This window comes from Hydra viridissima, unplaced genomic scaffold (assembly GCF_058129835.1).
Source record: "Hydra viridissima isolate aposymbiotic clone 2 unplaced genomic scaffold, HvirCarnegie_v1 scaffold_7, whole genome shotgun sequence".
NCBI classification, from domain to species: domain Eukaryota; kingdom Metazoa; phylum Cnidaria; class Hydrozoa; order Anthoathecata; family Hydridae; genus Hydra; species Hydra viridissima.
Genome location: NW_028324306.1, coordinates 13,138,339 through 13,209,289, shown reverse-complemented (window position 1 = coordinate 13,209,289; position 70,951 = coordinate 13,138,339). Strand labels below are relative to the sequence as shown.

At 28.9% G+C, this 70,951-nt stretch overlaps 8 protein-coding genes across 13 annotated transcripts in view; 5 read left to right on the top strand and 3 right to left on the bottom strand.

Moving 5' to 3' along the window:
* The window catches only part of LOC145184960 (uncharacterized), a 14,486-nt gene extending 12,323 nt beyond the window's left edge, over window positions 1-2,163 (bottom strand). For 2 of the 4 annotated variants that reach the window (XM_090092913.1, XM_090092915.1), the window contains exons 1-3: window positions 1,700-2,163; window positions 1,506-1,570; window positions 850-962 (exon numbers count right to left, since the gene is read on the bottom strand). In XM_090092913.1, the coding sequence (XP_089949039.1) occupies window positions 850-962; window positions 1,506-1,570; window positions 1,700-2,049 (528 nt within the window). In that variant the 5' untranslated portion in view covers window positions 2,050-2,163. The remainder of the gene's footprint in view (window positions 1-849; window positions 963-1,505; window positions 1,571-1,699) is intronic. The other 2 variants (XM_090092914.1, XM_090092916.1) reach the window with 1 other exon arrangement.
* A 1,871-nt stretch (window positions 2,164-4,034) lies between these two features.
* On the top strand, window positions 4,035-5,917 carry LOC145183984 (COP9 signalosome complex subunit 8-like). The gene has a single exon (XM_080059514.2). It carries the CDS (start codon window positions 4,305-4,307, stop codon window positions 4,872-4,874), a length of 570 nt encoding a protein of 189 aa, XP_079915640.2. The 5' UTR covers window positions 4,035-4,304; the 3' UTR covers window positions 4,875-5,917.
* LOC145183983 (coiled-coil domain-containing protein 25-like) lies at window positions 5,111-5,917 on the top strand. The gene has a single exon (XM_080059513.2). The coding sequence runs from the start codon at window positions 5,252-5,254 to the stop codon at window positions 5,876-5,878; it is 627 nt and encodes a 208-aa protein (XP_079915639.2). The 5' UTR covers window positions 5,111-5,251; the 3' UTR covers window positions 5,879-5,917.
* Window positions 5,918-15,098: 9,181 nt separating this feature from the next.
* On the top strand, window positions 15,099-29,042 carry LOC145183979 (pre-mRNA-processing factor 19-like). The gene is made up of 23 exons (XM_090093038.1): window positions 15,099-15,722; window positions 15,810-15,959; window positions 18,454-18,530; window positions 19,557-19,614; window positions 19,778-19,861; window positions 21,176-21,258; window positions 21,400-21,420; window positions 22,330-22,371; window positions 23,966-24,007; window positions 24,101-24,175; window positions 24,305-24,380; window positions 24,498-24,544; window positions 24,632-24,694; window positions 25,256-25,336; window positions 26,693-26,735; window positions 27,093-27,124; window positions 27,252-27,324; window positions 27,773-27,833; window positions 27,940-28,035; window positions 28,116-28,215; window positions 28,441-28,502; window positions 28,606-28,649; window positions 28,772-29,042. Exons 1-23 carry the CDS (start codon window positions 15,704-15,706, stop codon window positions 28,867-28,869), a joined length of 1,527 nt encoding a protein of 508 aa, XP_089949164.1. The 5' UTR covers window positions 15,099-15,703; the 3' UTR covers window positions 28,870-29,042.
* Window positions 29,043-31,549: 2,507 nt separating this feature from the next.
* LOC145184673 (uncharacterized) lies at window positions 31,550-40,687 on the bottom strand. Of its 2 annotated transcripts, none has more exons than XR_016454113.1 (10): window positions 40,412-40,687; window positions 40,206-40,297; window positions 35,999-38,397; window positions 35,659-35,820; window positions 34,564-34,799; window positions 34,134-34,397; window positions 33,607-33,958; window positions 32,821-33,443; window positions 32,529-32,652; window positions 31,550-31,947 (listed from the first exon to the last, which is right to left on the bottom strand). XR_016454113.1 is itself a non-coding variant. In XM_090093037.1 (10 exons), the coding sequence occupies exons 3-10, from the start codon at window positions 36,657-36,659 to the stop codon at window positions 31,700-31,702; spliced, it is 2,523 nt and encodes an 840-aa protein (XP_089949163.1). In that variant the 5' UTR covers window positions 36,660-38,397; window positions 40,206-40,297; window positions 40,412-40,687; the 3' UTR covers window positions 31,550-31,699. The 2 variants fall into 2 exon arrangements, 1 of the variants encoding a protein (XP_089949163.1); XM_090093037.1 differs by having other exon boundaries at window positions 32,968-33,443.
* A 1,734-nt stretch (window positions 40,688-42,421) lies between these two features.
* On the top strand, window positions 42,422-45,037 carry LOC145184743 (myophilin-like). Its single transcript, XM_090094178.1, has 3 exons — window positions 42,422-42,656; window positions 44,180-44,278; window positions 44,474-45,037. Exons 2-3 carry the CDS (start codon window positions 44,200-44,202, stop codon window positions 44,965-44,967), a joined length of 573 nt encoding a protein of 190 aa, XP_089950304.1. The 5' UTR covers window positions 42,422-42,656; window positions 44,180-44,199; the 3' UTR covers window positions 44,968-45,037.
* Window positions 45,038-51,871: 6,834 nt separating this feature from the next.
* Window positions 51,872-57,912, top strand: LOC145183982 (NADH-ubiquinone oxidoreductase subunit 8-like). Its single transcript, XM_090094020.1, has 5 exons — window positions 51,872-52,098; window positions 55,697-55,792; window positions 55,971-56,143; window positions 57,533-57,661; window positions 57,746-57,912. Exons 1-5 carry the CDS (start codon window positions 51,981-51,983, stop codon window positions 57,875-57,877), a joined length of 648 nt encoding a protein of 215 aa, XP_089950146.1. The 5' UTR covers window positions 51,872-51,980; the 3' UTR covers window positions 57,878-57,912.
* Window positions 57,913-59,971: 2,059 nt separating this feature from the next.
* LOC145184957 (E3 ubiquitin-protein ligase RNFT2-like) lies at window positions 59,972-65,526 on the bottom strand. Of its 2 annotated transcripts, none has more exons than XR_016454108.1 (9): window positions 63,932-64,569; window positions 63,627-63,703; window positions 62,350-62,455; window positions 62,205-62,275; window positions 61,648-61,730; window positions 60,945-61,091; window positions 60,795-60,860; window positions 60,607-60,711; window positions 59,972-60,297 (listed from the first exon to the last, which is right to left on the bottom strand). XR_016454108.1 is itself a non-coding variant. In XM_090093019.1 (9 exons), the coding sequence occupies exons 1-9, from the start codon at window positions 64,434-64,436 to the stop codon at window positions 60,166-60,168; spliced, it is 1,287 nt and encodes a 428-aa protein (XP_089949145.1). In that variant the 5' UTR covers window positions 64,437-65,526; the 3' UTR covers window positions 59,972-60,165. The 2 variants fall into 2 exon arrangements, 1 of the variants encoding a protein (XP_089949145.1); XM_090093019.1 differs by having other exon boundaries at window positions 62,355-62,455; window positions 63,932-65,526.
* Between the last annotated feature and the right edge of the window lie 5,425 nt (window positions 65,527-70,951).

The following is a 70,951-nucleotide window of genomic DNA, read 5'->3' as shown; positions in this document are numbered from 1 at the left end:
CAACAGTTAAAGTTTTCTCAGATGAAAAACTTTTTAGTGTTGACTGTGTGACAAATAGGCATAATGACAGATTCATCGTACAGAAGGGTGACAAAGCACCACCTGTGTGTCACACTAAGCACCCTCACTCCATCATGATGCTAGGAATCATCGCTTCTAATGGAGAGAAATGCCCACCAATCTACTCAAAGAGAAAGAAAAAGTTACCTCTGATGTGTATATTCGCTCACTAAAACGCTATGTGGTGCCATGGCTGAAGAAGACATTCCCAGAAAACAACTACATCTTTCAACAGGACAATGCACCTTGTCATGGGTCCAGAAAAACTCAACAATATCTTCAGGACAATATGGCTAATTTCTGGCCCAAACACTTTTGGCCACCATCCAGCCTTGACCTGAATCCCCTTGACTATAGTGCGTGGAGTGTAGTTGAGAGTAAGGCTTGCAAAAAGACCCACTCAAGTCTCAAGTCACTAAAGTCATCAATTACCCGTGCTTAGAACTCAATGTTAAGGGACTATATAATAAGCGGCTGTCAGTCCTTCCATCCTAGGCTTGAGGCAGTGATCAAAAAAAAAGGAGACTTAATTGAATGTTAAGGTGGGAAAAGTATTTATCTTCAACTTTTCTCCTATTAATATACCATGAAAATAATTTTTTAGTACTTTAAAAATTCATTTTGAAAAATGTTCTAAAAAGTTCGCGAATAGCTGCCGCACCCTGTATTTCTTATCTTAGGCAATATCTAAAAAGCAACTCCTATTTTATTTTAGGAGTTTTCATGCAGTAGATAAACTCATATTACCTAAATAATAGATAGTAGAAAATAGTTTTAAAAAAAAAATACCCTTAAAATATAATAGCATTTATCAGGTACTAAGATATACTTCTTTGAGAGATTTTTTAGCCAACGAAACAAACTCAAGATTAAATGCTTTCTAACAATAGGTGAAGCAGCATCTGCAAAGAAAAAAAAGTAAACTTATTATTTCTGACACTGTAACAAAAAAGGATTAGAAAGAAGCAAAATAAACACATCAGAAAATAAACAGCTTTTATTTTCTGGTGTGTTTACTGTGCTTCTCTCTAATCTTTTAAAGACTTCATAAACTTAAACAAAAGTTATAGATTATATTCAAAAAACAAAAATTCTAAATATAAGTCAATTTAAAAATATTTATAAATACACTAAAAATGTATATAAACTTAGGAATAAAGAAGTTATAAAAGCCTGTTTGTATGTTAAGAAATTCAAAGAATATAGAAGAACTTGTCATACTTCTGATATCATCTTCTGAAGCATCAAAACAATAACCATTCTTTATACTTCATAAGATGATATGAGAAGACTAGTTACAGGTATTGATTAGACTTGATAGTATCTGTAACATAGACTAAGGCTAATCATTGCTATAGATATTGGCTAGTCTTAGTTTATGTTGCAGATAGATTGAAAACTTAACTAAAGATATTGTGAACTAATTATTAACATTAAATATATACTTGATATCAGAACATGTTTATAACCAAGTAGAAGATAGTAGGATAAATGCTGATGACTTTCAATCCTGAAAAATTAAATCATAACCTATCAAAGAATAACCATATAAACACAACAAAATTTGTTTGTGTGTATGTGTGTGTATTCATACAAACATTAATAATGTATATATTGTAGATATGCAGTACTTTCATACCAAGCTAGTAATTTATCAATTTGATTGTTTAGATCTTGTTGATAGATAGCACTCTTACTCAGTTCTTCTGATTTATTTTCTTTTTGTGAGACATCATATTTTTCTGCCCATCCATACCGATGAGAAAAGATCCATGAGAACAAATTTTCAGTTAATATTAAATCAAAATCCAGTAAATCACTAAGTGATGATTTACATTTGTTCTTACTTGACAAATTATTTTGATTTTCTTTATCAAATGGTTTTTCGTCTGTAAATTCAATATTTACGTGTGACGTAATTTCTGCTAATAATTTTTTTTCTTTTTCTTCATTTTGACAGGAGATGAGTGCATTAATCTTCTCTCTCATTTGTTGTGAGTGATCCTTACAAAATTAAAGAAAGAAACATTATAATTTGATATATCTAGATTATTTAACACTGCAATCATTTATTTGATTCTCCCTATTTTATGCTTGAATAGAAAATCTTTTGTGAATTGCATGACAAGTAAGTTCAATGCGTTCATCAATAATTTAACTTCTGAATAAAACTTGAATTGATTGACTCTCTTCTGAGGTCAATTTGTCTTGAGCTCAATTGACTTATACAACTATTGGATGCACACCAGAAAAAAAAATTATACTCAAAAGAAAAATATAATATATGTAAATAAGTTTAAAATGTTGGTTAGACAACGTGCATTACAGTAAACAACCTCCATATTTGTTTACCAGTTAACAAATTTTTACGTTGTTCTATTTGATTTTTACGTTAATTCTAGACTGGTTGCTTTTTTGCGTAAATAATTTTAAGAAAATGTATTTTTTAAGCAGCTCGGGCTAACTAATTAAAAATCGGTTTTGCGCGTAAACAATCGCATCAACGAATAAGTTTCATTAAATAGCAACAATTTATCTTGAGTAATTTCAACTCACTGCGCTGCGAATACAGCAGTAACAAAATGCAGTTTTTTTGCAAAAATTGGTGAGAATAAAAAACTTCGTAGTTGTAATTATAGGTTTTTTAAACTTTCTATATCTAAACTGCTAGCAAACATCCAAACAAAACTTTGTAATAAACATTAGAATAAATGGAAGAAAATGACAGACAAATGGTTGTCAAAATGCAATATCGGAATTTTACGACAATAATTTATAAATTTAACTGTGTTTTGTAGAAATAAACGTTTCTATGAAATAAATAAATAATGGGTAATTTTTTTTTCTTTACACTTTTATTGCTTGATAATATATCGGGGTAAAAATATATAAATTTATATTAAAAACTATTTAGGCTAATAAATAATTTTTTCTTTATTTTATGTTGCCATACAAATTGAACTACGTCATGAGTAAGTAAGATTCATAATTTTTTTAAATATTGCATTGCACACTTGAAATCCAATACATTTGGATATAAAGAACTCGTTTTCATTTGACAATTATGACTTGTGATATAATGGCAAAAAAGGCACATTGCGCCTCAGCTGAACTCTCAGTAATTCAGCAAACCAAAAAAAAAGTGAAAACTTTAGGAGAAACTAATTTACTGGCAAGCACATAAAAAAAATGCCCCTTTATGAAAAAGTAGTATGTTAAAGTAAGGAAAAGGTTTTACCATAAATTTTCGGCATTGTCAAACAAGAAATGGGGAACTTTTTTTTAGACAGATGAAGTACTGTTTTATGGACAGATGATATACAGTATGATTACCGACCCCATATAAGGAGTTTACCATTTTTTCCAGAAAATTATCGCTACTTTTAAAAAAATTGGTATCTAAATGAAAAAAATAGTGAACTAAATAAATTTTTTTAAAAATTTAATGCAAAGCATTAAACTGTACACGAAAAAAAAAATCAAATCAATAATTAGTAATCACTGACTATAAAATTAAATTTTTTTCCAAATGTGTAACTTGTAGTATTTTGTATTTTCTTCTATCACTGTATGTATACTATCGGGCAAAGATTGTCTGTTTAAATTCTTTTCGGTAAAATTATTGTAGCTCTTACTTTAGTTAGAGGCCTCTTGGGCTCAAGCGATTATGTACGATAAAATCTCTATAAATGTGCGTGTAAGTGTAAAAATATATTTTAGTATCTAAAGATAAGACCTTTCAGTGTCACTCTTCCCGTGCGATAAATTTTAAATATGTGACGATTTATTCTGTTACACGTATTAAGCATCAGTCTCGGAAGTCTAGTATGTACGATACTACCATCAACGATACTTTGAAGATGATATCGGAAAAATCCGTCCTTCCTAGACCGGTGCCAATTCTGTACCGGTATCGGTATTGTAGGACGGGTATCGTAAAAAATAACCGATCCAATGACCACACGATACTTTCCGTACCTATACTGAAACTTAGTACGTAAATACCTCGAACGTTGACCATATTCAGCTAGGACTGTTACTAATAAACTTGTTTTTAATGCTTTTAAATGTAATTATTTAAACAATGGCTTAAACTAAAACTATTTTTAAATATATATTTAAAAAATTGCTTGTGCATATTTTAACAATTAAAAAAACAGTTTCTACACTTGGAAAATTCTCTCTACAATGTACATTAGAATTGTCTCTTGCTTTCTATTTGTTTTCTCTAGCTAAAAGTAACTATGCTGTGTAATGAATTAACAAATGAAGAGATTCAAGCTAGCTTAGAGCATCAAGAATTAACTTCTCCTGATGGAATAGCATCATTAGAAGTTTATTCTCAGTTGTTAATGTATTATCTCCTTGAAAATGATGTGATAAATGCTAAATTTCTTTGGAAAAGAATACCTTCATCATTAAAAGATCAGAGTGAAGAACTAAATAGTATTTGGAAAGTTGGAAAGTTTTTATGGAAAAAAGATTTAGTAAATATTTACAGTGCAATATCTGGTTATGAATGGTCATCTTCAATAGCACCTTTAATGAAAAAACTTGTTGAAGTGCTTCGAGAAAGTTCTTTAAAGCTTATATCAAAAGTTTACACAGTTATTAAAATTGAATCTTTATGTGCTTTGCTAGGGGCTCAAGAAGAAGAAGTTCTGTCATTAGTTTCTTCGTTTCCGTGGAAAGTTGAACAGAAACTGATTAAAATACCACAATCAGAAGCAGAAAAAAATATAGACTGCTCTTCAGAGGATAGTGATAAACTTTTAAAAAGACTTACTGACTATGTTATATTTTTTGAAAATTAGGTTGTTAGGTTGTAAAATAGTATTTTGTGTTCTGAAAAACATTTTCTTATTTTTACTAAACCAACTATGTTTCATTCAATAGTTATAACTAATCTATTTGTTTTGTCTATATATGGTGCTTAAACAAGTTTCAACGTAAAAATTAAGTCATAAAGTTTGTAAAGTTTGTACTTAGAGATCAAAAGGACCCTATTTTTTGTTTTTATAATAGCCTTTTTATCTTTTGTAAATAAGTTTTTTATTGATTTTTCTGCATAGCTATTTACAAAAATTCATTTATAAATAGCTATGTATATTGGTTAAATGCTTTAATGATTTACAATCATCAAAACATTTAAATTTGAAACTTCTTTTTTCTCAAAATAGGAAACACAAACATGGTTATTGAGTTCTCTTCTAACGTTGTCTCACCCCCAATGTATATCTACATGGGAAGAGATAAATTTGAAAATGAGGAGCTGATTAGGTGGGGATGGCCGGAGGATGTGTGGTTTCATGTAGATAAACTTTCATCAGCTCATATATACTTGCGACTTACTCCAAACATGACTTTAGATACAATACCTCAAGATGTTCTCAATGATTGTATTCAGCTGACAAAGGCAAATAGTATTCAAGGAAGTAAGCAAAATCATGTAAACATTGTTTATACACCTTGGTCAAACTTAAAAAAGACAGGTGACATGGATGTTGGTCAAGTGGGTTTCCACAATGATAAAAATGTCCGTTATGCAATGGTGGAGAAAAAATGTAATGACATCATAAATCGGTTAAATAAAACAAAAGTGGAAAGAGAAATTAATTATAGATCACTTAGAGAGGAAAGAGACAGAGAAGAGCGTAAAAAAGAGCGTATTAAACAACAAGAAGAAAAAGCACTGAGTAAGCTGAAAGAACAGCAAAAAAAAGAGCAAGAAAATCTTACAAGTTATGCAACACTTATGCAAGAAAGTAACATGAAATCAAATCTTGATGATCCTCTGGATGAAGACGATTTTATGTAAAATGAATTTTGTGGTAAGAATATATATTGAATTAGAAGCTTTATATTCTTTTTTATGAGCTGGAGAATAGTATTTAATATTTTTAAATGAAGAAAGATGTCTTTGCAAGTATATTATATTCAGTTATATTATAGATGCATAAAATATATTTAATTTTTCATAATTTATGTTTAAACATTACACAAAGTTAATGTTCTTTTGAGTCAGAGTGTTTAGGATGCTGCTGCTAATCGGGAGGCGGAAGCCACTGGGGGTCGCCATCAGAAGATATTTTGGAGGCAAGATGATGCGGAGGCCGCCTCCAGTTACTTCTGCCTCCCAACTTGCAGCGGCCGCCAAACTGAAGGTGATATATTTTCCTTCCTTTTCTAGAAGAAATGGCGACAAAGTGCAATGCTAGGTCTGTCAATAGAGGAAAAAAGAGCATTAGTTTTGTCTATTTGAGTCTATTATTATCGTCTTTTGACTTTACTATTCTCTCATCACTATCTAACTTTCTCTTCATTATTCTTTTCTTCACTAACTCCTATTCAACTTTTAATTAGGTTTAAAACTTTCTCTATGAAAGTTTCTACATAGTGATGAAAAAAATTAGATAGTAGCCAACTCTTTTCTTCTCATATTTTAATTAAGCTTTTTTTACTTTAAGTTATAATTATTGACTCTAACATTGTCTTAACACAATGGGTTGAAGGGCTTTATGCAACTGATATATTAGTAGGTATTACAAATAACGATTGCAATCCCGGGATCCCGGCTTTTTTTATGATCCTGAAATCCCGGGATTCCCTATAAGATCGAACAAAACAAGGCGAAATGAAAAAATATCTAAAAATAACAACAATTTTGCGTATCAATAAAATAATTTTTATTTAGTGTAAATTGTAAAAAGTATTGTATTTTCAGTTGTATAATAAAATACGATATCGAAAAGGATTGATTTAGAGAAAAACAAAAGTGAAAATCTTCGCACTATGTCATGTTGGTTAGCATATACACTATTTAAAAATTGAATACGATCTGATTTAAATCAGAAATAAAAAAATCGAGTTACGGTTTTCAAAGTCGTATATTTTTTGTTTGACTTTGAAAGCCGTCAGTTTGGCGAAGTTTCTTAAATTAAACGGTCGAAATCCGTTAAACTTCGAAAAAAAAATAATTAAACGATGTCGAAATCCGTTAAACTTTGAAAAAAAATTAATTAAACGGTTATGAAAGCCGTGAAAAGTTGTAGCTTTAACTATTAATCGACTTTGAAAACCTTTAAAAGTCGTTAAAACTTAATTAGAATGATGTTGAAAGCCGCAAAAAGTTGTAAATCAAATTTTTACGGTTATGAAAATTGTATAAATTTGTTTACATTATATTTGACGAATTTGAAAAACTTATAACTTTGAGTATGTTATTAAACACGATTTAAACATTGTAAAACATCAAACAAATATGCAAAAGAGCCATCGCTCGCTGGTTTAGCAGTACTTACCTGAAGGAATGCAGAGGAGATAAGGTCTGATGAAAATAGGCCTGATGAAAAATACAATGGATAGAGCACTGACACCCATTGTTCATCTGGTGGATAGGTGTGCTTCTCTGAGGGACAAAGAAATTAGATAGAACAATGTCACTGGAGTAGATCCTTTCATGGTTGAGCTCATTGTAGAACTCGAGAAACGATGCCTAAGAGGAGGATGTGACATCATGCCTTATGCTGTAGGCTACCTGGTATGGTGTCAGGGATGAGATTTTTGACAAGTTGAAAGACAGTCATCCTACAACAGTAGACTGAATGTCAAAACAGCAAGGTGCAATCAATGTCTCAACTGAGATCACCCATGAGCTTCTTGAAGATGATGGTGAAGAGTTGCAGTTTGTCTCTAAAAACTACTGAGAAGTTGGTCTTTATCAACGATAATACTTTGATATAAGATAAGAAATTATTTAAACAAAACCATTTTAATCCAACGCTATTACTCATTTATACATAGTTATATTAACTATGCAAATATTACTTGGGGAAGTACAAGCAGAAGTAAGTTGCGTACTCTTTACTATCGTCAGAAACACGCAATACGCTTAGTTTGTTTTGAAAATCGACTTACGCATTCAAAGTTTTTATTAAAAATATAAAAGTACTTAACATTTATGAAGTGAATATATATAAAATATTATGCTTTATGTTTCAATGTAAAATCAATTCGTCCTTACACGTTTTTAAAAATTTTATTACCTTAAAAACAAAAAATAAGTATACACTACGAAATGATAACTCACTCTTTGAACCCTTTTGTCGAACAAAATTCAATCAGTTTTGTATAGCACCGTGCACCCAATTTCTGGAGCAAAATTGTTTTACCTAATTTTGATTTATCAATTACCTTCCCAGTCTTTAAAAAGAAATTTTAAAATTCATTCTCTTTAATGACAATATGTTAAAATACTTTTAAAAATAAGAAATTTGTATAAACACGCTCTTTTGTTTTTTGTATTTTATCATTTTTATTTGTCTATATTTATTAATGGCTATATCTATATATATCTATAATTATTAAAGTTATATTCTATTATAACTTTTTATGGTTCTGGCAACAAGATCATTAGATCTTCCATCAGATACCAAGTTTTTATTTAAATTAGTCTATATATCACGGATTTTATTGCATCACGAAAGCATATATCTCGGATTTTGATGTATTACGCGGACATATGTCATGGATTTTGTTGTATTACGAGAGCATATATCACGCACTTTATTGTATTACGACTAATTAAATGCTAAATTAAAAAAAAAAAAAAAAAAAAAAAAAAAATCTGTTAAACTCTTTTGTACCAGTTTGGGAATACCGCTCCATGGAAGAGCAAATGGCAGCTAGATCTGCTCCAGACAGAGATCAAAATGATGATGATGATGATGATGATGATGATGATGATGATGATGATGGTGATGATGATGATGGTGATGATGATGATGATGATGATGATGATGATGATGATGATGATGATGATGATGATGATGATGATGATGATGATGATGATGATGATGATGATGATACCGCCACATTAAAAATGAAAACGGAGACCTATCTCCAGGGTTGTTAAACTGGAATATAATAAATATTCTCTACTAGGGTAGCATGCTAGGATTATTTCAGATTAGATAACTGATAATATACAAATAATTTTTTCACATGTTTAAGGAACTGGATTTTTGAAATCTGGAATGAATATTAAATAAAAGCAAGGGTCTTACCTTATCTTTTGTATATTCTTTATTTCTGTAATGTTACTGTAGTGTATACTTCAAATTTTTATTATTTAGAAATTAGAAATTAGAAGGGAACTAATTGCTACCATATACCAAACCAGTTATCACTTCACATTACTTTTTAATGGTTTGATATATGAAACTGAGCATAGGTAGCTTCTCATTGATTGTGACTTTTTCCAAATCTAAGGGATAGAGTAGGAGTCTAGGAGAATAGAAGGGAAGAGTGTAATGGTACTAGTTAGGCTACATACAAGTTCAACTTAAAATATGGTTTATCACTTTTTGCTAATAGAACTTGAAGTTGAAGCCATTAAACTTGAACTTGAAGTCATTTAGCTTAAAACCTGAACGTAGTCACGCGACGTTCGTTTGTTTACTATTTGTACGCACTTGTTTCGTTTACTCAAACGATTTCGAAGGCGGTTAAATTTTTGGAAGTGAATTTGAAAGCCGATAGAAATTTTAAACAATTTTAAAGCACGCCATTTTCGAATTTACACAACTTTTTACGATTTTGAAAACCGCGAAAATATACTTTATTTTCCTGCATAACGGTCGAAGCCCCGTTGAAGTTGATGAAGAAATAGTTACAGTGCCTTGTTCATTTAAATGTCAAAAACTTTCGGTAGAATTGCTGGAAAGATTAAATGCTTCCAATCCTGCTTTAGTAAGAGCATCAGTTGAGTCTGACATGCTGGATTTGATTGAGGAACCTTAAATAACACCTGAGTTTGAAAGTTATACTTTAAGTATTGAAGAGAAACTTGATCGTGTTATTAAAGAAGGACAATTCAACCAATACAACCAATTAGACATGAAACATTGTTATCAAAAGTTCAAAAAGAAATGACACTATTTAAAAATGGGGGTACACGTGGCGATTATTTAGAAAGAGTTTAATCTTTTCTAATGATCGTGAAACCGATAAGTGTCGAGGCTGAGCGGGTATTTTCTTCCGCTGGACTGTTCAATACAAAAGTTCGTAACCGTTTGGGCAATGAAACTTTGGTCGCATTATGCTTCCTGAAGTCGCATTTCGAAGCACAAAAAACATAACATATCTCCATATTTCTAAGTAATTTTTTAACACTTATTAAAATGTGAAACTTAATTAACATGTGAAATTAAATTCATTTAATAAATATATTTTTAGTTAAATGTACTGTTTTTGTTTTACTTAATACTATATAGATGTTGTTTCTGCTTTTCAATTCCGGGATTAATCCCGGGTTTGATGTTTTTCAATCCCGAAATCCCGGGATTGAAAAGACCTCTGGGATTGCCATCCCTAGTTACAAATTTAGAGAAATGCTTTCAAGTTTCAGGGAAAATATTTAAAACGGAGAAATGTGTATTGGAGCAATCGTTGACAGAAAAAGTAATCAATGTTATTGCACTACAAAAGCAAGAGGGGTCACAAATCCATCAAGTTGCATATAGAATTTAACTTAGAACTGTTTAGTGCATATGACAGCATTTGTTATTTGATTTGCCTTTTTTTTCAGTATTTTTCATAAAAAGTTCACTAGCCTGGGCCATTTTTGTAGTGATATCAAAATTTTAATGCACACTGTTTCTTAAAAGTCTTTTTGTATGGTATTATGAGGATTTGCACTTATTTTTTTTTTTTTTTTTTTTTTTAAGTTGTCAACTTAAATGCCCACCGATGGTTTTAAAGTTTAGAATTCCCTTATTTTAGGGCTCTTTTGTAGTTCAGCAGGAATAATAATCTAGGTCCAAATTCATCCATTAAAATGCAGATGAACTGTTAGGACCTCATTAATCATCAATTAATTTAAACAAAGGATCAACGCATATATAAACCTCCTTTTCAGTATCTAATTATTTTATTATTTAAAAGAGGTTTCAACAGTTTTTCCTGAAGATTTTAAACGCAAAAATAAATTCATTAAATTTCTTTACCGTTAATGTTTTCAACTATAAAAAGGTTCTGAAAAAGGTTCTCTCCAGGAAACTTACTTCTGTTAAAATGTAAGGCGAAGTTGTTTGAGAGTTATAATTGAGTAGAAACTAAGTCCATAAACACATTAATTATGACTTTTTAAACGCTGCTGCACTCAGAGCTAACCTAAAAAAGAAAGTGAAGGAAGCTGATATGCCAATTATTGTGTATTTTGACGGAAAATTGTCAAAGATTACACAGGCTCAACTGATAAAACTAAAGATAGACTTTGTGTTTTTATAAGGGATGAGGGAGAGTCACATCGCCTTGGTGTTCCAGGATTAACTCACGGGACTGGTGTTTTGACACTAAAGCTTCAAATACTGGACGCCTTGTACGAGGTTGGCTCACTTTCATGACCAACCATTGCTAATGTTGGCATGCAGACACCATGTTGGAGGAGTTCACATATCCCACTTCAATTCCAAAGTTGCTATTAACTAAACCGTTGGACCAGAAAACCAACTGTTAAGGTCTTTAAAAATAAAGTGGCCTGAAGTTCGAGCAGATCAGATTGACTCTTTCAAGGTTTGACTACAATTACATTAGTGGAGACTGGCTAGAGAGACAGACTATACTTGCATTAGATGTCTGCAAAAGCTCGAAGAACAAGAATATTCTGAGAAATGATATGGTAAATTTAAAAAGATTTTGTAAGATTTAAACAAATCAATATGCAAACTTTTTTTAAGATTTAAAATCATAGGTTTTGTTTTTTTTTAGACATTGAAGAAGAGAGGGGAGTTGGCAGAGTTGGCCATAATGTATCTAGATCGGGGATATGAACCTACTCTGTACAAATTTTACAAGCCTGGAGCCATACCCCATGCTAGGTTCATGGGGAAAGCCCTTTATTACCTGAAGTTTTGGCTCCTTCTTTCAAAGATCCAACAGGCTATTGAGATCAGTGATGACCTTATCTTAGAGATCAAGAGAATGACAAACTTTATTGGCATCTTCTACACTTTCTGGTTTCTTACTTGTGAGTTTCCTGACTCTGCTTCAGTCAAGGTAAAATAAACAAAATAAAATAAAAAGATAATTAATAGTGGGATTTCATTGTGCAGTATGCAATATTCATTTTACAAATATAGTATTAGAAGTAATGAAAGTGTATTGCATATATGTTTATATTGTGCAAGCTTGATTTGAGGTAAAAATATTTCTCTAATTACTTTTATTTAGGATCAGTTCGCTATTGGCAAATGCGCCACTATGCCCAGATTGGACCTGCAGCTGAGTCAGTACTTAAGTCGTGGAAAACCACACTTGGTGTCTAGACCCTTCCTTGGTTGTAATGGTCTTAGCTTCCAAGGACAGTAATAATTTTGCGTAGATGGCCAAAGTTTTGTATGCTTACCTGAAGGAGAAGAAGAAACCTCCCTCATTATCCAATTTCATCAAAAAGGAGAGTTGGACTCTGTTCAACATTCTAGGCCTTACCATGGAGCAGTGCATTTGGATGGAACTACCTCATCAGTTTTGGTATAAGTTTCCTGGATACATCAAGTTCTAGGAGTTTGTGAACTCAATTGATGTTATCAATGATCGCTCTGAGCGGGCTGTCAAGCTCATCCAGCAGAATGTAGAGAAGGCCAACAGTGAAGACAAACTGCAACATCTCCTCCAGATCAAAAATGCTCGGAAGAAACCAATTTGCAGAACCAAAGCATCATACAAAGAATCAGCTAACTCTGTACCTCCAACTCTAAAATCCTCTACTAATGAAGAAATTGAAGTTTCTGTTCTATAAAACTGTTCTTCTCTTTTTTTTTTTTTTAAAGGAAATTAAGGAAATAAAGATCTTAATCCATTATATATTTTATCTTATTTACTTGCTCTGAAGAAAAGTGAAAATAAAATTCCACCCACACAAAAAGTTCCTCGCTATAACTTTGCTGACATATTAGTATTACTTGGAGATATTTCTCATAATGTTAGTGTTAATATGTCATAACATAGACTTTCATAAGCATTTTAAATTAACAATGAACAATATTGGATAATAATTACTATTCCCAAAGTGGGTAAAAACTGGCAAGTTTCTAGGCATTTTTTTAAGTGACTGGCGGGAATAGTAAATATTACCAAAAAAAAAAAACAAAATGTTCTTTCTATGTTCTTCTTATCCAATTGGTAAGTGTGATTGGTTTCGATTTTCAAAAGAATGTCATTTTTGTTTCCACAGCTCGAAATAAAATAGTTGAAGTAGATTTAAAAGAAATAAAATCTTCTTTTTATTATCAAAAATAAAAAATGGATAAAAAAATTGTTCACAATTTAAGATAATTTCTCGTCGATCAAATTTTAGCTGTCTCATTTGTTTACAGATTTGTCTCACAATTTTCTCTGATTTGAGAAGTCCACTTGTTTTCTTTTTCATTTGTTCTAAATTTTAACGAGTTTAAATTGAACCCAAAGTAAAACAATTAGCCGAATGCTTTTGGACCATCAGCAACAGAAGTAGTCACACTATTTCACTTCCCACTTTTACTATGGATACTATTTCCAATAGATTAACGCCTGAGTGTAGGAATAGATTAACGCATATGAGTGTAGGAGTAGATTAACACCTGAGTGTACGAATAGATTAACGCCTATGAGTTTATGAATAAACTGCAAAGAGCTTTTTTGATTTTTAAAGAGTAGTTTTTCTTAAAATTTTTTTAAGTTTTAGAAATTAAAAACAATAAAACAAAATAAGTTATTAATATTGAGCTGTGTAATATAGAAAAGTTATACATAATATTTTACGAAAATAGTAGAGTTCAAAATAGCCCGAAACAAAACGCAAAAATCAACAAATTTTTTGTTTGGATAAAAAAAAAAGAAAATTTTTTTAAAAAGATTTTTCTTTTACTATAATCTTTAAAAGAAAAGGAACCGTAAAGGAGAAAGGAAAAGAGAATCATACTAAGAAGACAAAAAGACAGAATAAAAAAACAAAGAAGTAGAGTTGCTTCCTCTTTTCCTTAATCAGTCATTTGTTCGCTATTCTTAACAACAAGTGTTGTATACAACTCATTAACTTGCGATTAATTCATTTAGTTGAAATTAATTCATTAAGTTGCGATAAACTAATCAACTTGCGATTAATTCATTAACTTGCGATTAATTCATTTAGTTGAAATTAATTCATTAAGTTGCGATAAACTAATCAACTTGCGATTAATTCATTAAGTTGCGATTAATTAACCAACTTGCGATTAATACATTAGGTTTAGTTATCTTTTTGTATGTCAGCAACATGAAAATTTGTTGTAACAATTCCTGTGAAACTTGTCTTTTAAAGAGAAAGTTATGTTAAATAACACCATATAAATGAAACAAATTTTGAAAAATAATTCACCAGGTATCAGTGGGAAAAAATCCATCTCGAATGGAAATGAATATCTTGAAAAAATCCTTTAATGGTAAGATCGGTTATCCAACGATGCTTGAAAATTTATTCCCAGTCTTCTCTTAAATTATTTTCAAAAAACAAATTAATGAGGCGATTGAAATGAGACCCTATTGTTACCAATATATCTTACCTAGTATATTAACTGACCTATTCATCTTAATCAATTTATGGTATAGACTTAATTTACATATTTTATGCTATTTTATGCTAAATACTCCTTATATAGATGATGAACTAACCAATAAAGTGCTATTTAAAATAAGTCTTAAAACTTGATTTAATCTAGTTTTTCTTTTATCTTTTTGTTTCAATTTTTTTTTAATTTTCGAAGTTACTTGGACTTTTGGCACTGGTACACAAAGACGTCACGGCATGACAAGCATACCTTAATAAATTAGTGTGATGGTTACTTAAAAAAATTAAAAGCAGTTTCAAAAAGTTAAAGTTTTTTTAAAAAGTTCATCTAGCATCCAACCATTGGCTTTCTTATTTTTTACAAGTTTCTACAATTGGTTAATTGGTTTCTGCAAATTACATAACCCGCGCTGAAAATAACTAATCAACTTCAATAGACTAAATGTGAGAGCTGCTCAAATCAGGATTATGCAGCCCGAATAAACTGCTCAATCCATAAAAATGTGTGCTAGCTAACGGCTAACATTTAAGTTTTTACATTATGGCTTACACAGTAACAAAATATTTCCTCGCATAAAATACAACAATATAACTAAAAAAAAACACACTAATCTACAAAAAATTATCAGTAATCTTTAAAAATATTACTAAGCTACAAAAATTTAAACATCTATTTAAGATCTAAATAAGCATTATCTATTTCACATATCGAAAAATACAAAATAAACAGCAAACTAACCCATTATCACACAAATTTTTAAACTGCAAATTATTTAAATCGATGTCCATTGTAAACACGTAGTAAAGAACTTATATAAATTCTAGTTAGCAAAGTTATTAAGCACTCTAGATCGATATAGACACCTTTACGTTGAACATCAAAGGGTATAAACGTGCTGGGTTGTGAGGGTGCTTGAACATCAGAAGGGTGTTATAATTTACCCGCTGTCAAAAACTCACTTTTAAGCAAGAAGACTGGGAATAAACTGTCATGATAAATAGTCTCACACCACCGAACCAATTTGTGGCTACAATACATGTGAACAAAAAAACATCAAGATGGCTTTGGTTTGTGCAAGTGAGTTTCTAATTTCTTTGAGTTTTGTTTAACAAACAATATTTTTTTCCTCAATTTTTAATACAAGTATTCATTTTTTTGGTATAGTTAGTGGAGAAGTTCCAGAGCATCCGGTTTTATCACCGATTTCAAAACACATTTTTGAAAAACGTCTGATTGAAAAGTTTATTGCAGAGAATGGAACTGATCCTATAACTGGGGATGTCTTGACTGAGATTGAGCTTATCGAATTAAAAAGTAACGCTTATTAGATCATTTTAATTTCACTTTTTTAAATTTAGTCATAGTTTTCACACACATGGATATGTTTATCTCCAACCTTTACAAAGCAACATTTAACAATTATATCAACTAGGTGAAAAAAATGTTATCAGACAATCTTAAGGAGATATAAAAACATCCTAAAATTTAGTATTGAATTTTCATTAGGTTGGAATGCATAGAAATTGAGAAATATGTGCTTTTTTTTCCTTGTTTTTTCTTTTAAGTTTTGATTATATAAAAGTTTGCATCTATACAATCACTGTTTGTGTTTGGTTATTTTGAAATGGAATGAATTGCCAGTTTAGTGGCAACTTTTGTCCTTTATTCTAGACTTTTGATGCCATACTACATAGATTACTAATAAAATTTAGAAGATGGTAAAAAATCTAGAAAAGTATTTTATTGCTATCTAGCCCATATATCATGATGCCAGATTATTTGTCAGATTTCAAGTGGGCACAACATTTTAAAGAACAATCATTCATTTTGGGATCAATTTGCAAATGATTATTTAATTTTAATAATAGCAATAAGTTTATTATAGATGTAAATGATTATACATGGATTTTGGTAAAAAGGAAATTTTTGTTACTCAAAATTAATGGAAAGAAAATGATAAAACAATAAATATGGAATTGTTTAATTTCCATTATTTTTTTTTGACAACCATTTTAATGAGTTTTTATAACTACTAATTAAATGTTTAAAATTCATAAATTTAAACAGCAGTAAAATTCACTTAAATTTAAACAGCAGTGAAATTTAAACAGCAGTTCAGTTTCTTTACAAATTACTTTCATTTTTGGAATTAAGTTTGTTGGAAAAATGTCAAATGTTAGTGTTTATAATACTTTAATTTTGGATGACAATTTTTTATATTCTACAATAAAAAGGTGGGTGCATAAGTCAAATAGTTGTTCATTGGTACAAAATAACTTCAATTCCCAGTATCAAACATCTTTTCCCATAGTGACAGATTGTCTTTTACTTTTTAAAAAAACTTCAATCCTATTAAATGCTTTTCTAGATTTCTCATATGCTATAAATTTTGAATAAAGCCTGCAATTTACTTTTCAGAAAATTCATGTATAATGGAACATACAGCATGTAAAGTACAAAAAGTAAAGAGAGAAAATAATGTTTAGGGTTATTTCTTTCCCTTTATTTTTCTTTAAAAAAGATTCAATTTTGAAGTCCCTTCAAAATTACATGTAAATAAGCTTAGTTGTTGTTAAAATGATAAGATTTAATTATCTTTTCACTATAAATCTTATTTTTGTGTATATATTAAGGGTAATAGTCTTATTTTTTCAGATAAAAAAAAAATTTTTTAAATATGAACTTTATTTATGGCATATTTAAACTCAATAATGCAAAAAAAAAAAAAAACTAAAAATACTTCATTAGTTTTTGAGTTATAGTTGAGTTTTATTTTGAGTTAAGCATTAATGCTGCACTTATGCTTAACTCAAAGTATATAATTTGCTAACCATGCTTTGGCTATACTTTAGCTCACCAGCTAATAAAATAGTATGAAACAGAATTTTCCTTTAAGATATATAATTATTTAATCATTTAACCAAAAGCATCTTAAAGTTAGTTGGTCATATAACAAAGGGCTAACTTCTGTGAAAGTTTAGATTGTTCAAGCTCAAGTTCTTGTCAAACAAATTTCTTATATAAAAGTAGCATCTCAGTTTAATACCACAGTTTGTCAATATAGCATTCAGTTAAATATTCACAGTTTGTCAAATAAAAAAGTTTGATTAGAAGGAAGTGTTAAAATCAACAAATTTTCTGGAAAACCAAGGAATACAACAAAAAGAGGCAAGAGAAAACTTGTTAACTTATCTAATGCTGATCAAAAAAAGAAAACTGTATTTTATCATAAACAATTTGAATCCTACTGTTATTAGAAATGTATAAGTTTGTGTGGGTATATTCCTGTCAATCTGGTATTGTTATAGAAAAAATTTGAAATTTATATGTGCATTAAAAATGTGTGCAAAAAAAAGTATTGGACTTAGAGAAATTCTAGTTGAATTTATTAATTTTATATAAGTTTTTGATAGTTTTGTAATTGAAATTACATTTATTTAAAAATATAAAATGAAATGTGAAAAGTAAACAAATGAAATCCATTTTAGAATTTTGGCATGTGGCAAAAGCATATGGACAAATGCACAAAAATTTGGCAGTTGATTTAGTTAAGGAAAAATTTAAAATTGATATTTAATCCTTTAAACTGGTATAGGCAAAGTGGAGGAATGTTCTTAACAAATGGAATTTTCTACTTATAAGCCATAATTTTATACAAAAGAATATAAAGGAACTCTAGAATATGATACCCTCTCTTTATTTATTTCATATTTTCAGCTATTATTGTTTATTTCATAAAATTATTAAACAACACAAGTCTTTAAAATAGAAATATTTTCTGTCTTTTAAATAAAATATTTATTTTTAGCTACTCCAATTACAAAACCTCGTCCACCATCTGCAACAAGCATACCAGCAATATTGAAGTCATTACAAGATGAATGGGTGGGTAATGTAGTACATTCATAATTGTAAATAACAGATTTGTCTTACATAATATTGCTCTTATTATTTATGTAATTTTTTAAATAAAATTTTGGTAGTTAATCCATGTACCAAGTGAGCATATCATATGCATATAAATTGTTTATTGGTAGAGAAGTTTGAAGTGTTTCAATATAAACCTCTTTGAAAAATGTCAGCCAGAAACTTGTATTGTTGTAAACAATCCATACTGCCTATGTTTTAAAATGATAAACTGTACAATCACATATGCAGCAGCATACTTACAACAGTTATCTGATTTCTTTATATGTGCCTCTTTCTTTTTTTTTTTTTTTTTTTTTTTGACTGAAATAAAAAATTTCCCAAAATCAAAAAGTTATACCAGATATTTGTTTGTAATGAGAATGGAAGAGAAACCATTTTGCAAATTACACATCAAATAAAAAAACAGGTGAGAGGTCAGGAACAATTTTTTTAATCTGGCAGAATTTCACTAAACTTAAAATATATTCTTTTACTGCTTTGCAAGTAATGCAGCACCAAAGTATTCTAAACATGGGTATTAAGTGCATACATTTAAACTTAATGTTTAAACTTTTAACACTGCAGAATACTGCAAGGGTTGATTTATTCTTAATATTTAGTTAGATTCAATTTATATATACTAGAAACCAGTGTCTTGCTTTATTTCTATACATACCTGATGCTTGCATACAAAAAAAAAAATCAAAATTGAAATCTCATCAAGCTTTAAGTTTCTTAAAAACAATTTCTAATGAATTGAAACTTTTTTGCAAAAAAGAAAATTTAATATTTTATTATAACTGTGTTGTATCTGCAACACTACACTTTTAAACTAAATGTTAATTTTGATAACTAAAGCCTTTTACTATAGATAATATTTATGGTAATATTTATAAGTAATATTTATAAGTAATATTTATGTAAAGTTTGAATAATCTAACATTCATCTTGTTACTTGAATTAAGACTAAAATAATTAACCTGAATTTTTTTTTTTTTCTAGGATGCTGTTATGCTACACAGTTTTACTTTACGACAACAACTACAAGCAGCTCGTCAAGGTATTCCTATCTAAATCCTATTTTCTTATATAACATTTATATACAGTATATATTCATAATATGCTTGTTACTAGAATAATTCTGTTTATTTGACAATATATTTACTTACAATCAACAGTTAATAGTTACAGACTTATGGTTTATCAATATGTTTTTTTTCTAGAACTATCTCATGCTTTGTATCAACACGATGCTGCCTGCCGTGTTATTGCCAGATTAACAAAAGAAGCAACAGCAGCTAGAGAAGGTGTTTTTTTTTTTTTAATTTAATGTGTGCTTTGTCTGATTTTATATTAATAAAACAAATTTTTGATTAAATGGTTACTTAATCTGTTTTGCAAAAACTACAGTTTTTCTAGTACATATACATCTAATGATATAATTATACATAGCAGCCAAAGTATTTGTTAATGATTTTCTTTGTTAAATAACTCAAAAAAAACTCAAAAAAAAAAATTTTTCCTGAAAGGATTTTAGAATCCTAACAAAATAAAATATGATTTAATAACTTCTTATGTTAATTATTTGTAAATTTGTCCAAGATTTCTTTGATAGTGGTCTCTTAATCTAATAAATTTTTTGTCTACTTCTCTCTATGGCTTTTTCCATCAACCCCCTCATACTTTCAATGGGCTTAAGATTGGGTCTGTTTTCAAGCCACAATAAAACTTTCTATTTTGGGCCCTTTAGCCAATTAATTCTTAGTCTTGAAATGTCACAAGTTACTCCATCTTAAACAAACATGATTTTCTTGCCATTAAGTTGTCTGATTTTCCTATCTACAGCTACATTTCTATATATTTTTTTTCCATTAGTATTAGCACAAATTATCTGTTAATATTACCACAAATTATCTATAAATTAGACCCAAAATTTGGTTTACCAGTAGCCAGCCTCTGTTTAGCTCATCACCCAAAATAATCTTTGTATACTTAAAAGCAACTTTTATTACTGAAAATCCAATTAATCATTCTTTTTTAATGATCTTGACACCATTTGACTTATTTTTTCTTGAGAAGGAGCCAATCATTTTGTTTCATATTTTTGTATCCTACCTTTTTTAAACACTTTTTTACAGTTCATGATTTAACCTGATGTCTTCTTTCATTTGATATTAATTATTTTAATACAAAGTTCATTTGATGATTGCAGACCATGTTAAAACACATAGAATAAGTTTTTTCTTATTGTTTGTTTTAAAAAGTTCTGGTTGGCTGTTTCCAAATTTTCTTTTTAAAGAGAATCCTTGGTGGATTTTCTTCATATTTCTAAGTACTATCCTTAAAGGGTACCAGACATTAAAATGTTCCTGAGATTTCATGGGATAAAATGGTAATAAATGCTTGTAAATTTACTTTTTATAAATATTTATTGAGAAGTATAATAATGTAATGTAAGAATATAGAAAAGTTCCAATTTAAAAAATCACTCGTTAAAATATAAACATCCAAGTCAAAAAATTCTACACTAACTAAAAGTACTTTTCAGAAAAAATACATAACATTAGATAATAATACATACATAATAATATGCATTATTATTGTATAAAAACATTTTTTAGCACTTGCAACACTTAAACCTCAGCAAGCTGGTTTGTCACACCATGCTGCTACACTGGCAGCACAGAAAGCTAACAAAGCAAAGGTTTTTCTTTTTCTTATTATGAAATTTTTTTTAATGAAACTGAATTTTGATGTTGGTGATGAATTATCCTATTATGACTTTATTTTTAATTGTATCTTTCATCGACTTTCATTTCTTTGTTTTTATATTTTTTTTTTTTAGGTTGAAGATATGGATGCTGTTGTGAGTAGTATATTTTATTTAAGATGGTGTTATTTTCTGGAAGTGAGAGCAAAAAAAAAAAAATTTTTTTTTTCTCTGAAAAAATATTTATACTATTCTTTTTCTTATAATTTGCAATATAAACTCTTTACTAATAATTAATAAAGTAAAGAATCTTAAATTGTTACTAACAAAACTGTTATAAAAAATATGCAGACATAAAATAGGAAAATTTGATTAAAGTAAAAATCTAGTAAAAAAATAGTTTGTCACATGTATATCTTTGAGGTAAAAATAGCAAATTTTTCAAAAAGATAATTTTAGCCCTAAAATGATTTTTTTGATTTGTCAAGCAGTGTGGTGAGAGGAAACACCATACATTTTATAGCATTTGTTTGATTTGAAGATTAAGCAGTGTTTTTAACAAATTTGTTTTTTAATGATTTTCTATTAAAGAGACAAAAGTAACATTTAAAAGACCAAGCTGTTGCAAATTTTGCAAAGAATTTTGCAAGTTAATGATGATGATTGATGATGATTGATTTCCAGCTTTTAATAAACTTTGCTTTTGTAGAATACTTCACCTGCAATAATTTAACGTAAAACAGAATAAAAAGTGTTGCAGCATACCTTTTCGATTTTTCAATTTGTGTTTAATCATCTATATAATGTTCGCACAAATGCTAATTCAGTTGATAAATTTGCACTTATTCGTTATTTATTAACGGACTAATGAAAATTCAACTTAATAATGGCCAAAGAAAATGATCATTCATTAATAGGACAAAGTTGTTGGGAAACTATAAGGAATGTTGTTGCCTCTAGAATTTTGATAGACAACTGGGGATGATAACTTAAAAATCTTCTGATGTAGTTGTGACCTGCTATTAATATTAGGCTTCTTCATACCTTTTTTTTTTTTTCCACTAGGAGCCAGTTGAAGTTGGTATGTCAGAAGATATCCTTCAAAAGGTAGATGAAAGTTCATAATAAATGATTTTTTAAATAAATTTTATCATTAGCAATATCAAAATCGGTTAGTTAATTTACATGAATATCAGTTTAACACAGATCATAATTTGATCTGTGTTAAACTGATATTCATGTAAATTAACTAACCCCTGAAAAATTATGTAAATAAGTTAACCTTTAAAAATTAAAAAAAAAAAATGCATTTTTCATTACATTAAAAAATGAGCCATGTTACAAATGATTATGAAAAAAAGGACAACATTGTTCAAATAGAGTTTTTGCTAAAACTTGCTTCATAAAATTACACATTATACACAAAATAAATAATATTTTAGTTTGAAAGCTGCTAACCTGCTTAAAAATTGATTTAGTGTTAAATTGTATTTGCTAAATTGCAGGAATTTAATATATTCATCTAGACTTGCTGTCATATAACATCAAATAAATATACCTTGTCTAGGGGTCTGAAACTTTGTTGGCCCAGACTTTTAAATTTCAGAAAAAAAAACTTTTACAAAAAATGATTTACAACACCTTTTAAAAAATTGTCACAAGTATATTATTTTTTAAAATTCTCAAATTCTTAAAAGAGATATTTTAATCATTGCCTGTTTCACTCTGAAGCCTATCACATAGGAACAAATTTTAGTAAAAGATCAATTGACTTTTTTTTGTAGAAGAGCAATTTTCACTTTCTTATGTGTAATGATTATGTTTCAAAACAATCATTTTTACTTATGAATGCCATAAGATTAAATTAAAGATCTAGAATGACTGATGACTCTTGTTGACTGTCAGATTAAAATAGTCAAATTTCAAACCAGATTTTGGCAATTTAAAAAAAAAACTATCCAAAGGCAGCAATTTAAAGCAGGGTATGATAAACAAAAGTAAACTCAAATGTTTGTCTTTTTTTTTGCATTAAATATTTTAGGCTCAAAGCTTTTAGTTTTTTTAAAATTGACCTAACTTTATTTTGAGTTTGACACCCTCTCTGTGTATAAAGATATTTGACAGCCCTTCTATGATATTTTACTCCCACTCTATTAAGATATTTGTACATAAGGATGTACAAAAAAATTTCATATTTGTATTATTTCATTTGCAGGAAAATCATACATCTGATACTAAAAAACTTATAGACTGTTAAATCTTTCTCTAGAAAGTAATGAGAAAAGTACATAGTGAAGTAATATTTCATTCATACTGATTACTCGATTGTTCTAAAAACATATAAGAACCTTGTTTCCAAAAAAAAAATATCCCAAATAGGAAGTTTTTTCATGAAAGAAAAACATTTTCGGCTATTAGGTATGTTTTGTGAAACTAATTTGTTCATGGTTTAAAATTGTATGTAATGTCTTTTGGCACAAAAAAGCTTATGGCACATGAAACTAGGTTCCTGAGAGATCTGTTGGCTGTTATCACAGTTTTGAATTTTTTTGGGGATTGTTATCTTTAGGAAATAAAGATAACAATCCCCAAAAAAATCATATTTTTGACATTTTGTTTAATATTTCTTTTACTCTAGGTTATTAGTTACTTAGTGTGATTACCTATTTGGTGTGATTTTTTAATTTTCTATTTTGTTTAGTTGCAAGACAAAGCAACAGAGCTGACAACTGAGCGACGAAAGGTAGAAGAGTGTTTAAAATTATTCTGATGTAATCACTTTTATGAACAAGTTGTTAGGTTTAAAACTGAACTCTGTTGATGAAAAAATGTTTAGAGAGGAAAGAAAGTCCCAGAAGATCTCACTTCAGTAGATGATGTACGATCATTTAGACAAATAGCATCACACCCTGTAAGTGTTTTGTCTTAAAGAGTTTACAGATTTAATATAAAAGAAAAAGAAATTGTTAAAGGATCTGGAAATTTTTTTTGATGTCACAGGTATCTAAGTTGTTGATCTTTTTTACTTAAATTTATCCAGGGTTTGCACAGCGCAAGTGTACCTGGTATACTTGCACTTGATTTACAAGAATATGACACTTCTAAAGCTATCACTGGTAATTTATTAATCTTAATAATTTTCTTGTTGTTTGGTTAATTAACATTGTCAATGTGAAAACTTTTTAAAGAAAAGGAAAAAAAAGTTATTTAAAAAAATTTTTTATCATTTCTAGGTGGTATGGACAAGAATGCTGTTGTATTCAACAAGGAAAATGAACAAGTGAATGTTATTTTAAAAATTTGTGCAACTTTTTTATTCACAACTAGTGTAATGTTTACTCTCTTTAAAATTTTTTGTCCTTTTCAGGTTGTTGCAACTCTGAAGGGTCATACTAAGAAAGTTACATCTGTAATTTATCATCCCCATGAGGTATTCAATTGTGTATTCCCATTTTTTAAAAATTTGTGCTAAAATTTTTTTTCTGGAACTGCCCAAATCAAAATTTTTTAGAATTTAATATTAACTATAAATTAATATTAACATCAATTTTAAGATTAAAATTAATATTAGTTTTAGTATTAATTTTAGTTTTAGTATTAACATTAGCTTTAATATTGACATTAATTTTAATATTGACATTAACTTTAATGCTAATATTAATTTTAATTTTACATTTATTAATTTTAGTATTGATATTACATTAAAATTACTAATCATTATTTTTCTTATTATGAAAAATTTTCTTTTGAAAAAGTCAGTTTCATATAAACAGCAACAGGATAACTTTTCCAGTTACATTTGCGTAAAAAAATTCATGAGTTTTTTTCATTACGTTGACTAAGGTAGCTGAAATTCTTAAAGTGAAAATTAGTTTGCAATTTTTTGTCTAAAATCAAATATCCAAACATTTAAAATAAGTTTCTCAATCAATAAAGAGTAATGAGGTAATTTAATATACTAAATTATGTAAAAAAACATTTTGTTTTATAGGAAATCGGAATCACTGCTTCAGCGGACAACACTGTCCGAGTTTGGAGTATACCAAACAGCTCTTGTGCCTATATTATTAAGGTATATTTGTTTTCAATTATATTTCTCAATTTTTTAAATAAATTTTTATTTTGAATGTGTAACTCCTATCAAAAAGTAGGGAAAAAATCCTGTTAAAATCTTGTTAAAATCCTGAAAAAAACCTGTTAAGTTAAAAAAAAAGGAAAAAAGATTTAAAGTATTTTTCTTAATTGAAAATTGAGAAAATTGATAGAGTGCTCTAAAAAAAAAAATTAAAAAAAAAATTTTTTAAATGTTCACATTTTAATTCAGATGCTAACCAAACAAATCATATAAATATATAATTTAAAGCAACAAAACAATTTTCATTTAATGAGCCGAAGAACATTCTTTTGTGACTTATTAGATTGTTAAGTTAAACTTTTTGAAATTTTCATTCAAAACCATATAATATGTTATTGGTTATGCTTTAAAAAACACCCGTCATTTAATACCCGTTGTTTGATGATGTTCTAAAAAATGTCCATCATTTAATGGGGAATGTTCTAAGATAAACCACAAAAGATTGATAAAATACCTGTTACGTGTTGGAAAATAACTATTACGTGTTAGCAAATCTAAATATCATCAAGGATAAAATCAAGGATATCTATTTTTAGAAAATATGGGCTTTAAGTTAAAAAAAAATACTTAAAATATCAAAATCTATTCAACTTTTAATTTGGGAAAAGATCTGCATCAGCAAAAAAAACCATCAGGACAAATCAAAAAATTGACACAGATATTCTTCAATTTGAAACAAATCAACCATTAAAAACACAATAAACATAGACCAGCATTTTTAGAAAGACTTTTCCCAGTTAAATTATTTTCAATTAGACCATAAGGCCCAATGATATAAGTATGAAAAGAATATTGGTAAAAATAAAAAGATGGCTAAGCTGGAATTTAAAAACTCAGTCATCCAAAAACCAATAAACTCAGATGATTAGAAAAAAATTTAAGTTTTATGTTGCTTTAAATTATACATTTATATGATTTGTTTGGTTAGCATCTGAATTAAAATGTGAACATTTTCTTTTAATTTTTTTTTTTTTTAGAGTTAAGATTTTTTTTCTTTTAAAGTGAGTTTTTTTTTTTTTTTTTGAAGTCCAACCCCCAGTACAAAGCACTCTACCAATTTTCAATTGAGAAAAATACTTTAAATCTTTTTTTTCTTTTTTTTCTTTTTTTTCTTTTTTTTTCTTTTTTTAAACAAAAAATAATATTTGAAAAAACTTTCAAAGTTTAACAATATTCTGCTTTATTTTATATAACTTTATGTTTTTTTAAAAACGATTAGTTACATTCATGAATCCAAGTTTTAACTTGTTTGAGTTGAAAAACCTTTTGTTCAAACTCATCAAATTTTTACAGGCACATGATGATGCTGTTACTGGACTAAGTTTACATGCTACAGGTATCAATATATTTTTAAATATAATTTGTTTTTATTTAATTTTGGCTTATTGATACTACTTCTTTACTGTTTAAAAATTACTTTAAAACAAATCCAACAGTTTGTTTTGTCTTAAATGTGAGTGATAATCTTTATGCCAAGTGTAAGCTTTGTTTGTATGAGGTTGTCATATGCATTTAACCTGGGCTCTTTTTTAAAAACAAACCCAATGGTTCAGCAATTAAAAAATGAAGTATTAATTATTTTATTGGTCAATAATTTCAGTATACTAAATTATTTTTAAAACTAAATTTCCATCTTTTTTTTTTTTTCTTTTTTTAGAATTTGTTACAAATATATATATTTTTTAATATTTAGGAGACTATGTTCTAACCTCCTCTAGAGATCAGGTAAATAGAAATTTCAAGAATTTTAACATGTTTTTTTTAAATAGTAATTTGTGAAATAAGAAGACAGCCTTTCATTGATATTCTAAATCTTAATAAGTAACCACTTATAATCTCTTTCATTTTTTAGTACTGGGCGTTCTCTGATATTCAAACAGGGAAAATTCTTTGCAAGAACATTTCTGACCCAAATGCAAATCATGGTAATTTAGTTCCATGAAAATTTCTTAGCTTCTTTTTTTTGTTATTGCATTTTACACGAAAAATTTTTTTAAAAATTTAAAGCTTCAAATGTGTTAAAAATTTGTTAAAATAACTTTCATTCCTTTTCGATATTTTTTTTCTTTTGGTTGACAAAAAAGTAATTTCATCTTTTATGAATGACGGTGTTACGTTTTTTTTTTGTGAAAAAACTACTGTCAGTGTTATGATAACCCTTTTGATATTTGATAACTGGCAAGGAGTTCTATGAGTACAGAATCATAAAGTTCCCAGAAAAAGGCCTAAAGTTCATTGAGCGAAATGGGAAATTAATTAAAGATCGATTTTTTGTATAAAGAAATCGAGTTTTATTTAACACTGAAAAAACAAATTTTCTTTCTTACCAATTCAATATTATTTTTTATTCAACTTATCCTTTTTGTATCTAAGGTTTAACTTGTGCACAGTTTCATCCGGATGGTTTGATTTTTGGCACGGGAACAACTGATAGGTATCGGATTCTTTTACAAACAGTGTTTTACATTCGACTATATTCTCTTTGTTTTCTTCAATTGCTTTGTTCACTGCTCTTATTTGTAACGTATTTCACTTTTTAGTGTTATCAAGATCTGGGATTTGAAGGAGAGAGCAAATGTTGCAAACTTTCCTGGTCATTCTGGCCCTATCACTTCAATTGCTTTCTCTGAAAATGGGTATATGCAGAAAAATGTCCTCGAAATTTATAATTTCTTTAAAAATTTCTCATTAAACTTATATTAACTTTTTTTTCCAGTTACTATCTTGCAACGAGTGCTGACGATTCTGTAGTTAAACTTTGGGATTTAAGAAAATTGAAGAACTTTAAGACCATCACGCTTGATGAGAGTGATGAGGTATTTTTTTGAGCGTGTTTTTAGGGCTTCATGAAACATCACGCTAGATATTTATTAGAGCGTTTTTTAGAACGATTTTCATTTCTGTTTTGGCTGTTTGTTTGTTTGTTTTTTTTTTTCTATTCATTAAAGAAAGTTAATACAAAGCTCGTTTTAAATGTGAATGTAATATAATAATATAAATATAGTAACTACAAAATGAATTAAATACTTTCTACATTTAAGATTAAATCCTTGTGCTTCGATAAAAGTGGCAACTATTTGGCAGTGGCTGGCTCTAACATTCAGTACGTTTTTAAACTTTGATTTTTTATTGTTTTTTAAATATTAATCTTATGTTACTATTATTATTTTTAACTTATTCTTTTAACATTCTTCCTATTTTCTAAGGATATACGTCGTTAAACAATGGGATCTTCTTCGCACAATTACAGGTATGCAAATATTACCATATGTAGCAATATTGCGTTCTTTTTTTTTTTTTTTTTTTTTTTTTTCTTATACCAAATTATAGCAGTGTATTTCAGGGGTATCTATCAAGTTTTGATTATTTTAGATCATACTGGTATAGTTACTGGAGTCAAGTTTGGTAAAAACGCTTCCTTCTTGGCTTCGAGTAGCATGGATAGAAATTTAAAGTATTATGCCCGATAACAAAGGGAAAAGTAACTCCTGTAAAAATTGCTTTGCTCTGTATTTTTTATGTCGCTTGAAGCTATGTATTGTTCAATCCTAGGTTTTCTTTTTTTTTTCTTAAGCTTATTCTGTCTTTTTGTTATTTTTCCATGTGCTCTCAGTTTTAGCAGAAAAGAGTTGGCTTGGTATTTTTTGGCTCTATTTCATGTTCGTAAATATGTAAAGGGTGGGGAGGGGGGTGTTGAAAGTATTATTCTGCCAGAGTATTATATTGTCGAATTGGTTTTCAGCTTCAGAGAGTTGACCATCGTGAATAAATTAAAACGTACTTTTACAAATATAATATTGATAATGTTAGTTAGGTAAAAATAGGATGACGCAATACAAATATTAATAGGGGTTTGTATTGCGCTCTCCTCCTTAAATAAAGTACGAGTCTGAGAATCCTACAAATAAGTTTTTGTTAAGTGAGGGAGTTTCTTTCTGATGATGTTTACCAAAATTGAAAAAATATGACCAAAAAGGATCATGATGCTCTTTCACTAGATTTAAAACATTTCCACTTGGTGTATTTCTCAGAGTTCCTGCACGAGTTGTTTTTTATTCAAAAATATTATTTAGAGTAGGTCTCTAGCAGTTAAATGCTCGTACCCAAAGATAGTAACTGGCTTATCAGACTGTTAACCGTACGATCGAAGGCTTGCGATAAAGCGCTTCAACGATTTTTCCTGATTTTTTTCGTTTTCTTCTAGTTAGCATAGTCTCACTTTTTAGCTTTTGGCCCATGTGCTTTAAGTATGGCCAACCGCGATTGTTAAAACTTTCCTAACAATTTTTGTCACATGTGGTGAGTTAACAGAGTTTAACACTCTTGTTACATACGTACATATGGTCATATATGCAAAGGGTGGCTGAGAGTTTAACAATCTTTTGTTACATATGTACAGAGATTTAAAAAGCTTACTGAGCATACTTTTTGGCTGGTATTTCTATGTCTATACTAGAAAAAGAACTGTAGCACATTAATAAATGAAACGGAACACAATAAAGAAACAATAGGGCTATCCGGTTCCAAAATAGGACGATCTTCTCAGCCATTTTTGGGGAAAATGTTCGAAGTTGCTTTTGTTGATAATGCTAACAACAATTACAAAAACAGTATTAGCAACGCAAGTTAGCTTATACAAAAACAGGAAAAAAATATGCTGCAAAAACGTTGTTCGAGTTTGATTATACTCTTTCAAGAGCTTATCAAATAAAAAAGTTTTTAATCCATCGAATGATCATCGAAAAATCTTTTCGCAGTTTGTGTTGTTCCTTTACGGAAAAAAGGCAAGTGTAATTCGGGAAAATCCGCGACCTTCGTCTACCCGATTTGACAATCTGGACCACTGAAAATTGTATTTAAAAAAGAATCTTAAACTTTAATTAATAAAAAAATTAGAAGAAATAGAGACCAGATCTCATCAGTTACACCAACCCAAGTTTGCTTAGAAAGTATGTGATCAATGTACTACACAAATTTTATTTGACTACGATGGGAATGACCACGATGGGAAAACCTTTATTACTCTTACAGATTCATCATCTCAGTCCTGTGTGATTTGTGGTGCTACACCGAAAACTATGAGTGACTCATAAAATTAAAAAGCTAAAAAGAAATGAAGCCCTGTACGAATACAATTTGTCTTTATTGCATGCTCGGATAGATGTTTCCAGTGTATTCTGCACACATCATATAGACTTTCATAAAAAAAAAACAAAAACAGAAAGGCACATTTGCACTTTAGCTAAAAATGCAACTATAATGAATGTGAACTTGCTTGTCGACATTCCGAAGGGAGAAAACTGAGCTACAAACGATGAAAATGCTGTAAGGCGATTTCTGCCTTCGCAGAGCAATTTATAAATTTTCTCTTCATCCCAGAGGATCATTCTTCATGTTCTCGCAGATTACATTTTAATTTGCTTTCATTTTTAGGAAAACAAGCTGAAGAACCATAGATTCATAAAAGAAATGTAATAGTGAAATGATTGTTGCATTTACAATCTCTTCTACAAAATGGTTTTTAATCATGAGGTAGGCATCTCTAAAAATTTACCACATTAGAATTTCATTTGAACTGCATATTTTGTATTATAATTATCATTTCATACTAGAACTGAAATTATATCGAACTGGTTCCAATAATTCAGGGAGTATGCATAGAATTTAGTTTTCAGCAAGAATTTTTTCATTAGAATAATTCCAAAATTTTAGTTTAATTGCTCAACGCATTGGAAATAAATGAACGACACTCCACTAAGTTAAAATTTTAGCGAGAAACTGTTTTTAAAAAACCTATTCTTATTTGGAAATTTTAAATATAAGGTTGTATTGTTTATCAACTGATTTCTTTGAAGGATATCTTCTTAAAGATTAAATCCCTTTAAAGCGGGCAAATAAAACTTTAAGTGAACTTTTGAAGCACATTAAGAGCTTTTTGTTTCAATAAACACATTTTTTCCGTTAGACTAGAGGACTCCCGCCTCTAACTACGTCGCTGCAACTACTTTTCTTCACAGTAACAAGATTTTTTGTATACCTCAAACTAAAGATTTTTTTGCATTACTTTTTATCTTATATATCAAAAGTTTAAACACTCAAGAAATTAGGTCTGAGAGGGGAAGAAGCACAACAACAAAGAAAAGTAAAATATTGCAGTAATCAATTTTTACAGCAACAAATCATTTTTATGCTATAAAAATACACATATTTCAAATTTATTTAAAAAATATATCTAGTAAACTTATCTTGAATATGCACTAAGCACATATATAAACACGCTTCGCACTAGTTATAGCGAAATTAAGTGGGTTGGTTATTAGTCGATGAAGTATCTTTAGAAGAAAAAAGATTTGGTTTTAGTTCGTATATGGATGGTAATGTTTTAAGTGGTTTATGATCTTGAAAGCTTTCCTCTCTTTTTCCATTTCGTTGATCAACTAAAATTTCCACAACTCGTGTAAGATCATTTATTTTACTAGTTAAATTCGAAATCAAAGATTGTTGTTCTGCAAGGAGAGGTACCAGCTGGTTATGTGTAAACTTTGACACTTTAAAAAAAAAAAGAAAAGAAATACAACACAAAAACTATTATTAAGAAATGATGTTGACTAATTGTAATTTTAAAATATTGATGGTTAACTCTCTATAAGAAAGCAACATCATTTGAGTAAATAAAAACCATAATTAAACCTTTCCCCAGAAATGGAAGAAACTTAGAAGTAACTAAAGAGTTCTTTTGGAAGCTAATAATTCTAATTCCGGAGACTCAGAATAGTTAATATGTTAACTCAAATCTTTGTCTTCAAATTTCTCCATGATAAATCATAGTAATCGCATTTTAAAATCAATGCAAAGAAGAATGAAAAAAAAAAAAAGAAATTGCATAAAAAAGGTGAAGATTTTGTTTCAGTCATTATTTGTAAATAAAATTAAAAAAAAAAAAAATTCTATTTAATATTTTCTTTTGAATTGAAAAATTCTCACTTTATTATTATTCGTTCAAGAAAAGATAAAAAGTTTAGGACTTTTAAATTCTGGAATTTTTTTATACATTCTAGCTTTAACTTTTTCTCTCTGTTCTTGAAACTTTAAAAAAAAGAATAACCAAATTATACAAATGAAGACTTACAGTTACTTTTCTGAGATGCTTCTTCGTCCAATCGAGTCTTAATTTCATCGACTACTTCTTTTATTTGTATTGTTATCTTCTCGAGCTCACCTCCTTCTTCATTATCGTCGTCATAGTACACTTCCTGACGTAACAAAGAACATTATTTTGTTAGATTTTATAACTTCTTAAAAATACAAAAATATATATATATATCCGTTTAAATATGAAATTTTGAATAAATAAAAATATCAAATTTAGTATAGAATATATTTAACATAGCAAGGCATACATAAGGCAATCTTTTACTGACCTTAATGTAATAATTTGAAATGTTTGTAAATCTCTCTGCTTTGAGTCAACGATAACGAATTGTAGTAAAAAAACTTCCGAACTTACAGTGATTTACAATTGATACAATTGTTAGAAGAGAGAATATTTAAAAGAACTGAAAAATCACCTCAGGAGCACAGTTGCTACGCAAGTAATTTAGAAATTCGCCCAAAGATTTATCACTCAGTGATCTCTGATAGGTATTAAGAGCTATAGCCTTCTGCATCAGTTGATTAGCTTTTGCATTATCATAAACCCTTTGAAAGGTATCTGACATCAATGCAATAAACAAATTCAACAACAATACACTTGAGCATGCTGTGTAGGTACAAACTAATGTTCTTGCCATGAATTTATCAATTGAGGCTGCAGCATTATAGTCAAAGTCTCCAGATATAGTGATTAACCATACTGAATAAATAACATCATCAAAATTTTGCCAACCAGCAGCAGATTCTCCATTTTCTTTCATCTGCAAAGCATTTTGTTCACCTCCAAATAACATCCAAAATGCAATGACATATGGGAAAAAAAACTCCATAAATAAAAAGCAAAATTTTATGGTGTCTGTAATTATGTGCCCAAGCATGACAATAAATGGACCTAAAAATGACAAAATTAGTAGATTAAAATCCTAAAAACTTAGCAAATTTAAAAAAAAGTAAAAAGTAAAATTAATGGACCTAAAAATGACAGAATTAGTGAATTAAAACCCTAAAAACCCAGCAAATTTTGAAAAAAGGTGTAACACCAAAATCTAACTTGCCGAGAAAATGATACACTTTAACAACTTTCAATAATCTCAACCATATAACAATCAATGAAAAAGCAAGAATCTTTTTATGATATTCAGCTGCTTTATGATCTCCAGTAAGAGAAACTATTCGAAAAAAAACTCCTATTATAATCCAAATAAATGCAATCCAGTCTAGTAAGTTCCACAAATCTTTAAAGTATGATATTTTAGTTCCTTTTATGCGTTCTGTTTCAAGAACAATATATTTACGTTCCTCAGGCCATCGAGGATGACAGAATTCAAGATCTCTTTGAACTTCATTAATTCTCCAACTTTGCCACCTGCTATGTTCACGAACTGAACAATGCCATTCATATACTTCCTACAAAAAAAATTTTAATTTGTTTAACTCGTTTTACTGAAAATGTTTACTGTTAGAAACCTGCTGTACCATGAATTCATTCTTTATGCACTAGTGAGACTAGTGAGAGAGCTTTTGAAAAAATCTGCTATAAAACAAGCATAAAAAATAAGCATCCTTAACAAAGACTATTTACCTGAGTTATAAAGATAAATGTCAATAGAAGAGCACAAAATTCTAGTAACACTCTCCACCAAATATCTTTAAATTGCTTTGAATATTCTGACTTGTTGTTGTATGGGTGAGTGAAAGCAAATATTGACCATAATACAACAAACAAAATCTGAATTAAAAGATGCTGAAGATGTTTACGATTACCAAATTTCATCCATTTGACTTGTATCAGGCGATGAAAAACTGTGTGTAACAGTAGTTGCATTTGATTATTCTGTGTCACAGCCTTAATAAGCAAGAAACAAATTAATTAGAGTATCATAACTCATTGCCACTTAAGTTATTAGAATTTAGCCATTTTCTAAAGATGCCTTTTATGCTAAATTACAATATGCTGTAAGTAGAGATCAAGTGTAATTACTAAAAAAAAAATAATTTTAAAAGAACTTTACTTCCAATGGACTTTTTGAAACTTTACAGATATTTCCAGCTAAATCAGTCTCTAGAAGGCTAAGATAAAAATACTGCTTTCTATTTGCCCTATCTGTCTGATGATACTGATTTAATGCTTTTTGAGCAACAGGCGGCATTTTTTCTATCATCAACGATAATGCTGAAAGACCACTTGAGTCATATACAGCCACATTTGCACCAACTTTGACAAGATATTTTGCAGTTTCAGACCGGTCTGTAATTAATAGAATTAAATCAAACTTTAATATTTGTAATATATGAAAATAGAAACTCCTAAAAAATAACAAAAGATTAACCTCAGCCAACAAATACACGACTAGAAGCACAAATTTGAAAGGTGGTCATTAGTAATTGTTAGTTTTATGTGGGTTAGTATCTCAAATCTTCATGTAAATTCCTAAACAGTAGAAAAAATGTATATAGCTGAATTTTTGCTGTAAATTTGTTACATCTAATTAAGGGATAACAGATTATACTAAATTACTATCAACAATTAAATATACAAATTACATGTTGAAATCTCATAACTGTACTTGGTATAGTCAATTGTTACAAAATATTTTTTTTTCTACAAAAATGAATGAAAATAAAATGTAGCTAAAAATAAAAACTGCAATAAAGAATTCATATCACAGCATAAGTTTTAAATCAGTTAAAATAGATTGTTCTTGAAGCACACACTTCAACACAATTGAAAAATTCCAAAACTCTCAATGGATTCAGTTTTAATTTTTAAATTAAGACTGTTCTGCAGTTAATGAAGTAAATGCTGAAAAATTGATAATTGTTGATAATAATTAGTTTAAAACACCAAATACTTTTTATAACAACATAAATTTCCTAAAATTACAACAAAATACATAATTTTATTAGTTCTGTGAAAGTGAATTGCACATTCAAATAAAATAAAAAAGTTTTTAAATAAAAAAAGTGGAGGGAGAGTTAAGAGAAACTTTGAAGTCTAAACAAGAATTTGATATAAATCTAATTATGGAAGAATAATTGGAGGTGGAAGACACCCCTTTAAAAATATAGCTAACTTATTACCACTCATTGCATAAATTATAAAATACCTAGTTCAGCAGCAACCTGCAGTGGAGTTCTACATTTGCTATCAAGCACTTCAATATGGCAACCTAACTTGATTAATACTTTGAGTGACTCTGATGCATCATTCTTTGCAGCATAATGAACTGGGGTCTGCATTTCACCAAAGGTAAGAGCTTCCTTATGAGCTGAAAATTGAATTTACAAGCTGAAATTATCAGAATGAGGTTTTATACTTATGTATAAACAGATTTTTTTAATGACTCTTGCTGGTGAAAGATAGCAAGCTGATAAAACACATTGTAAAATCTTTAAATAATAACAGTAATAAAAATAGTTGATAAAAAAACAATAATTGAAGATTACCTCCATGTTCAATTAAAAACTTGACCATTTCTGGGTAATTCACTGCAGATGCTACATGTAGTGGAGTCCGACCAAAATTATCTGCATGATTAATATTTGCTTTTAATGATAATATAAACTGAGCAACATCAGGGTGCCACATTCTTGCAACTTCATGAAAAATAGTTTGCCCATATCTATCTGTTATATTAATGTCTGCTCCATTTTTAACCAGACTTTCGACAATTTTGAGGTCCATATCTTCATCGTTCAGCTGATTGACTGACTCTGACATCTTTGCAAAATAGAGTAAAAGTTGTTTAGATTTTGAAGAAAATTTCTTTTTTTTTCCATTGCAATTTTCTTCATTAATTTCTGGAGATAACCCACAAATACTTTGATTGAGTGTATAAAAACAATCATTTGTATTACTCAATCCATGTCTCTTTAATTTGGACTTTGAAAAATTTTCTGTCAATGACTTTCTTTTTTTCGCGACAAAATCCAACCAGTTATTTTTCTCTTTACTAATATGTTTTTGTGAGATATTTCCTTCCAAATTATGTTTATTTTCTTTAATGAGATCCATCTCATTTTCTTGTACTGCCAAAAAAAATTTATTGGCAACATCTGATTTTGAACATTCGTCTATTGGAGTTACTTTTTCACCTTTCAGTTTCATTTTTTTAAAATCTTCAATATTTAAATACTATTCTGAAAAAAGAATGTGTGTATATGTATGTATGTATGTATGTATGTATGTATGTATGTATGTATGTATGTATGTATGTATGTATGTATGTATGTATGTATGTATGTATGTATGTATGTATACCAAGAAATTATAACTATTTATTGTACTTAGAGTTTTATGCCTTGCGACAATCATCAGCCATGGAATACAAAACAAAAATAATAAAAACATTACAAAATTGTAAGACTGAGGTGTGTGCATACTGATGTCAAAAGAAAGTAAGAAACTGTATGGGCTTAGTCACCAGTGTCAAACTATGAAAGAAGAAATTAGTCGTTGCGTCTGCATTTGGAAACCATTTTGTTCTTTTTATTCAGTAGTTATGTGTTGATATATTACAACCATGTATTTTTCATGCAAGCATAGCATGCAACTTATTGCGGTCAGGTTGTAGAATTTGAAGTGCTTTACAATCTCCAATTATTAACAGGTGTAAATTTTTCTTCTTTTATTTTCCACATCTCTTATGATAATTCAGTGTCATTCTTATTTTTTTTATAAAGATTTTAATTGGTTGGCGTATCTTAATTTGAATGATGTTTAGCTGATGCTGCAATAAGTTTTTTCTTTTTTTTTCTGGGTTGTTGGAGGTCACAATGGCTTGGTATACTATATTTCTTGTAAGGCATTGGTGATATAAAGAACACTTTGTTTTATTTATACAATTACAATTTTTCCTTCTGATATTGATTTTTTTATTTTTGTAAAATGTGAGTATATTTATGATGTCCTTCATGCTTGGCATACAACAATAGCTTACTTTGATAGAATTTCTATTAAAAATATTGTGGAAGTTGTAGTTTAATGGGAAATGTTGGTCGACTGGGTTTAAAAAGATGCTCTCATATATCTGTGCTAACATTTTTGCTGAAAGGATTGAATCAGATGATTTTGCACTTACATCTTTTGTTGATAAGTTAGTGTCATTTAGAAGTTTTCCATTAATTGATGGGTAGAGATTATTGATGTCAAAAATAAGAACCTATAATTGTGTTAATCATTAATTCTCTTAAACCAATCTGTAACATTTTGAGTGCATTTCAATTGGTTGAGAGCAAGTATACACTTAATATCAGAGTTAACTCTTGATAGTATACTTTAACTAATGCATTTTTTAGAGGATTTAGTAATTGGACTATAGGGTTATTTACAAAGTTCTCTTTGAGGTCTTTCAGAGCTAAAAAAACATCTAGATGTTCCATTTATTTCAATTCTATTAAAAGCCTCATGTTTATCTAAAATTTTTTTACTTTCCATACTTACTTGGTCTTTTACTTTTGGACTGGCTTTTTTGTATGATAACATTATAGATTGTTAGTAGACTATTGTATTCGTCTTTAGACAACTTGTACATGTTAGATGTTTTGTCAGCTTGGGTTAAGGTTTTAGCTGATTTGCAATTATTCTTAATGTCTTCATTTAGGCTTGTCTGGGATTTGCTTTTGATTTTTCGGTACCATTTATTATTTTTAGTAAGATTGTCTTTTAAAATGAAGAATATTGGTACCCATTTTGTATTTGAACCAACACAAGGTACCCTAACTTTAACTTGAAAAAAAAAGAAGCCTACCAAAACACCATTTCATATTCACCATTTTTTCAACAATAAGTTTGTATTCCATAATTTAAAACCTGGTTTTCCTTGCTTAAAGTGGAGCAGATTTTCCTGTAAACAAAATATTAAAAGTTAACACTAAGGATTGGTGTATGGAAGAAAAAAAATATTTTCAAAAATAATTTTAAGATTTTGTTTGTACTTGTCTTGATTTTTTCAAGAAATATCAAGAGAACTTTATTTACATCTTCATCGTTTCAAGAAATTAAAAGACAATCAAGAAATACCAAGACAAAACTAAAACATAATGAAAGAGATTTCACAACCTGAAGTTGAAAATCTGAGCTGCTGCAAGAATAAAAAACTTATTTCATTACATATATATATATATATATATATATATATATATATATATATATATATATATATATATATATATATATATATATATATATATATATATATAATGCAATATTAAAACTTTTACATATTTAAGTTTGAACTTCTTATTGGTATTTTCTATTAAAAATTGAAAAATACAAGAGAAAATGTAAACTACAGAGGCCATAAGTAATAAATTGCATCATTTGTGGTAATGTATTCAAAATGGAAATATATTTTTCAATATTGAGTTATTTTTTCTAAAATGTATGTGAAAAATATTGAAAAAGTTTTGTAGTGTAAAGTTTCAAAAAAGTCTTCAATGTTTCAAGAATTTTTTTAAAAATTTCTTGAATTTTTCAAGATGAATCAAGAAAAAAACTGTTTGGTCTTGGAAAAAATAACAATCCTTGTTATTTCTTGTTAAGAAATGCATTTCAAGATATTTTGTTTTAAAGATGCTGATGCTTATTTGGCAAAAAACTTTTGATATATTTTGTTTATTACTTTATTATGTACTTTGAGTTTTTCTTTTTTTAATGTGCTTTTTTATAAATGCATTCTATATAATTGTGCTTTTTTATAAATTCATTCTATATAGACATTTGAATGTCTTTAAAAGATTAACAAAAACATAAATTACAAGTTTCATTATTTGATTTTTTATACCTAAGATAACAACTCTATGATAACAATCTAATGCTCCCAATTAAGTCCACACTCTGTAAATAAATTTGTTTTATATATTGTTTAGCACAATTCAAGACAGTTTTTTTGTTTTTGCAAATAAAAAAACTTTAAAAACAAGAACTTCATTTTCTTAAATTTTGCAATTTTGATAAAAAAAAATAAAATCACATTCAATATTTTTTGGATTCGAAGAACCTTAGAGTAAGAAGAAAAAAAAAACCAATAATTTTATTGCATATTTAAAAAAACATTTTTTAACAGATTTTAATTGAGCAAACTTTTTATATAATCAATTCTTTGAAAAAAGTATTTACAAGTATTTTATCAATTTTATACTGAAGTATTTCTTATTCACACGTATGTTGTTGATATTTAAAACCTCTCATTCAACATCCTATTTTAAATTTAGTCTGTTCCCATGAAAACTGTCAGTTAAAGTAACATTAGTTGGCAGGCTTTTTTTTCCTTCAAATTTAAGTTTTACTTTGAATTGGTCAAAGAGCCATCTCTAAAATGAATGCTGTATTATTTTACATTAGAGAATTCCACAAGATGAAGAACAGTGGTTTGGGGCCATATAGCATTCAATTTAGCAAGTCGGTTTAACATAATTTTAATAAAATTTGGAAGAATTTTAAGGTTAACAGGTCAGTGAAACTCTAACTTGGAAAACAAGCTACAAGACAAGTTTAAAAATTTTTTTAAATTGTTGTTTTTTTTTTTTTTTTTTTTTCTTCTTTATCACAAATATTCAAAGCAAATTTTTAGATTTAATGAAGAAACGATCATTAAACTTAATTTTATCAATTTTTAGTTGTATAAATATTGTACTAACAGAAAATAAAAACCTATCTTTTAGCCAGTTTTTTTCATCCAAAGGTTGATTCAGCTAACTGATGCCACTATGCTCAAGAATTTGAATTCTGATGGTGCATTATACCTTAAATAAAGTCTAACACATATCATTAAAAGATTATAAATATTATTTACAAATATTATTTATAATATTATCTACAGATATTGTTTAGAGATATTATTCACAGATATCACTTACAGATATTTACTGATATTATTTACAGATATCATTTACAAATATCCATACCAGATATGGCCTTGCTAAACTTTGCATAGTTATTAATACATATTGCGAAAAAAACCAATTGTTTCGACCCTTATTAATCATTATTTATAACTGTTTTCAAAAGTGCTTCTTATGTTTTGCATGATTTCAATTAAGTCAGAACGCAATATTTGAGTCAGAGTATAAAAGTTGCATAGTCGAGCATATTTAAGGCACTCGAGTAACTTATGAGTATTAAATGTTGCAACCATTAGCAACCATATCGTTCGGTTAATTACTATCAAATAAACGTTGCAACATGAGCGAATGTTTTCTGTTGCACCAGAAATTGTATATATATCAAAAGAAATAGTAATGAAAAAATTGGGCTTCGATGATTAATGACTTAAATTGAAAAACAATTCATTTTAAAAATTGTTTTTCAGTTTAACTTAAAAAGCGAAGCCCCCTTGTGTGGTGATTTTTTTTTTTACTAAAACTTGTAGGTTGCCACGTTCCCCACAAGTGAGCAACTTAGTTTTTTGTTGCACTTACTTTTACTTCGAATTATTTTCAATGGCTTTTAAAACAAAAAAAAAACGTCAGTAAAACTGTTTTTATGTTTGTTAGATTTACTGAGATTTTCTAAACTTCTCTTTATTTTACTAAATTTAAAAAGTAAATATAAATTAAAATAGAAAACATAGATTTGAATAGAAAATATAAATTTAAATAGAAAAACTTAAATATGCTCAAATCTTTTGAATTCGAATATCGTTTACAAAATCAAACAAGGGTTTTTGTATATTTTTTATCAAACTAAAGGTATAAAACTATTTCTTCTTCTTATTATTTTGAAAAACTACAAGGGGAAACACGGCCTCTCTTGACCAGCATGCCTCTCTCTCATAAACAACTTGTTGTATATCAAAAGTAAAACTATAACAAACACTTACAACTAGTTTGGCGGGAAAAAAAGAATTTACAACTTTATGAAATTTAGAACAGATTTCATAGGTGTATTTAAAAAAAAAAAGAAATTAATGGTGATAATTACTTGAATTCATTTAAATGACAATAATAACAATTGTAAAGACAGTTGTAGGATGCACATGAAGAAACAATTAACATTAGTGTAATAAAAAAGTTCACTCCTTAGGAACTGAATGGAAAGAAGGACATACAAATATATCAAAGTGTAAATGAAAGTATCAGCGTATCCCAGCTGTAAATAATAAGTTTTTAATTTTTGTAACTCAAAATAACAATTGAGCGTGTAAGTTTCATCGAGAAGAAACTATAACAGCAAGAGATTTAAAAAACTGTTGGCCAACTTCAGCCTTGCAAATATATTTAATTGGTTTGAATGTTTGCAAAATATTTTAAAGACTGGTTTATGCAACACGCAGTTTAAATATCGTCTATTGACAAGTAAAACTCATTAAGTGAAACTGCAGCTAATTTGAGATAATCACGTTTTAGTTTTCTTTGTTAAAATTCCATTTATCGAGATATCAATGTGATATCTCTAGATAAAATACTACTATTTCGGATTGATTTACGCACTTAGTGACTTTTTCTTGCAATATGTTGTTAATATTTGGGCATCATAGTGTATAAAAGTCAATTTCCCATAAAACTGTACTTAATGAGTTTTGTTAACCGACGATATGATAATCTTTAATTCATATGAATTTCACTATTAATGTTAAAATAAAAAGAACGTTTAGTTCTATTTGTATGTACAATAAGTTAAAAATAAATAAATAAATAAGATGCTATTGTTTACTTAAAAATAAATATTAACTTTTTATAAAGAAAATTCTTTTCTTTCAAATTAACATTTCTAAAGAGCCTCGCCTTTTTTTATTTTCCTCAAAGCATTTGATTTAGTTTTGTTTGTAAAGATATCTGCTGACTGTTTTTTTAATAAGCACGTTATAAAACGCGTTTGCTTAAATTTACACCTTTTTTAGCGCCAGCATAAAATTAACCTATTAGCATTAAAAACAAGTCTCAAATGATATTTCGCAAAGCACGTTTCAGAGATTTTTTTCCTTGTTACTAAAGTCTTCTTAAAAAATCTTTAATTTTAAATTATCTTTCGCAAATAAAAGACGTCACCTAATAAAACATATTCAGAATTCTTTTATGTGCGTGAGTTTTTGTGCGAACAGGTGTAATTTTCTTCAATTTGAAGAGCGCAGTAATAGTGTAACTAATCGTTAGAAACGAAGGGGTAAGTTGTTTTTACAAAATTTAGTAATTATTGTATTGAAACCAACTTTTTTCATGTTAAAATTCGTTTTTATAGTATAAATGTCGATATTTGATGTTGCTTAGATATATATAAAATTTTATATTTTCATTTTTTAAATCTGGTAACCTTCGTATAAAAGTTTAAAGCATATTTTCTAATCTAAATCAAGTTTTAAATCATGGTGCTTTGATTTGAGAGATATTCCTATGAAAAACGAAACATTTTTCATAAAGTTTGTTTTTACAAACTCCAAATGTTTGTTTCTTAAGTTGTTTTTTTTTTTAAAAACTTATCAGTTTGGTGGCTTCTGAAAAAGTTTTGAAGCCATGCCAATTTAAAACTATACTCACGTTCTCTAGAAACTGCGAAGGAATAGTTTTGCAGAATATTTTTTTAGTTGGGTGAAACCGCGACGGATTTTCAAAATTTTATAACTCTTACAAAACCTATCATTTATGGTAATTGTTTTACAAAAGCTTTTTATGAATGCGTCTTACTTAAAATCGTAAAATTGCAACTCTAGAGAGAAAAAACGAGGTTAAAAAATTTATAAAATCTAGCCGCAGAGCCTAAAAGTACAAAATATTTTATATTTCAAAATTTGACAACTAAACAATCGAAGTTTAACAATTTTTCAATAAGAAAACAAAAAATTCTGTATTTACACATCGTGAGGTTTGAATTATTTTGTAATGGGAGATAGAACAAAATAATTCTAACCTCGCGACACCATGATTTGCTCATAAAAATTAACAATTTCATTAACAAAAGATGCTTAGTCAATCTCTCTTGAAAAAAGTTGGCATGAATTGTACGTCACTATGGCCCTCAGTAGATTCGGGGGTAATCTTTCTGACAGCTGGACAATACGAATATGTTCTGTTTGAGTTGCTTTATATTGAAATGCAAAGACTCTGATTCCAGAAAGTCATTTCAGAAATCCAGTACTTTATTCGGGTTCTAAACTTTATTACGTAAATTCTATAAAATAAATTAGTATCTATCAATTCTACCATTCTATTTTACAGACACTTTTAAAAATAATTTGTAGTATATACGAATATATATAAGTATCATTAATGTAAAATTGATTTACAATTATGATATCTATTTATTCAAATTAATTTATGGAAAAAATTTAATTGAATGATTTCTTTCTCCTCTTATTTTCGGCAATTATCATTAGTCGGTATAATTACTTTTGAAAAAGTGTGGCTGTCACAAGCCGCTTCTAGTAGCGCAACCTTTTGTAAACACCCTGTCGTATTAGAAATATAAATCTAATTTTCTACTTCTGCAACTGCAAAGTATTAGATTTGTTACTAAAAGCAACAAAAATAACAGATTTAAAAAAGTAAATAAATGGTTGATTTTTGCCTTCAGCATTAATTACATGAACCGTTTGCATTTAATCTAATAGTTTTTGTGTTGATAAGCTTCTTTTGCTGGCATCTTTTTAAATTCCTAACAATATATATGCTTTCATTTTTTATTTTTAACAGATTATTAACAAAAGAACAACATGGCAGATAGACCAGATGGGTACGGACTTACTGCTGAAATTAAAAATAAAATCAGTGAAAAATATTGCTTAGAATTAGGTGAGTTAGTCTCTAAAATCGAGAAGATCTGTTCTGTTAAGTATTCTGTTCTTACTTACTGAGTGGTTACACACTTACTTTCAAACAAGTTTACGCCGACTGGTTATTAGTATTTGGTACGAAATTTAGATTAGTGATAAAATTTTTTAAAACAGCGTTTTTTTTTTTTAAATCTTTATAACATGTACTATTTAGAGCAAGAAGCTTTGACTTGGATTTCTTCATTGGTTCCTGACGCAAATCTTGAGCATACATCTGGTGCGGAAGCAACTCACGAAAAATTAAAAGACGGTGTCATTCTTTGCAAGCTAATAAATGCTTTAGAAAATGGTTCCGTAAAAAAAGTAAACGAAAGTAAAATGGCATTTAAGCAAATGGAAAATATTAGCAACTTTTTAGGTGCATGCAGCAATTACGGATTGACCAAATCCGACCTTTTTCAAACAGTGGATTTATTTGAAGCTGCAAACATGACTCAGGTTATTCAAACTATTCATGCGCTCGGAAGAAAAGCTAAGACGAAAGGGGCGCCTGGTATTGGCCCGAAAGAATCTCAGAAAAATACCCGAGAGTTTACTGAAGACCAGCTTCGAGCTGGTCACGGGGTAATAGGACTTCAGATGGGTTCTAATAAAGGAGCTACTCAAGCAGGGCAAAATTTTGGAAAGACAAGAGCTATACTTGATTAATTTATTATCAAAATTTTATAAGTTAGATAGATACTAAAATTTTATTTTAATATAAAATTTAGCTCTTTTGCCTGTTTGTTTTTCAACTAAAGATAAAATGCGAACCAAATAACAAGAAAAAATAGGTATTTTATTTAGGTCACAATCAAACCAAGCATTAGCTCTGTCTGACTATGTTTGGATAACAATCACTGTGTCGCCAAACTAAAGGAACACTATAATTGAATTATAATTTTCTTCTTAATCACATCCATTTCTTTTTAGTAAATTTATACATTACCATGACTCCTTTTTCACCTTCATGCTTAACTGTACTCGGTGTAAAATTTAGGGTTAATCTTCATTCTGGTGAACATTTTGCAGTTCTTTTAACATCTTGAGCCCATGAATTTTGAATTGTCAGACCATAAAGCACTCTGATCAATTCTCTCTCTCTCTCTCTTTTTCTTTTTAGGCTCTTTTAAAAACCTTCACCTACTTCTTCCAGGAACGCCAGGAAATGATATATCTAATCTATTATTGATTTTAAAAAAAAAATCGTCCCATAATATTTTTACAACCTTTATTTTGAAAATAGAAGACTTTTCAATTTAAAATCATTTCCTACACCTACTTTTCCACCTTATAAGAGACTTCATTTGAAGCCAGATGACCAAGCATTTGTTTCTCGCAGTAACCTATCTATTAGTTTTAAAATAACTATTTTGGGACCACACAAAAGATTTAACCACTTTCAAGGATAGCTTAAACATTTGAGATGTCTATTTAAGGTTCACTCCAGCTGTTAATGCTTCTAGTTGCTCGGAAGTAGTAGTTGTTAGATACCAAAAGCTGAAGTACCAGAAATACTTTTATTATTACAAATGAAATTATAGGTTTTTAAAATTATATTAGAACAAAAGTTGTTTTGTGTTAAATATTTTATCCTTAAATCTTATTTATAAAGTAAACTACGAAATTCAATTAAACTATTTGTTGCTAATTAAATAATATTTAAATAGCTAAAAATTAAAATAATATTTATATAGGGACTTAAAAGTATTTTAATAAATATATTTTAAAGGAATGCTGAAAATGAAGCAATCCGTGTCAAGTAAATTAAGGTAATTTGAGACAGAATATCTAAATTTTAGGAATGATGGGAAAATTTTGTTTTGTAAAGTGCGCAACAAATCTGCTTTAGTAGATAAAATATTTACTGGCAAACAACGCCTATGAATTGCAAAATTCATTGAGATTTGTCAGAGTAATGCCGCAGCAACTTCTATATTTATTGGAGAGACAAACAGTTCTTTGAAACTAGTGTGGCACCTTGGTAAACACATATATACACCTATGTAAATTAGAAATAGAAATAATAAAGTTTTAAATCACCCTTCACACAAGCAATCTTCAATTTACAACTCACGTATCGAAACCATTAAAATTATGTTTAACAATCGTTAGTTGTGGATGTCGATTAATCAGATGTTGTAGGGAGATATATAGTAAACAATATTATAGGGTAATTCCATGTAAAGGTAGGACAATCATTCCACCCACCCCCTTAGATTTTTATTAACTTTTAACCAGCGGTACCAATCAATGAAACATGAAAAATTGCAAAGTTTGAGCTGCCAACTCCAAATGGTTCAAAAGTAATGATACTTTGAAATTTAGTCTAAAATGCAATACTTTTTGTTCACGTCCGTCAAGATGGATTTTATAGCATCACCTTTTTTTGAATAATTCAAATTCTAGTGCAAGAATTCAGCTTAAAATCAGTACCTATATTTCAGCTTAAAATCAGTACCATTTTTAAGGGTGCTGATTTTAAATATGTAGAGAAAATAACACAAGCAACATTTTTTGATAGCCATTTTTTGATTTTTAAAAGATGTTTTTTTTTACCATGGGTTACACTTTCACTAACTCTTGGAGTTGCCCAACTCTCATGGGCTTGACTTTTTCTCAGATAAAAGAAGAGATGTTAAAGCATCTTAACATAAAAGACGGTTTTGGCATTTTAAATCATTATAAAGATATGCTAATTTGAACTTTAGACTGAAAATGCCATATTTGGGTTCGTGTTCTCCATTATGGATATTCTAGTGTTACCTTTTCCTGAATAATTTAATTTACATTGGAAGATATTGACTGAAAGTTAGTATCTTACCATTTTTGAGGGTAGGGAATCCAAAGATGGAGAGAAAATAACCAAACTTTTCAAATTATTCAAATTTTTGTTATTCAAATAATTCAAATTTTTAATCATCATTTTTAATTTTAAAATGGTCAAAACAAGCTGCTACGTTTTTTGAAAATATAATTTATATATCAGGAAAAATTGGAATACGTGAGCTTTACCATGAAATTATTATACTCTTCATCAATTTTGGAAACCATACGAAGCCAGTAAAGTGCATCATATTTGCACAATAGGTATTGATATTTTAATATGATTAATCTGAACTATGGGGTTTTCTTTTTTTGTTGAGGAAATCAAATATTAGAGTGAAATCATCATCCTCAGATAACCGTTTCATCTTTATGATTGAAGTAGATGAAGGTGTATATTGATGGAAACTTCTTATCCCAGTCATCGTGGTTGCAATTAAAAATCTATGGACAAGTTTTTTTCGTGTTAGCTTCATTTCTTCAGCAATGACGTATACAAACATGATCCCACCGATTGACTTTTGATAGTATTTAAACATTGCTTCAGCAGACAGTATTTGACTTGCGCTTGGACTCTGCAAACTAGCAGTGGCAACAACCCTTTTTACAGTATGTTGTCACTGCTAGTTTGCTGAGTCCAAGCTACAGTGAGTTTTTGTTATTATGGTACAAAGGTTAGTTGTATTAATTGTTTGATGCATAACTTCATGGATAAATTGAACATCATGGTTTAAATCATCTGAGATTACGCAAAAAGAAGATACCTACAATTTCTCTTTCATGTAATAGATGATCTCTCTTTCATGTAATAGATTGGGCGAAGGGAACATTGTTTCTAGCTCCAATGATAACTCTGTATCTCATCTTGTACTACAAAAGTGTAACTCTCTGCAAAATTTCCCAGAACATTGCCTCATCAAGACATTCCCACAACATTGCCTCAAGGTTGTCTCTTTAAGATGCTTTAGATAGCTTGACAGTAAGGATACACCATTTAGGCCGAAGCCTGCAAAATTCGGAAAATTCGATTTTCCGAGTCTTTATCTTATATGCTACATAAAGTTCTTTCAGATTACACAAAATCAATCTTTTAGACATGTGTTTATTTTTTCCAATACTAATATAGTTTTTCTGACTAGTCATTGGTCTTGAATACTCATCATTAAATGAAAAATGTTTTACACGTTCTAAAATATAATGGCTGATTCGATGTCGTTTAACCACATTTAGGTATGCTTTTATGCCTTTTTGCTCATGTAACAATTTTGCCTTTAGAATTTCGTTTTTGGAAACTGAAAACTCTTTCGCTGCTTTTCTAACAGACCAAGGTTTGGGGTTATTTTCAAATTTGAAGTTGCTGCCATCTGTTAGAAACTTTAGCTCTTTCTTTCATGCAGTCAACAAGATAGTCTAGATCGTCAGCTTTGGTTTGAATCTCCTTCAAAAACGTCATAAAAACCAACATATTTACAATTAACACATATTCACAACTATTTTTGTAACAACTATCAAAATTATCAATTCCGTAACGCTCTAGCAATTTTCGCAACGGAACTACAGAAACTAAAATAATATATCACAACTGATTTTACGTAACGATATTTAGACAACTAACAATATCTTGATAAAAACAAAAACTATTTTTAAACTTGTCACATTCTGCAACTTTCAATTTAGTTGTTTTCTCTTCATCTTTGGATTCCCTACCCTCAAAAATGGTAAGATACTAACTTTCAGTCAATATCTTCCAATGTAAATTAAATTATTCAGGAAAAGGTAACACTAGAATATCCATAATGGAGAACACGAACCCAAATATGGCATTTTCAGTCTAAAGTTCAAATTAGCATATCTTTATAATGATTTAAAATGCCAAAACCGTCTTTTATGTTAAGATGCTTTAACATCTCTTCTTTTATCTGAGAAAAAGTCAAGCCCATGAGAGTTGGGCAACTCCAAGAGTTAGTGAAAGTGTAACCCATGGTAAAAAAAAACATCTTTTAAAAATCAAAAAATGGCTATCAAAAAATGTTGCTTGTGTTATTTTCTCTACATATTTAAAATCAGCACCCTTAAAAATGGTACTGATTTTAAGCTGAAATATAAATATAGAAATATACATTAGGGGAGAACCTAATGAATGGGACGATTATGGGACAAACTCAGATTCTTATAGAAGCATCGATGTAAGGATATTCAAAGTCCTGTAACAAAGAGTGATAGAAACAAGAACTCAACTGACCGACTCATCCATCCTATTTCTCTATGACCGTAATGACAATGGATGTTATTGTGTTTTCAGATGTAAAAAGTAATTTTTAAAAATGTTTTTTTTTTTTCTGATTTTGCAGCAATTTTTGAAGTTATGGAAAATAAAATTCCATGCTTAAATAGATAGCAGTCTCTAGTACTACAGTGAGTAAAACATTCAAGCTTAATTAATGGTGTTTTTGGTGTGACGTTTTTGGATAAAGTGATGCGCATATTGAATGGGACAAAATACCTATTGAATGAATTTAGCAAAGTATTATTTACTGTTCAGCAGAGGGGTGCTACAGTCCCTTATTTTTATCCCCATGGGTAATGGGTATTATTTACATACTTTTATAATGTAATATTTTACTTAAATGAAAATAACTAAATATAATATTCTTAATTGAGAAAGTTCTGCTTTGATTGAAATTTAGTTACAGTTGAAATGTTTAAAGTTAAAAATATTTTTTGTGTGGTCTTTATGTATGTATCTATATATTTAACTACATTTACAATTAATAAACTTATTTGAAAAATGATTGAATTAAATACATGTATTTTTAATTCTTTTATGTTTGTCCCATTCAATGAGACATACTTAATGAATGGGACAAATGCCATGCTCCAATAAAACTCTCTTTTTTCCAATAGCCAAATGCAAATCCAATTTTTTTGTTTTACTATATCATTGAGCAAGAGTCGGTGGTTATTAAACATATTTAAATATATATATTAAACAATTTTATCTGTGTTTAAAAAGCACTTTGCAAAAACTGTCCTATTCATTTAGGTTTTCCCCTACTGATTTTAAGCTGAATTCTTGCACTAGAATTTGAATTATTCAAAAAAAGGTGATGCTATAAAATCCATCTTGGCGGACGTGAACAAAAAGTATTGCATTTTAGACTAAATTTCAAAGTATCATTACTTTTGAACCATTTGGAGTTGGCAGCTCAAATTTTGCAATTTTTCATGTTTCATTGATAGGTACCGCTGGTTTAAGTTAATGAAAATCTGAGGGGGTGGGGGGAAAATTTTAATTTTTTGTCCCACTATTACATGGAGTTATCCTATAAGGATATTAGATCCTGACAAAGAGGTTGTAAAAAAACATTCTGACATTCTGGTTATTATTAAGTTATGGATTTCTTAAGGCAACAATTACAGAACTAGAAGCATATGGGCAGCCATTTTATCTTCAAATTTAAGTTGTTGCATATGCTATAGAGGTAAAAAAAAAAATTTAAAATGTAAACCAAGAAGCTGTGAACTCAAAAATAAACTAAAAAAATTATCGATAAAAGCAATTATTTTGATATATTTAAGAATAGTTAAGCGGAGTTGTCTGGTGCTACACCATATTTACATATTGTACAGATCTCAGCTTTCAAATGTTTCTTTTGTAAAAATTTCCGAGCAAACACAAAAAATGTTTTCTGATAAAAAATTAGTTTAATGCATATTTAAAGCGGCTTAAACGATTTTTATGAGCGTTTTTTTGGTTGCCCCATTTTATTATAATGATAAAAAGGAGGAAAAATTAAAGATAATAAATTTGTGCTTCATGAAAGCTTATGAAACATCCAGGTTAAAAAGGTTTATTTTTTTGTTTAAAAACACGATAAAAAGTTTTATGCACACCACTAATCATAAAAATGTGAGTAATTATGTTGGTTTGAGACAGGAACCAAGATTTAAGACTTCTAAAATAACCGTGATTTAAGAATTATTTAACATAAAAAGAAAAGGCTGATCCCAGAAATGTAGTTTTCTCTAATGCAGCTCTTCAAAATAATAGTTTACTCTTTCTTGATCATGATAGATTTCTAAAAATTATTTAAACCTTTTTTACAATTATTTACACCTCACAAACCATAACACAATTTTTTAACGTGAGAATGAACAGTAATAGACTTTAAAAAGTATTTAAATGGAAACCGTCTCATTTATATACAAACGGAAAGTTTTAGTTAATTGATTTTTTAGATAAAATTATCATGGACCAAAACTTCATACCTAAAAAAATCTGTGCAAAAAAAAAAAATAATAAAATAAAAATAATACATTTAAATAATACAACTACTAGCAAATTATTCTGCGACCTAAATTTTCTACTAATGTAAGTTTTTCTTGGTATAAGTTTAATTTGAAATTGAACTGAAGTCCGTTTTGTTTTTACATTGAGCAAGTATCCCCCATATTTGCCAGGATAAAGCCTCAATGCACTGACAGTGTAATGGTAAATACTTATGTAGTGCACTTATGTGCTTTATTTATCGCACTTACTGAAAAAAAGATTTAGTTAAAAATGCAGTTCAAAGAAAATTATACACTTAAACGTAGGCGTTTAAAGGTTGATAGAGTTGCTAGATAACTACCTACTGGTTAACGTTTGGTTATCGTATTTACAGTATACAGGCATGACTTAGGTTCAGACTTTTTCGAAATTGCGTTGTTTTTTGGAGTCCAATATGTGTAGTTATAGAATTTTTCTATATAATTTCTTGAATGTTAAAATGTGTACATTTGTGTGTAACGTTTAAATGTTATTTATATCATTTTTTTAAATTTGCATTAGTTATAAGATTATATTTACAAAAGTAATGATAAATCTATCTCGTTTGTTTCGCTCCCCATCATTGTCAAATAGTAGACAAGTGCTCAGGACTATTGCCCAAGCTGGAAATCCTGTAACTCAGCAAAGTGGAGCTAGCCCTTACAGTATGTTTTCTCTTTAGTATTTAACTACTGTTCTTATGCTTATTTGTTCTATCTTTTAATGCTTATTTGTTCTCTCTAAGAAAACCAAAAATTTGATTGGTCATTTGTGAGTTAGAACAACAAAACATTAAAAAGTAAAATAAAATTGTGCAGTTAGAGTAAAGTAAACTTTAATTGTAATGTTCTAGGACTATTAATCACTAAAATAGTCTATGTAATATATAGCCTTTGTTATCCTGCCTGTTGACAGTTTAATAGTTACCATTAATTTTTACAAAATTGGAGAAAATTAAGTACTCAAGTAACAATTTGTCTCATTAACTTAAGTTTTTTTACTTTTGTAACCATAAATCTTCAATGTTTGTATAAAAATGTAGTTACATAATTTATAGTATGGGAAATATCTATTAAATATCTGTTAAAAACAATTTTTTTTTCAATAGATAAGTTATTTCATAATAGTAAGTAGTATTTCAACATGCGTCATAATGGAAAGTATTCTCAACAGAATTTAACATTAATTATATGTCAATTCAGTTACAGTGTTAACAAAACTCTTTATTAAAAATGTCACATTTTGTTCCAAAAGTTTCAATGAAAACATTATCTACAGTGCTTCAAAAAGCTAAGAGTTGTCTCAAAAAAATCAAAGCAGAAGCTATTTTTAATAAGCATTAGTCAATTGCTGTGTAAATATATAAAAAAAACTTGATAAAAATACTGTTACAAAACATGAAACATTTTAAACTAATATAAATCCCCTAAGCACAAGAGAAAGTATCACAGTTCCCTTAAAACATTGAAATCTTGCTATGAATAAAAAAATAAATTCATGAAAAAGTCTCAAATTAAAAGCTTTTATTAAAGAACATATAAGCCTGAATGCTCTATTCTTGTCTGTAATTATGCAACAAGTAAAAAAAAAAAAGAAAGATTTTTTTAAAATTTAAAAAAATTATTTTTACCATTACAGTAAAATTAAAAACTTAATCAATGAAAAAATCTAATTAAAGCATACAGAACCAAAAGCTGAAGAACAAAAAATTATAATGGCAGTTCATAATGAAGGCTAATCATTAAAATATATTGCTTATATTACTGAAAGATAATGAAGTAGAGTTCAAAGTACAGTAAAAAGATAGAAGAATGAAAATCAATCAGAAAGAAAATCTAAATTGACTGAATGGGACAATCATTTTATACTTAAACAAATCATTAAAATATCGATATAAAAGTTAGACAACAGTTGCCTCTCAGCTTGAAATACTACAGGCTCATTCTTAACACCAAGACAGTAAGAAATGCAATGAAAAATGCTGTCTTTCAAGCCTAATTTAAAGCCCATTGTGGACATTTAGGAAGAACTGGATAAAAGAATTCAAACAGCTGACAGTAAAACCAAAAATAAGTTGAAATAGCATCTTTTCCAAGAATGACTTTACCAAAAATGTAGGAGCTGTAACAAGAAATTTAATTTTATCTATACCAAGAGGCAGATTTGAATAAGATTTGAAATTGATTTGTGCATTGCATCAATCAACAAAATTGCTACATATTTAATTTGGTAAATTTAGTAAAACAAGCCAAAATTTCTGATTTCTGTTATTCAAGTTTCTAAAATTGTTTTAAAAAAAGAAATAGCAACTCATGATAAACTTGGTTTTGTTAAAGTCTTTGTGGGTGAAATAAACTTTGAATCTAACATTGAGAAGACAAGCAGAATTTTATGCGGTAAATTTTCTGCAGAAGAAAAAGAAAGCTGATAGTACAGTTTCTCTAGATTATAATGAACTAATGAGATAAAAACTGGTAATGTACTTTCATTCAAGTTGGAATGAATTGAGGTAGGAACTTGTTATAATACTTTGGAGTCAAGTTCTGGGTGAAGTCAAAGGTTGAAAATATCTCAAACTAATTTGTAACCATAACGAAACAGAAGGAGATAACTAAGGTGATCATGAAAAGTAGTTCCATAATTGGCCACTCTGAAGTACTAGTATACTGTGACAACTTATAAAAAAATACACTATAACTATTGTAATCAGTTTACTTAAACTACATGAATGCTGATATAAAACTTAGAAATATTCTTTTAGGGTTTTTGTTATAGATTTATCAATGAAAATAAAATAAAATATGATGAGTAGGCATCTAAAACTGCTAATTCAAAAATGGAAATGGTAATTCAGGAATTTAATGTATTGCAAAGTAGCACTCTCTTAAGAGAATTTCTTAAATTTACAGTGGTAATTTAAATGGTCTGTAAGATAAATTTCAGAATTGTTCTATGAGATAATTTTATAAAATTAGGTAAATGGTAGTTTTACTCAAAAAAAATTTTTTTAGGCACGTTTTTAAAAAAATAGCTGGTTAAATTATTTTTATACAAGTTCTAGTTTTCTGAAACATAATTTCTCCTATAAAACATATTAGGAGCTAATCTATTTAAACAACTATCACTATATCCTTAACTATTCAAATAGCTTGTACAAATTTAATTGATTGCTTGCTACTTCAGTATTAATAGCAGATCATGAATGTTAAATTATCATTTTGTATATTATATGTTACACTACCACTTCTTGTTTATTTAGAAGGATGTTTACCTAAAGTGAACAGAAATAGTAGATTATTTTTTACTTCAATTTTAAATTCGTAGAGGATTGCAACTTTGCTGGGAAAAGAATTTAAGTTGTGTGCCATTCCCTTATGATAAGGAACATTTTTAAATCTGATAAAAAGTTACTAATGACTGTCCAGAATGATAATGACCCATGGGGTTTTTGAAATATTGTGAGAACCATTTAATTGATTTTGATAACTTTTTTATTGCTTCAAAGCAAATATATCCCCCTTTCAAATGGTGTAATGGTCGTTTTAAAAAAGTTGATAAACAAATGAAAAAAACATTTGAAGTAGAATGTGAAAATTCATTTTGGAAAAATTTTTTAGCCACTCTTCCAAAATTATTTATTTTGGTTGTTCCACTTGCAAAAAAGGATAAAATTCAAAGAAAAACTGTCAGTTGTATCATTAAATAATAGATTGAAGGTTGCAGATTGGAAAGTAAGTTGAGAAACCAAGTCCGTCAAGTTTAAAATTGATTACAAAATGATCAGGGTAGTTGGTGCAAATCCAGATTGTCAACTTGGGAACACCAGTTTTCTTCTTTATTGAAAAAAAAACTGGTGTTCCTGAGTTGACAATCCATGAAGTTAAAATCAGATATGGCTACAAGATATACAGAAAGCAGAAATTCCCAGGAAGATCTCAACAACAATTCAGCAAAGGCTAAAAGCGCCATTGAAAGCTGCTACCGGAAAAGCCACAAAAACTGTCATCCAAAAAAATTATCTGAGATGTCTGCACTAATTTAAAAAAAAGGTGATCAACTTGAAAATGTTTTCTAAAAGCTTTAGATAAATTTGCTTTAAAACAATAAAAAAAGTTCAAAATCAAATAAATGGTTTAAATATTTCAAAAACTCCATCAACATTCCAGAAATTTTTCTAATATTTGAAAATGTAAAAAATTACCACGCTATTATATATTGTATTATATTATATTAAACTATATATATGATATATTTACTATGCAGAGTATGTTGCACTTCTCCCTGAAGAAACATCATATGAGTTTCATCATGTAAACAACAGAAATGCTACATCACTTTTTTTAACAGAATTAGTAAGAGGTATGTTAAATTTTTGGTTTGAATATGTGTTTGTATCTGTATTAGGGCAGATAGAAATATTATAGTTATATAAATAAATATTAAAGTAGACAAACTGTTAAAAATACAATTGATTTTGTTTTAACTCAAACCCATAATTAAAAATGATGTCTTTTCTTAATCCATTTTCCTTTTAAAGGTATGGCAATGACACTGAGTTATGTATTCCGAGAGCCTGCTACAATTAACTACCCATTTGAGAAGGGACCCTTAAGCCCACGGTTTCGTGGTGAGCATGCATTACGTCGATATCCATCTGGTGAAGAAAGATGTATAGCTTGCAAACTTTGTGAAGCTATTTGCCCTGCTCAGGTACAATCGTTTAAACTATCTATTGAAGAAGTATCCATTATTTGTTCATTTTCCTTCATTTATTTTTTATTTTGTATATACAGTACTTTTATATAAACTCAAAGCCATTTTTTTTTATCTAAATATTTTAATATCAACTATTTTTAACTATGGTTTTCAGTTATTGCATTAATAGCAAGAAAGTTTATAATAAATATTTCAGTGTTTTGTGAATGCACTTTTGGCTTTCAATAAGGTTGTAACAGGTTGCAGTGTTACTTTTATGTTTTTCTTGTGTAAAAAATTTCTATTAAGGGCCTCATACTGATATCTCATCAGATAGTTTTCATGCAGTTGCTATTTCTTAATTATTACTTTTTACTTGTTCCCAGAGGTTCCCATTGAAGTTCATTTTCATATAAATTCCCCAACTGTTACTACTCATGTCTAATGTCATTAGTTCTACAACCAACATAGTTTGTCTTGTCTAGCAGAATCAGGAGCTCCCTGCTCATTCTCATTGTTGTTTCTACTTTCCTGTCATTTCTTAGGTTTTATACTCTTTCTACCATACTTCTAACTTGCTTGAAGCCATGTCTATGCTCTGCTTGATCTAGTGGATATTTTTTTCACTAAAGTAATTTATGCAAGCAAAAGTTCAGAATCAGCATATTTCCTTGTTTGGTAATACTGGAGACAAATGTTTGAAAAAAATGTTAAAAAAAAGGTTTATTAAACAAGTTTGGAATTTACCCAAGATGTTACATATTTGATTACTTTTAAAATTTTAAGGGTTTATTTTCATAAGATAACTATAATTTGAACCAAAAGCTTTTTCTAATGACTGTAATATTGAGTGCCTATTGCATATTGTTGATTTAATATTTAATTTGATCCTTTAAGGCTCAATAATGATGGTTTACATATGTTTTGTAAGCATACATTAGCATACATTAGGGAATTAGTTATATTAGTGAAATCTGCCAGAGATCTTTGCTGACAAACAAGCAAAATTAAAGTTTGAGGCTAATAGCGTCAGTTAGTTTTGTGTCGTTACAGTGTAAACATGGACGCTCCTCTATCAGTTTGCACCAAGAAACCATTCTTCTTAGCGGGAATATGCAAGCTTGTTGACCGATGGACCAAGTGTTTTGAAAAGCAAAAGATTATATAGAAAAAAGATTTCTTTTTCTATCAATGTTATTTGTGTTAAATTGAATAAACAAAAGTGCATATAATTTTTGAATCCCACTCGTAATTATTAAAATAACCAAAAGAAATTCTGCTTCCATATAATTGTACTTTTTGTCCGCAAAGTTGCACGGTTTTAGCATCGAGTCAAATTATATGGCGGGGGGAAAGGAAATTGCATGCCATAACTTTTGTAATTCAATACCTTAATTTCCACAGGCAATTACAATAGAAGCTGAACCTAGACCTGATGGCAGTCGACGAACTACAAGGTATGATATTGACATGACGAAGTGTATTTATTGTGGTTTCTGCCAAGAGGCTTGTCCTGTCGATGCGATTGTGGAGGTAAATTACTTTATAAAAAATGACATTATATTCAATGCTTAAAAATTGAAAGTTGCTTTAAATATTGATTGTTATGGTTTTCAGGGCCCAAACTTTGAGTATTCAACTGAAACACACGAAGAACTGCTTTATAATAAGGAGAAACTGTTGGAAAACGGTGATCGATGGGAAGTTGAGATAGCAAGGAATATCCAAGCTGATTATCTTTATAGATAATCGCAATTTAATGTAAATAAAAGATGAATAACTAATTCTTTTCCTTTCTATATTTCCCTCTATATATTCTAGAATATTATAATATTATAAATGCTATAAATATTTCTAAGAAAAAGTACTGGAAATATTTCTAAGAAAAAGTACTGGAAATAAGATTGTTACAGAACTGCAGCAAGAGGTGTTTGAAGTTTATTTACGAAAGTTGAGAAATGAGACGTCCTTAACTTAATGGATCATAAACTCTAAGCATCTGCGTCTAGCTGTTTTTTTATTCGAGACAAGACGAGACGATGATATCCGGGACACATTTTTTAAATTCCGAGACAAAATTATTGTCCCGATTTAACTTTATAACTTTTTAACTATATAAATTTATTTCGGGGCAAATTTTCTTTTGTCTCGTTTTTATTTCCGCGACATTTCTCGTCTCGTTATACTTTTCCCAGTTCATTTCGAGAAAACGATTCCGAGACGCAGACCCTTAATTAACTCTCCTTATAACCTATAAGTTCTGGAGCCTTTTTGGAATGAGTTTTCTTGGAATAAATGATGTTTAAAAAGTTCATCATTTAGATGCATTGGATTTAGGTTTAAATTTTCAAATCTATCAGCTTTTTACTAAAATTAGCCCTTTTTTTGGAAAAAGAAAGAAAATAGGGTTGATTTGTAGAACTTTTAAATCCTGTATGCTGTATCTTAAGTTATTTTAAGTTACACTTTTTGACATAATACATAAAACATCTTGAATTGGTGAATAGTAATAATAGATAGTTCGTCGTGATGATCTCATCAAAATCTCTTTAATACATCCTAGTTTGATTTCAAACTAGGATGTATTAAAGAGATTTTGATGTTGCTGAAAAAATACATTCAAGAAAAAATAGATGGGTTCATCCGGCTCTAAGTAGTACGTCCTTCAAGCTTTATCTAGAGCCTGGATCCAATTAATGTTTTTCAAAATAAAATAAAATGCAATAACTTGAATTTTTGAACGTAATGACGTATTTTGCAAAAATGCAATAACTTTATGACGTAATTACATCTTCAGTTAAAATTTAAAATTTTAAATGACTATGAAATGAAAGAAAATTGCTCACTGAGTTCTATGACTAATTTAAACACAACCCAAAAAATTTTCTTCTAAAACAAGAAATTTTTATAAGGATGTAAACCACGTGGGATTTTGACAATACTGTCGCAGAAAAAAATGTGGAAATGTTCCAAATGCGGGATCCAATCCTATAAACGTGATTTTGAAGTAAATTTCTCCGTTTTCCCACTTACATAAAGACTAATAAACACAAAAAAAAACATTTCCTAATAAGTGTCAATATGTACACCCTCCATTTCATGTTCCTGATTTTTTTACCTCAATCAAATGGCTCATTTATTATAAATTTTAAGTTACCCAGAAAGATTTTTAAAGTCTTGATAAGGCAGCCAAAATTTTAATTGATTTCTTTAACATAACGGTGCTGTGGAAAATTTTCTCACCCTTCAAGATGAGAGTTTGGCAAACTTTAAATTATATTTGCCTTAAAGATACTGGTCATAAAGATTGACATAAGAATGAAAAAAAATTAAGTTCAAAGTGAAGACAAAATGTAAAGTTTGTTTTTAACTAAATTTAGAAGCTTTTAGCCATCTCTACTGGCAACTGTCACTCCACAGCTATCTTAGATGGTTGCGAAGTGAAAAACTAAATTTTTACTTAGGAACGTCATTTGCAAAACGTTTTTGCATAAATATTTCATGGGATCGCTTAAATTACATTTGTCTAATTACGTCATTATGTTCAAAAATTGAAGTCATTAATTTTTTTTGTTTTTTTAAAAAACGTTTATAGAATCAACACCTGGTAAACTATCGTCAACTGGGGTGACTTAAGCTACTATTTGCGATTTTATTTCCTTGCAAATCTTTCCTTGTTATTGTACTTAGTTCTTTTAATAGATTATTGCTTAATATAGTTTTTTCTGATCTGTTGATTTAAGTGAACAAGAAAATAATTTGCAGGGAAACAAATCACAAATCGGGGCCAAAGTCACCCCAGTTGACGTTAGTAGGATAAGTGTTGACAAAAAACCATTTGTGTCTGCATATACAAATAATCTTTTTTAAATTTACAAATATTTTTACAAATTCTTCTCTCTCATTACGTTAATAAATTTGTTGACGTGATGAAATAACGCTTTGCGTTGTTTATTTATTTAGTTTATACAAAAATGATAATAGATCCTTTAAATCGTTCATCAAATGTTTCGTATAAAAAAACGTTCAGCTTGAATTTAAAAAACTTGAATAAAAGCCTGTGTATTTCCATCTCTCCACAAAGGATCTTCAGCAACTTTTGCGCGGCACATTGGACACGTTCGCTCGCGGTCAAACCACATTACTATGCAATCTTCACAGAATATATGCTAAAGGAAACAAAAACGTTGAATTTATATTTGTAAGAGTAGACATCATGAACAAAACCGACAGCTCTTTATGCACTTTTATTATTTGAACGCTTAACACATGAGATGATATAAGACTTTCATAGACATATTTTAAAAAAATGCTTTTCCTTAAATTTTCTTTTTAAAAAAAATACTTTTCCTTAAATTTTCTTTTTAAAAAAAAATACTTTTCCTTAAATTTTCTTTTTAAAAAAAATACTTTTCCTTAAATTTTCTTTTTAAAAAAAAAACTTAATAGAAATAATGTCTAAAAGTGGACTCGCTTACTTTGCAAGAGTTAAGTTCTATAGGATCTTCCATTTCCTCTTGACATATAGGACAAGAGTCGCCGAATTCTATAAGATGTTCTTTCGATGGAGTTTTGCCGTAACGCTGTGAGATTTATAATATTGTAAAATTTTAAACTGAATAAAAAATTTAACATTTAAGAAAATTATAAAACGTAAAGCATTTACTGTGTCTTTCCAGAAACATCTAACTGAGGCAAGAACTTCTTTGCTTTTAACAAATACCATATGCAGCTGTAAAAAACGAAACTCACTTTAATCATACAAAAGAAATCCTAACTAATAAAAGTTAACAAAAAAAGTTGAATCAAATTATACCTTGAGAAGAATATAAGCAGCAGTGGATATGACAGCGAAGTATTCTCCTCCAGTATTATAATCAGTGAAGTATACATACCAATGTGGTGATGGAAGAATAGTTCTGTAGAACTGTGATAGACTTTCAATGATCAGAAAATATTTTCCCTGGAAGAAATATTAAGTTCCAGTCAACTAACCAACATTAATAGACTCTAGAGGGATAGAAATAATATTTTTTTACAGCATGTTGAACATGCTGTCTAATATAACCTATATGGCATTTTTAATTCATAATTGTTTTTCTAAAAAACAGTAAAGCAAAAATCATTTATTTAACTAATAATTTTGTATTTTAAAAATTGTAAAAAAGATTAATGGCATAAAAAAATGAGGCTCATTTTGCTTGAAGCTTTCCTAACAATATAAATATACACTTTTCTGATACAAATATATTGAGCACGCTGATTGAAAGAAACATGCATTAGTCATGGTTACTGATTACCACTATTTATTTCTAGCTCTGCTTTATAGTACCAAATATATGTAAACATACCATTTATTTACATTTAAAATTAGTTGCAATTTAACTTTTTCATGGAAGAATCTTGCAACTCAAAGCAAAAAATTAAATTTAACTTGAATAATAAAATATAGCATATTTAGCATATTTAATCTAGTATTTCATATTTGAATATTTTAAACTAAAACTAAAAAAACATACTCGCATTCGAAAATGTACAAGCCATCTTGGAGTTACAATCAAAATACATTTTAAAGCCATTGTCCCAAACCTTACCACAAAATCTTAAAAAAAAAAAAAAAAAAAAACACACACAAATAGAAATGAAATGAATAATAATAGACAATAAAAAATGAATCTTTAAAAATTATTGTGAAAATATTGTGAGGAAACAGATAAATAGGCAGGGTGTAGCATTTTCTATTCACATTGGTTTTTCTTTTTCTTTTTTTTTTTTTAATCTCATTTCTATATCTTAACCATTATCATGGCTAAGATATAGAGATGAGATAAATAAAAAAAGCTAAAAAAAAAGTGAACAAAAAGTAGGCTAGAAAGCAATAAAATATAGAAATTGGGAATAAATTAGTATAAATAAACAGAAACTAAATAAAATATAAAATGAAAATGAAAATAGAAAGCAATAAAAAATAAATAGAAGCAATACATAGATAATAAACAGAAAGCAACAAAAGATACAATTCAAATATACATAAATGCAACCTAACATGCTTTATATATGTGAAAAAAATTCTTACCTGTAATTCCAACAGCCCAAAAAACTGTCCATAAGTCAAGTTTGACAAAGTTTGGTCTTTTAAGAAGCAAACTAAACAGAAAATATCTCTTTATTGTTCAAACTAAAAATCTAATATGGGTTTATAGCTTTACCCAAAAAACTACCTGACCAGTTTTCAAGATGCTGTGTGCTGAACACAAAATATATGAAGAAGATATTCATGATTAAAAAGAGGAATACACCCAAGCATACTCTATTCAAGCGTTTCTCCTAAAAAAGAAAATAAATTACATGCACATGTATATTAAAGACACATAAATATTAAAGGGTTCCAAAATATGAGGGTTTTTTTTTAAAATTGCACCTTTTTTTCAAATGCTTACCAATGAAAAGCAGAAATATTGAAGATATTAAAAAGAAAGTCATATGAGATTGAACAAAGATGACTTATGCACTAGTGGAGCCTTGGTTTTTTAGGATCAATACTGGCAATGGTGTAAATATCAATAAAACTCAATATTGAAAAAATAATTTTTTATCTATTCAAATAATAAATCTTAACCTTTTAACACCTAATGTTCTCATACAGAAACACTGCAAAAAAAATCAATATTTAAGTTAACTTATTTTTCATACCATCACGAATTTTCATTTTTACTTTGAATATTGATAACTTATTTACCTTTCGTGCCGAAGGCGCACATATGTGCGCCTCGGATATTTTATATTTATATTTTTGTTATTTATATATACATAAATAACAATATATATATAAAGTTTTTCACTTTCTTAATTACTTTTTTGGATTCTAAATTTTGCCTGTTTTCCAATGATATATACTTTGTTTTACTTATTTTGTAAGGAAACCCATCTATTTAAGTGTTTACGTCGCATATTATTGCGCTTTTTAAATCGCCTAAATAAATTCTGGTACAATAGGGTTAAATCAAATTTGGTAATATTTGTAAAACAAAGTTTTTTTAAAATTTTTTTTAAAAACAGTGTTCCAAGTTTATTTAAAATACATGAACTATTTTTGGAGTCAGGCTATATAAGGTTAATTTATTTGATCATGCAGAGCAATGAGTTTATTTAAAAATTCCCCTCTCATATGCAGTGAACAAAAAATGCTATTTTTATGATAGCAATTAGGTTATTGAGTTACTTATACTACAATTAAGACACAATTATATGGAATTATTATCAACAATTTTAACAAAAAAACACAAGCTAATAAAAGTTAACAAAAAAACCCTCAAATTTTAACACCCTTTACAGTCTTATAAATGTATTGAATATTAACTGCTGTCAACCTGTCAACATTTTGCACCCAAATATACATATATATATGTATAGTGTTGACAGTAGTTAATTTGTTCTCAAATTAACTACTGTCAACTCTTTGCACCTATATATATATCCATCAACAGAGTTACTATACCTTAAGACCAACTTGATTTTTAATTGAGCTATTGACATGCAAAAATGTTCCAAAGAGTCCAATAAACACCAAAATACCTAAAGTATATTGTGTAATTAAAACATGTAACATTATTTAAAAGTAAATACACACAAACACACACATATACACATACATGTATATATACTTTTAAATAAATTCATCTTGAATTCTAATAAACTCTCATATATATGGGTATCATATCAGAATTAAAGTTTCTTTATACTGAAATAGATATATTATATACATATATAAACACAGAAACACACACATGTAGCTAAGTATACCTAGTCTATGATCCCACATAATACGACTAAGTATTAACAAACAAAATGGTAATGCTTTTTCCATCCAAGAAATAGCACCTAAAAATTCCATATGATCTTGAGTTCTATTTGTTGCAGAATCTGTGGCTTGATCAGGTAAATCTCCACCAATATCAATTTCAACAGAATTAGGTGATCTAGTAGCCATCCCAGCTTCACTTCTTGTTCTTACATGGCTTGAGCTGGCAACATGAGAAGCTCCTCCTCTGCTGCTAGTACTTGTTACAGGTCTTCCACTTGAAGAAACTGCTGTACTAGAAAATGTGGGAACAATGCCTTGAATAACCCTCATTGGGGAAAAGATGGTTGCCATTGCAGATCTTGGAACAGTATTTATATTTTGATGTGACCAAGAGGCTGAACGAAAGTGAGAAATCCTAAGTGGACTAGATCTAAAGCTTGCTATTGATGAGATATTATTTTGACTTGGGTTTTCAGTAGATGTAAGATTAGTATTGATAGCCATAACTTGTCACAAATCGATTAATGGTGCTATTTGTCAGAAAAAAAGCCATTGGAAATGAAGTATATTGCTCAAAAGTTCTTGGTCTCACTCTTAAAATGAGTTTTTTGCATTAAATTTCTTTACTAAACAAAGAAACAAATAAAAATCATCAGTTATGTTAAAGTAAGCAGCATAGAGTTTTATCTAGACCAGCAAAGCATTCATTTGATTGTTTAAATACACTTTATAGAGTTCTAAAAGAAACACTAAGATATTTTGTTTTAAAAAATTAAAGCTGGAAGAAACCTTTTGACATTTTTAAAGCTAATTAAAGATTTATCTAAAACCATTAAATATTATATATTCAGATAAATCAAGCCAGGTTAACTATATGGTTTCTAAAACAGTATTTAGGAACAAATTAAAAAATGAAAAAAAAACGACTGATCACGAAATATATATAAAATATTTAGTGTAAGAAGACTGGGTATGAAACCTGATAAAACAAAACTGGAAAAACACAACACGTTGGGGTTTTCCCGTCAGTTGTAGCAAATATTTAATTTTTAGGACGTTCACATGACACTTTATGTCCGACTTTGACCTGTTAAATATCTCACTAGTTTAAAAAAAAGAATACTAGATACTATAATATTAATAGAGACAGATTAGAGACGCAAGCTAAGGACCTGCAAAGAAGGTAGTGCTGGCTGTGTTTTGCGAATATAATAGTAAATCTAACACATCAACTCCAGACTATCATAATATTAATACTACTTTATTTTTTCTCAGAACATTCAGCAACTTTTAACAAAATATTTTATAAGTTTTGTCAAGAGCAATCTCCATATTCTACTCGACGCCTTTTTAACTTGCACACAACAACTCCAAGAAGGCAAATCTAAACCTAAGAAGCCATTCTTAGTCCAATGCGGTGGTAAGTCAGCAGTTTTTCATCTAACTTTTTCTCATAACTTGCAGACCTACTGTCAATTACATTATCAGATAAAGATGATGGCACATTGATGAACGCTGAACATAAAGGTAGAATCCAAACAAGCATTTGAATATTCAAAACTAATGCATCCCTGACGGTATTTGGCCTGATGTTAAATTTACTGGATTAAAAAAAGTTTGGGATGTATTTTCACCCTTCAAAGAAAAGGGAGCAACTTGGTTAAAAGAATGACTGGTAAGGTAATATCTGAATTACTCTTATGAAATCCGGAACAACGGTTTAAAGCTCTTCGTCTAAAACATGGACCACGAGGTGCAATTAAATTGGATGGGGCCAAAGTGAAATATTTATTTTGATTCCAAATGTTGTTGGGGCGACAAGAAAACTTTTGCTAAAAATAAAAATTTTGGTTTGAAAATTTCTTTAACCCTCTGTGGTCCAAGGTGTGACCATGATTTTTTTTTAAAAATTGTTTTATTTTTTCTTTAATTTGTGATAAATCTACATACAAAAAAAAAAAAGATTTAATTTTTTTATTTTGGCTGTCTTAAAAATTACAATGGGACAAATAGGTACCGACAGGCATTATCTAAACCAATAAAAAGTGTATATTATTTACAATGAACAGATAAAATTTTTCATTCATGAAACTCTTTAAAGCAGTTTCTTTTATCGTTTATACATAAGAAAATTTTACAAGTGCTACACTTGAAAAATGGCCTGGCTTCAATCTTCTTTTTTGAACAGACTTCGCACCGTTCTCGTTTTCCATCGTGCTGTGGCCAAAGAATTCCAAGATTTTCTTTACGAATTGATGGCGTTACTGAATAATTTGACTTTCTTCTTTTGTTAGTAGTAAGTCTGTTGGAAGGAGATGATGTCATTGGTCTGCCAAGATTTGGTGGCTTCCCTTTTATAACCATGGATTGTGCAACTGATCTTCGAAAGTCAAGAAGATTTATATTTTCATTTAAAATTTTTTTATAAACAACATAAGAATTGCAAATTGTTCGGTCAACAAGACCAAAACAAATGCGATGCCACCACTTTTTTAATTTAATAATACCAAATTAAATAAAATACATCCAAAACAGAGTTCCATAAAACCTGAAGGGACATATATGTCCCACAACAAAGTGGTGAAAATAAACAACCTAGAACAAACTTTCACCTATAAAATTTAATATATATTGATCATATTACTGTTAAAGAACACAACAAAAAAGCTTGGAAATTCTGTAATAATTTGATAATGAATAATAAAGTTTTTTCCTCGTACTAAAATCAAAACATGCGCATCATCAGTTTACCTTTTTAAAAACTAGTATTTATGCCATAAAAGTACTATATATGCCGCAAAAAGTTGGTTTGAGATATAGCCAAACAATTATAGAAATGACAATCAAAATTTTTGAGTTTCTTAATTTCAAGTGAATCGCCGTAGAGCCTAAAGTAAACTGGGACATTTATGTCCCATCGGACCACAAAGGATTAAAAACTGAAAAAAACGCAAAAATTTGATGAAATCTAATCAAGATCGTTTATAGTAAATGTTTCCGAACTCCTGCGCTTATCCTGTGCAGCAGTAAATCGCTCGGCTACTTCTATTAAACATAGACTATCGACAATATCGGCGTGCGTATTCAGCATTGACAAGGAATTATATTTTTTTTGACCGATTGCTAATCGATTATTGATCTAAGCCACGTTTTGAACCTTCTCTGCATTGAAAAAGAGCGTTCTGGCTGATGTAGCTCCTCTTGTTAACACGATTTGGATGATGATCCAAATATTCTGGATAATTGGTCAACTTTCTTTATCCATATTCTGAAATGTCTTGCATATATCTCGAAAATCAATTGGCATAGAACTTTTAAAAGTAGTTGGCATGAGATAAAGGTCATTTTCTATTTGGTTCCATTTGAAATCTCCCTGGAAATCAGATTCTAAAACCTTTAACTCCTTTTATGCATCAGTCTTATTAATGGCTTTCAAAAACAGTTCTTCAATGTTCATAAACTTCTTGAAACCTGGTTATTCGAATCGATCTTTTATTGCATTAACAATTGTGTCGAGAGTTTCAAAATATATTGACTTAAAATAATCATCGGCTGTTTCCAGGTAATAGGCATTTCGTGTTTGTTCTTCGTAACCAATGACGTATTGAAGAACAAATAGTTCGACTTTTTTTCGTTTCCTTGACAACGTAGGTTTTTCAATAGATTTGATTGAATTTGCTGCTTTCTTTACCACTTCAAAAAAAAATGAAAGTCGTCATCATTTCTCATATTTTTAGTGTATCAATCACTAAATATGCAGATTTTCTTCCACTGATTGCCGACATCTTTTTCAGTTGAAGGGATTTTGAAAAGTTATGTCATGGCATAAAACTTAAAGGAGAGATTGATGCCGAAAAAGAAGTAAAAAGATTCCATCTGGCTTATGCAACCAACAATACTTGCTTTTGTCCCCTGATCAAGATTTTCTTCCATACACTCTTCCCAAAGTTGCAGCTTTTAGAATAGCTTAGAACCTTGTTCTATCTCGATATTCTCATTAATGTTTTCAAGCAAATGTTCTCGTTTCGCTGAAAACTTTACAAGTACGCATATTTCTCCATCAACACTCAAGGTATCTCGCAAAATGTCACATTCCTTAGTCAGCAATTTCACTGCTAGACTGAGAGAATGTCCTTGTCAGTGTATGGCAACGGCTTTTTGCTGTTCAGTAAGAATTTGAGCTAATAGTCCAGATTTCTTCCTCATCATGTTAGATGCGCCATCATCAGTTTGACCCCTGTAATTATTAAAATTTAAGTTTATTCTGATGAGAATCTTTGATAACAAGTACAATGGTATCGTTTTTAATATTTTTTAACTGGTAAAATCCTATAAAGTCTTCAAATGGGTTCTTTATTGCTCAATAATACCTTCATTGGCAATAATGGAAAAATGGCTTTTAACTTTTCTTGTAATGTTAGAGTGGTTCGTATATCCAAAATCTCAATTTGCACCTCGTTATGTGTGACTTGTAACCAACTCTTTCATCAAGATGATCTACTTGCTTTTGTTATTTATACCAAGCAGGCGCAATAGTTGGGTAAAACTTTCATTACCATCATGACCTTGGCAGAGCTATTCCTTGTCGTCCAAGGTAACGTAAGTATCGGATGACTTCTAAGAGATATTTTCGTTATATAGCTCTCCAACTGGATATCTGCTTATCCATTGATTCCGCAATATATTGACATTGGACGAAGTTAAGTTGATAGAACGAGGGTGTTTTGTGACATGCCGAATCTTGGTGAGTCTGAAAACATTTTGCAGCTTTTTCCACGAAGCAAAACCTTTGTTAATAGAAGCGTCTTCTTTATTTCTCATATCTTTCAGGTTCCCCTTTCCTTCTTAAATAACACAATAAAAGCTGAAGACACTGTCAGTTCTAAATAATATGCAATCATTTTAATGAAGAATTAGGGAACGAACCTTAAAAATAACAATTTTTTATAAATTTGGATTCCTTCAACTTGACAGAAAAATCAAAAAATATATGCATTTTACCTTTCATCATAATGCAACCATGGAAAATCCTTGAACCATTTATGCATGATTGCTCTCGAGCCCCGATTTTTGTTATGGGGAAAATATGTCAAAGCGAATGAAAAAGTTGGTTTTCAGTGTGAATAGTTTCTAGCTGTTGAGCTTCATTTAAAAAAGGCTTTTCATGTTGTTCACTAATTATCCCTTCAGTAGATTCATTTAAATGAGCAGGCTTTACAGGTAGTTCATTAAGTGTCGCTTCACAAGATTCATATGCTACAGATGGTTTTAGCTTGAAAAAATATGTAGTTGTCTTACGCATGTTGATTGAATTGTTGACGAATAAAATAGAATTTTAAAAAAAGTTATTTTAACTAGATCAAATGTTAAATAAAATGTTAAATATACAGTAAATTGGCTTCAAATAGTTTTATCTGTTGCGTGTGGAACTCATTCACAGGGACTTAAAAATGAGCGTAATTTTTCGTTTTGTGAATTGTGGCTATTGACTAAGCTTTATTGTTAGTTGAAAATAAATGAATATATAATACATACAAGTATAAACAAACAATTTTAAACAATATTAAAAAAATATTAATGATATTTAATATTATTGTTATAATACTATTAAATTACTAATTTAATAAAAATATATAATTTTGAAAAAAGTATCATAGTTTTAAGTTAAGTAAAATAACTCACCACCTTTGATGATTCAAGTAAGAAATATTTTTTTTTAACTGACTATTTTTAATGGAGTAAAATAACGAATTGTTTTACTTGCATAGTTACTACAAAAACTAAATAATGCAGTCGATTGATTTTGTTCTTTTAACCGAAAGTTAGGTAAAAGTGTTTCCATCTATATAATAATACTCAATTTTCTTCTCTGCAAAAAAATCAACATTACTTGGCAAAGATCTGGTAGGAGGGGCCATGGCCCACTTGACCCTTCGTCGCCATGGCCAATGCGAAATGCAAACAATGTTAATTGCGCAGCTGAAAGCTGGTTTTGACGGTTTCTAAAATTTGACTTTACACAAAAAAAAGTTATGAAATTATTTTGTATTTATGCTTCAACAATTGGCAGCGAGTCATCTTTACAATAATTGATAGAATCTAAAGACGGATGCAAAGAACACAACAATGGATCAAATAACAAATAACTTGTGAGCAATAGGGTTGCATCTACCGCTGTTGCGGCGGTAATAAAAATCCAGGGCCAACCAGTTATAAGAACTCTAACGTTCTTAAGCTAAAAATGGTCGAATGCTATGCACAGTTTAACAATACTAAAACAAATAATTCTTCGCACTTTTAAATTTTTATTGTTTAAATGAAACTTTTCAAAGTTTCAACTGTTTTTTAACATTCAGCAGTGTTTTTACTTGTTTTACAGTGTTTACACTTGTTTTTGCAAACTTAAAGCGTTCTTTTCAACTTATTTAAAAGGAATTTACTTAAGCATCGAGGTTGTATGCATCTAGAATCGGACAGCACTTGCTTGTTTTTTTTTATTTAGAGGGACGCCATGGAGTTACTTTCAAAATAATACTCAGAAAACAAAAGAAAATTCTTGCAAATTTATCGCCATAAATACTAGTATTAAACTGGTCAACAATGAAGTTGCATTAGCGTTAATTTTAGATGTACTCTACGTAGTTTTTCACGCTAATTTCAAAAACTTGCTCAGTTTTTCTTTAACAACAACAAACGAAAGCCTTCTTTTTGATTTGCTATACCTATAATTTGGAGAGAGGCAAAAGATGACTCTCTCCAAATTATAGGTATAACAAAATTTTGTGTTGTTTTGATATTGGACGCAGGGGTTTATAATAATGTGTACTAGAGGGCTTCTTATTCAACTATGCTGTTTCCTTCATGAAGGTTACTTTAAGTGGAACAATAGCTGTCTGAAAAAGACTTTGCTCGTTTGCTTAGGCCTCGCAAATATTTGTATCAGGATATTTTTGTTTAAATACACTTTGACTGGAGGCACCATCAAAACCCCCTTTAAAGTGAAGCACACCTTCAAACTT

Bases quoted from the DNA above. Each gene is read 5' to 3' on its own strand.
- LOC145183984 (XM_080059514.2), top strand. From the start codon at position 4,305: ATGCTGTGTAATGAATTAACAAATGAAGAGATTCAAGCTAGCTTAGAG.
- LOC145183983 (XM_080059513.2), top strand. From the start codon at position 5,252: ATGGTTATTGAGTTCTCTTCTAACGTTGTCTCACCCCCAATGTATATC.
- LOC145183979 (XM_090093038.1), top strand. The intron at 24,176-24,304 runs GTAAGTGTTTTG...AAATTTATCCAG, and splicing joins GACAAATAGCATCACACCCT to GGTTTGCACAGCGCAAGTGT. The intron at 28,650-28,771 runs GTATGCAAATAT...TGATTATTTTAG, and splicing joins TCTTCTTCGCACAATTACAG to ATCATACTGGTATAGTTACT.
- LOC145184673 (XM_090093037.1), bottom strand. From the start codon at position 36,659: ATGAAACTGAAAGGTGAAAAAGTAACTCCAATAGACGAATGTTCAAAA. The intron at 34,398-34,563 runs GTAAAGTTCTTT...TTGCTTATTAAG, and splicing joins TTTCAAAAAGTCCATTGGAA to GCTGTGACACAGAATAATCA. The intron at 33,959-34,133 runs GTAAATAGTCTT...TTTTTTTTGTAG, and splicing joins CATTTATCTTTATAACTCAG to GAAGTATATGAATGGCATTG.
- LOC145184743 (XM_090094178.1), top strand. From the start codon at position 44,200: ATGGCAGATAGACCAGATGGGTACGGACTTACTGCTGAAATTAAAAAT. The intron at 44,279-44,473 runs GTGAGTTAGTCT...TGTACTATTTAG, and splicing joins AAAATATTGCTTAGAATTAG to AGCAAGAAGCTTTGACTTGG.
- LOC145183982 (XM_090094020.1), top strand. From the start codon at position 51,981: ATGATAAATCTATCTCGTTTGTTTCGCTCCCCATCATTGTCAAATAGT. The intron at 55,793-55,970 runs GTATGTTAAATT...TTCCTTTTAAAG, and splicing joins TTTAACAGAATTAGTAAGAG to GTATGGCAATGACACTGAGT. The intron at 57,662-57,745 runs GTAAATTACTTT...TATGGTTTTCAG, and splicing joins CTGTCGATGCGATTGTGGAG to GGCCCAAACTTTGAGTATTC.
- LOC145184957 (XM_090093019.1), bottom strand. From the start codon at position 64,436: ATGGCTATCAATACTAATCTTACATCTACTGAAAACCCAAGTCAAAAT. The intron at 62,276-62,354 runs GTCAGGTAGTTT...TTTTCTGTTTAG, and splicing joins ACACAGCATCTTGAAAACTG to TTTGCTTCTTAAAAGACCAA. The intron at 61,092-61,647 runs GTATGTTTTTTT...TATTTCTTCCAG, and splicing joins TTGTACATTTTCGAATGCGA to GGAAAATATTTTCTGATCAT.